The sequence below is a fragment of the Canis lupus genome, unplaced genomic scaffold (assembly GCF_011100685.1).
Source record: "Canis lupus familiaris isolate Mischka breed German Shepherd unplaced genomic scaffold, alternate assembly UU_Cfam_GSD_1.0 chrUn_S1886H2085, whole genome shotgun sequence".
Classification (NCBI taxonomy): Eukaryota; Metazoa; Chordata; class Mammalia; order Carnivora; family Canidae; genus Canis; species Canis lupus.
Window position 1 is genome coordinate 1 of NW_023330749.1, and position 64,236 is coordinate 64,236.

The 64,236-nt window shown below is 39.0% G+C and overlaps 1 long non-coding RNA gene across 1 annotated transcript; it reads right to left on the reverse strand.

Annotated features, from left to right (window-relative positions):
* Positions 1–10,188: 10,188 nt before the first annotated feature.
* Positions 10,189–39,355, reverse strand: LOC119878763. Its single transcript, XR_005387123.1, has 3 exons — positions 39,137–39,355; positions 27,045–27,132; positions 10,189–10,356 (listed from the first exon to the last, which is right to left on the reverse strand). It is a non-coding gene; the product is annotated as an uncharacterized LOC119878763 (long non-coding RNA).
* Positions 39,356–64,236: the final 24,881 nt, after the last annotated feature.

A 64,236-nucleotide genomic window follows, 5' to 3' on the forward strand; every position in this document is an offset into this window, starting at 1 on the left:
AGGTCTCCAGGATCACACCCCAGGCTGCAGGCAGCGCTAAACCACTGCACCGCCGGGCTCCAATAAATTAGGTTTTAACCAAAGACTGTACGAAGAGATATAAAGGGGCGCTATATCATACTTAAAAGGTCTATACAAGAAGATCTAACAATTGTAAATATTTATGCTCCTAATTGGGCAGCCAATTATATTAACCAATTAATAACCAAAGTAAAGAAACACATGTAAGAAACATCAATCTCCTTTTTCTTAAGTACTACAGCAAACACTAGTGATTTGGTTTTTGACACAGACAAGATACGTTTATCTCCACTACAATAAGCAGGAAGATACAAGGCTCATATACTAGCATAGGAACTAGGACCCTGAATATATGACTTCCTACCCATGTCTAGTAAATAAAGCAATAGCTACCTAACATCTTGAGGTTCTGTGGGAAAATGAGAGCTGCAGAGATTATTAATAATCTTGCATTTCTAAGAGGAAATGTAATAAGCTCATTTTTCCTTAAGAGTTCTTCATCTAAACCATCAGAGACTCCTATAAACAAGCCAAATCCTCTGATTTGTCACTGAGGAAAAATAATGGGTTTTTTTTTTTTGGAAAAAGAAATGTTTAAGAATTTTGCTACTCAAGCAATAGGGAAGATTATAAAGAAGAAACAAAAAGCACCTGAAACCTATAATTGTTAATATTTGGTGACTATCCTTGCCCAAATATCCCCATTTATTCATTAATTCAGTAAATGATTTTTGAGTGCCTACTGTGTGCCATGGGACACAAAGCCTATGTCCTCAAGATGTTTATATTCTAGTCATATGCCAGGTGGTAATAGATGCTCTAAAGAAAAGTAAAGAAGGGTATTAGTATCAGAGATGTTATTTTGGGTAGGGTTGTCAGGAAAATCCTTTTTAAAGAGTGACATTTAAGCAGAAGTATGGAGGAGAGGGCAGGAAGATGGAGATGGCAAAGGGGATTGCAAAAGTACGAAAGTTGTGAGGTGACATGGCATTCGGCACATCCAAGGAATAGTGAAGACAAGTGTAGCTGGAGTGTCCTGAGGGAAGGGAGAGAATGACCTGAGATTAGAGAAGCTACAGGGGCCAGATTCTACTCTGAGTGAGATGGAAAGTACTATCATGTACTATCATGTACTCAGAGAGTACTATCCTGACAGTACTCATCAGAGAAGGATCTGATTTAGCTTTTCAAATAATCACTCGGGCTGTGTGCAGAGTGCCGCATGAAGGCAAGCATGGAAGAGGGAAATGAGAAAGAAGATTCTAAAGGGAATCCAGGGGAAGAGCTGATGTTTGGACTTGGGTGGGAGCGGTGGAAGTAGTATACACAGACCTATACATAGACATATATGTCAATTATTATTATTTTTTTATATGTCAATTATTTTACATGAATGGGACCATGTATATGCTGAATGTGTTCTTTAAACTTTTCTTGTGTACTCCTTTTTCTTTTATTTTCCTGTTCCCTAGTCCTCCGTCCCACGCTCCACACTCCTCCCTTCCAGTAACCAATGTAAGAAGCCAGCCATTTATGCAACCTTTCACATTTCTCTCCATTTCAGAAATCATCCATGGAGGACTGTTGTTTAATGTCTTGCTTTATGAAAACTGAACTATATTATCTTATTTTACTGTGTGAATTGCTAATACCTTTGCTTACTTTTCTATTTGGTTAGTTGTCTTTTTCTTACTTGGTAGGCACATTATAAGTATTGATTCTTTTTTGTGTTTTGTTTTCCTTTATCATATGAATTCCATAACCCTGACCTCCAAGCTCCTATGTGATCACCTCCTCCCTAGAATGACCTAGAACCCTAGATGGTAGAAGCTTCCTGGGGCTACTGATCTCTGGTTATTCTAACGCTCCCTTCTTTGTCTTCTCATCATTCCCATCACTGAGTAAACCAATTCCCTACTTTAAATTTCCTATATTTTCTTGGTTGAGCCCCGATACTCTTCAATAGTATTTATCCTGTGCCTCGATCAGAGGAAAAGCTAAAATATTTTTTTAAGCAATGATTATCATGGACGGCCTCCCACACTTCAGCAAATTAGTGGGAACTGTTCATTCTTACTTATTCAACACCCCATGCATCATAATCAACCAAACAGTGTTGACTGAGTATCACTCAATCACCACCTCGAAAAATACAGTGTCAAGTTTCCCCATCACCACAATGCTGGTACCATCTTCTTAGGGGCCAAAAGGCAGACCACCCCAGGATGGATAGCTACTTTGAGTTAAAATGCAATCAAAATGTAGAAGATTCAGGAAAAGTTCATCTCCCCCACAACTGACTAAAAATACTTTAGATAGACACCCTGCTCCAGGAAGAGAGCTATCATCAGAGCTAACTACAGTACACTACAAACTAGATACCATAGACAGGAAAGAACATAGCAGGGCCTGTTTGATCAAAGTCCTTTCTGTCCCACTGTTTCTGAGTGATAAACAACAGTTTACCAAACATCAATCCTCTTATGTCTTCCTGAGAATTGCATTCCTTCCCTTTGAAGTACCAGATCCCTATCTCTTTTTTCTTAGTTCAGAATGACTTATATATACCTCCCTTGGTTTGACTATCTTTGGTATTTCCGACTGTGTGGATTCTCCATATGTAGGAAATTAAATTTTATTTTCTTCTATTAATCTGTCTCATGTCAAGTTGATTTTAACCCACCTAGAATAACCTACTAGGGAACAGAAAATTCTTGCTCCATAACACCTCATTAATAGATTCTGAGGATTCCAGATTTAGTTCAAAATTTCTCTGTCCTCCTTCATTGCCATTCAGAAACATTTTTTCACCTAGGACTCTACTGAACATATTGGTTATTAAGGTTTTTTTTTTCTCCTTTGACCTTCATGGTTTCTACCACCCAAACTCAACTGTCAACATTTATTAAGTGACTGAGCAAGTATCTAGTGAGAGTCCAATATCTGCCAAGTACTATGCAAAACACAAGCCAGGTCCACCAAGAGATAGTACTTCAGGGATCTCAGCAATTTGGCAATTATAATGCAATGTGATAAAGGATATTTTGAGATGACTGATGTCTCAGTCATAAAGCAAAAACGGCAGAATTTTGAGATGACTCCCTAGATCCCCTACCCTTGGTCTACACACACAGTATGATCCCTTCCCGCTTAAGTATGGGCAGAATTTGTGAATATGATGGGAAAGTCACTTCCATGGTGATTTAATGTTACATAAGCTCCTATTTTAGCAGATTCCCTGCTGGCCCTGAAGTGCCACAACACCGTGTTGTAGAGGGCCACATGGTAAGGACTTGAGTTGAGAGTAGGTCCCAACCTACAGCTATGAAAGAAATAGGAACTTCAGTTCGACAGCTGCAAGGAAACAAATTCTTCCAACAAGCTAAGGAAGCCTGGAAGCCTAATTTCCCTGGTCAAGTCTCCAGATGAAGACACAGCTGGCCAACATCCTGATCTTAGCCTTAGTTCCTGAGCAGAGTGTCCAGGATACCTAAGGCACAAAAACTGTGAGAAAAGAAATTTTGTTGTTTTAAGCTGCTACATTTGTGGTGATTTGTTACAAAGCACTACATAAAGAAAACAAACTTCACAGGGGTAAGAGGAGGATATTAGTAGTACACACAGGAAAAGACCTAACCAGTCTATGGTCAGGGATGGCTTTTTCAGAAAGACCTAACACTGAGACCTGAAGACTTTGGGAGTTAGTTTAAGCAAACAGGAGGGGAATGGGGAGGGGATGGATAGAGAGGTATTCCAGATAGAGAATCCAGGAAGTGTGGTGGGGTAGAGGGAGGGGGAGAAAGAGGGAAAGAGGGAGAAAGAGAAACACAGACCATAAACTCTTCTTTGAACCTCTGGTAGTTTGCTAATTACCTTGAATCTAAACCATACTTAAACCACATTCTTTAGGACTCTTCACACTAGGTTTTTACCCTGCCCAACCACTCCCATCCCATTCTATGCTTTAGCCCAAAACCTTCATTGGTGCTAGGAAAGATCTGTGCATTTATTTTGCAACTCCTATCCCAGAAATTGCCATATTAAATATCCTAGGTGCAGAAAACAGCTTCTTTGACTCAACAACAGGTCTGCCTCATGTGTTTCACATAACAAGTGCTTTATCATCTCCAGGATGCTATCATATAGTACTTCCTTAGTCTCTACCCAAGACCCCATGCCTCACTCCCAACAACAGTGCACTTTGTAATACCCGTGTGCACCTCTGTTCACAGTATCCCTGGCTACATAGTCTCTTCTTCGACTTTTCCAAGGTTAGGGCCATGTCCGGTTGATGCTTTGTCTTGTTTTCGCGTGTTATCATATCGTTAACTGCTGCCTGGCTGCTTTACTTTCTTGTGAGAAAGCCTTAATGACATCTGAGCTATTCAAAGAAGAATGAAAGCTCTCACCCAGAGCCCCCAGACCACTCTTCAGATCTTCCTTTTTCATGGGGTATTTTTATGGTTTGGAGATATGGACAATGGGCTAGGAATTCATTTGTTTTGTTATCAGTCAAGTGTAAGTATAGCTAAGTTTTCCTGAGTGTGTATGACATGCCCAGCATTGTGTAAAATATTTTCCATGGATTACCTTGTCCCGTGCTCACAGCAGACCTACAGATATGTGTAGTAATATTTTCCTCACTATAGAGACAGGGTAACTAAAGCCTGGTAGGTAGCAAAGCAGGGATGCCAGCTTCAGCACACTGTTTGTCTAGAGCCCAGGGGTTCAACCACTATTCCATGATGTTTCTTCAGTCTCAACCTGATCATTACCCCCTCCCAGAGGTCAGCCATGATCACAGAGGCAACCAAATAATGTTGGGACTAGGAAGCTGTCCCCTCCCCAGAGGGTTATATATTCTGCAACAGAGCTGGGACCTGAATTGAGACTGCTTGGATTTTTCCACAGTTCTGCCATTGATCAACTTTGTGATCTTAATCCCTTAGCCTCAGTTACTTCATCTGTAAAATGGAGTCCATAATAACCATCTCACAGGGTAGCCATAAGAATTCAATAAGATGATGCACATAAAGTGTTTATTCCCAGAACTGGCAGTTTGTAAGCACTCAGGAAAAATGTGATTACTATTATTCTGGTCCTCAAGGGAAGTAAAGCAGATACAAATACTTCACTTAATGCACTTCCTACTGGTTGAAAAAGCAAAATCCCTCGAATCAGGCATTTCTTTCTTTTTTTAATTTATTTATTCATGAGAGACAGAGAGGAAGACAGAGGCAGAAGCAGGCTCCATGCAGGAAGCCTGACGCAGGACTCAATCCCAGGTCTCCAGGATCACACCCTGGGCTGAAGGTAGATGCTCAACCGCTGAGCCACCCAGGGATCCCCCTAAGCACATATGGTGAAAATTGAAATGTTCCTTTGAAACACTATCTTAACATTATTTAAATTATTAATAATAGCCAGAGGGAAGGCAGACTATAAATGAGTATCATTATGTTTCTGATTTTGAATGGTGAACATTAAATTACATTGTTGTAAACTGAAATATTTCAGTTGATTCCCAAATTCCCAATAACTCTTCAATAGGGTAAAGAGGATGGTGTTTAAGAGAGAGGCTCAAAAAGCAGCTGCAAACCCAATATATCAGAGAGGAACAGTATATTCAGGACAGGAGGTGGGACTGGCTCTTTCACTATTTTCACTGTAGCTAATGAAAGGTAAACCCCAAAATGTTCAGAGCTCTAGGACTTTTCAGATAAACACTGGAAATGGTGAGTATGATTCATGTCCAAGATTGATTTACTGAAAAATACAGATGTGGAGAGAAAATTTCAGCATTTTAATCTTTGCTAAATATGGTCTCCTTGAAATACAGTGGGGAAGGTCTCAACTGCAAGCCAAGAGATGTGGGCTCCAGTGCTGGCTCCTCCTTAACTAGCTGTGTGGTCTTGGCAAGCTGCACCATCTCACTAGGCTTAGCATCCTTATCTTTAAAAAAGAGAAGATGAGGAGCCCTGACTGCAGGACCCGACACACTCCCTCTAGCTTGAATATTCAATGGAATAAAGGACTTAGTATCTTTATTTATTTTTGGTGTTTCTTATTTTTAAAGTGGATGATCACCTTTGAAAGCATAAATCTTAAATAAAATAAAATATGGATTTGAGGCACCTTAGAAAGGCATCTTGATGGCCACTGGCTGGAAAAAAATAGATTGCAACCAGCAGCTGGGGTCAATACAAAATTAAATGACACAGCAAGAGTATTCAAATATTTTCCGAGGCATAGAAGGCATAGAAATAGACCTTTCAGAATTTTCATTTTTAAAATCATAACTATTTCAAAAGGTGCACGGTTAGTAACCATGTAAAAAATAATGTGTAGCATGTTATAAATAAAACATATCTTACATGGAAACCTCAATTATAGAAAGTAAAGGCTACTTATGAATTATTTTCAGACATTCAAGTTAAACTATAATTGATAACAGCCCAAATTTCCAATTAACTTATGTTTCAAAATAGTATACCATTTTTAAAATAGGCTTCAATATCATACTTCTGTAATTCCTCTGGATATTCTTGCTTCAGAGAGCTGTGCAGGGATCCCTGGGTGGCGCAGCGGTTTAGCGCCTGCCTTTGGCCCAGGGCGCGATCCTGGAGACCTGGGATCGAATCCCACGTCGGGCTCCCGGTGCATGGAGCCTGCTTCTCCCTCTGCCTGTGTCTCTGACTCTCTCTCTCTCTCTGTGTGTGACTATCATAAATAAATAAAAAATAAAAAATAAAAATAAAAAATTTTAGACAGAGAGCTGTGCAAATCCAGAGAAACAGACTAACCCTTCATACCCCAGTTTCACACATGAAATGGGAATATTAACAGCAATGCCGTACACAGTCCCTCAAACCTTCAGAGAAGAGTAATATGTTCCACTAAGCTAGACTGGAAGCCGGCATTGGAAGGACTTGTCAATGGTCTAGTGGAAAGCCATTTCAAAACTGATGAAATAGCATTTCCCTTGGTAACTCATGGGAATTTTACTGGTATCCTACAAAATCTCTGACTCCTGGTTTATGAATCAAATTTTTATTTTCTGTTGCTGTTGACAGTGTTATGTCTTTTGTTTTACTTTTGTTTTGGTCTTCCTTCTCCCAGAAACTATGATTTATGAGCAGATGTGTTAGTTTGCAAGCATATCTTGAAGCTATAACTTTCTTACCACTTTCTTTCTGTCAGAAGATGATCTAATCCTTGAGTCAAACTGTATTACAAACACCTAATCTTATTCTGGTCCTGATGAAATCAAACACTTCGGAAATATGTCTCAAGTCCTTAGATCTGTCCTCTCTGCATTCCTCAAGATACATAAACTAAATTGCCAAACTTCTACCAAGAGAGTTGGTAAACAAGAGAAGAAAGGTAGTCAACAAGTGAGAGGGTAAGCAAATCAAAGAGAGTCTACACAAGGAGAACACACAGACACAAGCACATGCATATGTACACATGGATACTTACCTATGTTTTGTTTGTTTTTTTTTACCAAATGCCACATTTAGGAAGTATCAGGAAATTATATATAGGTTATATCCATGGTACATATGGGATTACTATTCTGCAGTTACCCTCAGTAAATGGTAATTGTGTGTCTTCTAGGTGGTCTTGACAAAACTGATCTCTGAATGGAAGGAGCTGTCTTCCAACATGGGTGATCTGCTGCTTTGGAGCTTTTACTTTGATTGCTCTGAGAAGTTTAATAGTCATTTAGTCAACCCTCAAGTACTCACTGAGCAAGCTCTAACTAAATACATTGTGATTTGAGTGCTGAGATTAGTGAGATATTGCTCCAGGGAAATTGAGGTTTTGAGTGTTTCTAGGGCAACAGTTCATCTCTCCCAGCAGCAAGTCTGTTGATAATAAAGGGATGGGAATATTGAAACCCTTTTAAATTAAAGAAACACCATATTTGAAGATTAAAGTCAATGGAGAGATGCAAGCAAACATACACTAATGATAGAAAGAAATACGCTGTTTAAGTAATGACATAGTTACTCAGAACAGAAATTGAGAAAAATTCACTTGATTAAATGTTTGGGTAATTTTGGTTTGGTTTTGCCCATTACTTTCTGAGGTTTTTCAATAGAGTTTCATTATTGATCTGCCTATAGCTACCTAGGCTAGCTCTGTTGCTAGCCCTGATAGCATCAGAGAGGAGTCTGGGGGCAGAGCTGTAAAGTATTTAAGCAAATATATAGAACAAAGGCAACTATTTCTTTGCCTTTCTTTTTTCTGTTTCGTATCATTCCACCATTCTTCTTAGAATTAATTTGCTCTCTATTATTTAATCTCCATTATTGGTAAGCCTAGAAAACAGACATTCTTCTTTAAAAGAATATTCTCAATTATAGTATTTTCTCTTTTGAAGTCTGCAAAGGCTCAGATCAGGAACCAGCAATCTCTTAGAAATGAGTGTCCTTTTTCTACTTTTTACTCATATTCCTGGTGATCAGGGGGTAGAGAAGTGGAAGACACAAGTAGCTTTGATGTCCTTAAAGGGAGGACAAAGGAAGTCTTTCCATCTTCAGGAATCCTGTTGCTTAATGCTAATATGAGTAGAGAAGATCAAATTGTTACAACTTACATAATATTTCATTAATTGATGATACTTCAGAGAGAAGCAGATATTCAAAAGGCTTTACAGAATAAAGAGGGATGCTACAGAAGGAAATCTGGGAAGAAAATTAAAGGCAACAAAATCACATAACCTATCAGCCACCAGATTAGTAATCTCCCTGGATGGGTAGTTTGTTTGTTGGTTTACTGCTTGTTTTGGTGGGAAGGGTTTAGACTATAGAGATTATGGTTTTAAGTGCCCCATATATTCAATTCAAGTAAAAAGGATAAGCTCATTTAACACTTGTCCTTGAGCCTTCAATGATAAGAAAGTTCTCAGGAAGTTTGTATCCAGGAGAAAATATAGATTCAAAGGTTTCACGGTAGGGAGAGTACTTAGTACTTTAGTATATCAGTTTACCCTACCTTCTTTTTAACAAATTTACATTGTAGGTACATCATGATCTCCTTCTAACATCCACCAAGAGGCAAACCTTTTTTTTTTTTTCACCAAAGTAGCTACAGATACAGAAGTGCTTTATTTTAATAGGGTAATTTGAAAAACAGTTCCCTAAAGAATCAGAGTTTAATCTTTATACATAGAAAAAGTGAATGGAAATTTCCAAACAGTACATTGTGTGACTGGTGACCTCTGTAACATGTATATGCTTGTTTTTCTCTTTAGAACAAATGTGTTACTTTAATATCTACTCACTAATGAGACCTGTCAATGTTTCCAACTGACAAACAGCCAATGCAGAAGGATTAGGAAGAGCACGGATTAAGAATTTCCTTGGAGGCAGAAAGAAAAATTATCATGCATGGTGTGGTTAAAAGCAACCCTTCTGGAGCCTTAAGTTTTCGGGAAAGGGAGAGTCCCCAGGGCTTTACAAAATAAATTTTAAAAAATCAAAGCCCTCCACTTGCTTTACCTATCTGAGTACCTAGGCCTCTTAAAGCCAAGGAAACAGAAATATCATTTTCTAAATTTTCTCTGATCCAATCACTCTTTTTAGAACCTCATTTTTTCTTCATTGTTCTAGAGCATTGCCATTATGCTTCTCCTGTATTTGAGCAAACAAGAACATATGAGAGAGGACTAGGCAAGTTAAAAACTATAAGTCTGTCTATCTATCTATCTATCTATCTATCTATCTATCATCTATCTATCTATTTTTACTTAACTTCAATTTGCCAATATATAGTACATCATTAGTTTCATATGTAGTTTTTTTTTATTGGTGTTCAATTTACTAACATACAGAATAACCCCCAGTGCCCGTCACCCATTCACTCCCACCCCCCCCTCCTCCCCTTCTACCACCCCTAGTTCGTTTCCCAGAGTTAGCAGTCTTTACGTTCTATCTCCCTTTCTGATATTGCCCACACATTTCTTCTCCCTTCCCTTATATTCCCTTTCAGTATTATTTATATTCCCCAAATGAATGAGAACATATAATGTTTGTCCTTCTCCGACTGACTGACTTCACTCAGCATAATACCCTCCAGTTCCATCCACGTTGAAGCAAATGGTGGGTATTTGTCATTTCTAATAGCTGAGTAATATTCCATTGTATACATAAACCACATCTTCTTTATCCATTCATCTTTCGTTGGACACCGAGGCTCCTTCCACAGTTTGGCTATCGTGGCCATTGCTGCTATAAACATCGGGGTGCAGGTGTCCCGGCGTTTCATTGCATTCATATGTAGTTTTTAATAATTCACAGTTGCATATAACCCCCAGTGCTCATACAAGCCCTTTAAAAAAAGATGACAACTCAGTAAAGATTACTGGATTATGTTCTTTAGTAAATCTATTTCTTGGCTATTCCTAAAAAGAAAAGGTCACACCCAAGGACCATGTTAGAATAAATTTATTTGAAAGCACTCCTTATCAGCTGCCAATTAAAAATATTCTCAAGCAGCAAAGAATTTAATCAACATAGACCTTCTGAGACCCAGGCCTGAGATGATGAAAGGAATGAATAAAGTTAAGAAGCTTTTACTTGTAACTTTTCATTCTGGCAGATTAAACAACTAAGTCTCTTTTCCCTAAATTATTAATAGTTCCAGGTAAGGTGGGATTAGTCAGAGGATATTTTTCATATAATTCCCAAACTCTGGCACAGGATTAGCAACATCCTTCTAATTCTTTTAATTTAAAGAATGGTGGGAAGGAGGGGGGAATAAAATCATTTAGTTATACACTGTAAACAGTCTAGCAGATAAAGAGTTTTTGTAGGGATATTTGTTTTGGTGAAATAAATTGGCACTGATGCATAGAAACTGATTTGAGGGAAAAGGGATACCAAAGAAGACACTCCAAGAATATAAATTAAAAAGTAATATAAGGAAAAGGTTTAGTGACTGGGGCAGTAAATCATTTATTTATTCATGGCCATTTATTGATATTCTACTTCCAACAACATGCTACAAATAATACTAAAATCTTTATTTTCAGAGACACATTTATTTATCTCAAAGGCTTAAGGAACTATTCATTCCATTTAATACACTTTTCCAATATATTTGGTGTAAGATTCTAAATAGAGCAAATATAGTAGAATTTTCCCATTCTTATCCCTACTATGTTTTCATTTTTTTCTAGAGGCATTTGGAGGATCCTAAGACAGAATATTTGAGGTTCCACGTCCACATTAGACAACTGATTTGACAAACTCTTAAGCTGTGAAGATCATTTTACAGTTTTTATAAATTCATCCTTGGCCAATATGCTGGAGCAGAGTCATTATGCATTGTAAGAACTAATTATTAAACTTTCAAGAGGTTTTCAAGCCAATTGACATCCCAGGGGTAGTCTGAAACTGGCCCCATGTAGGAGTATTTACATCATGTTAATTGTCAAATGCTATGAATCAGGACTTCTCTAACCCCATTTCCAGAGCTAGTTAATAAATATTTACCAGTAAGTATAAGTACACCGTTGGTCCGAGCTATTTGTTGACTTTTTCATAATATGCCAAGGAAAATAAAGCCTATCATATAATACAACTTTGACCAAAAAACCTTCTAAAATATTTTATGTTTATTTTTTGTATTAATAATTTTAAAATTTCAGGAATTGGTACTACTAAACTTAAAAACATGGGCTAGTCAAATCACATTAGATTCGGCTTCTCTGTTTTTATTTTAAAGTTGGAAATGATGTCCTTCAAAGATATATATCATTTTACTCAGACACAGTAAGTTAGTGAATTTCTCCATTCACTCTAGTCTCTTCCTGCTGTCCCACCTGTTCTGAGGAGTTAACTCTGCTGATACAGCAATTTGACATCCGAAGAACACATTATTTTATAAGTAACTATATAAATGAAATATGTATATTTACATAGTCATTTGACATTACTCTGCTGAAGTAAGACAAAAAAATCAGAAGGCAATGGTCAAATCAATAGAAATTAGAATAAACAATTAAAATGCAAAAAAAACCTTAGGACGAGACAGCTTCCCAGGCCCAACATTATTGGATAACTGTGCCGACCAGGGAGGACTTCCAAGACAGAGGAAGGACCAGATTGAGACCTAAAGCAACACCATGCTTTACTAAATAAGACCTGAACTCTTGGCAGTTTCTAATAGGCAACCAACACATATTTATACTGTTTGCACATCAACTTATTACAGTGTTCTCCATCTAAATTGCCATAGGAAAAATAAGGTTGTTTCATTCATTTCGGCTTCAGTTTCACATCTGGGCAAAGCACAATGCTGGTAAAGACAGCTTTTATTTTCCTGGTGAAAAATGGACCCTGGGTCTCTGCATAGGAAGTATTTAGCGCCTTTGTGGCAGTGTTCAGTTTAAGCCAGACTCCAAATGAGAGAGTCATCTGTGTTTAAACATGGAAAGGGTTCACAGTAAGGGAAGAGATCTTAAACTTTTCTCTTTTCCTGGGTGTGGCTCTTGCTTAGTATCCCTGAGGAAATGAGCTGTTAAGGGATGTGCTGCTCTGTGCATCACAGCTCTGAAAGGAGATACCTTCAAACCACCAAAGTAAACCCTCCTTTGTGGATAATTTACTAGGCTGATTAGAGCACATTTCATCACTGACCAACAGAACAGAAACAACTACGAAAGTGAAGGCTCATTCCAGAAACATCTCTGACCAAAGTTTTCTCGAGCTTTAACGTCATGGTTTTATATTAATCATTTCAGCATTTTGCTAGTTAAACAATTCTGATATGAAATGTGAATCCCAGAAAGTGCGGTTTCATTCCACATAGCAGGAAAATTAGTAACTCCTTTTTCTCTGCCACTTGTTATCGATTCGAAAAGATCTTTCCAAATCCCCACTATTTATTCTGTTCATTAAATTGTCTTATTCCATGGTTTTTCCAGAAACTTTACCACAGTTCTAATATCTCTTTGTAAATGTTGTCTCATTTGAAATAACTGCATTAAACAAATATTCTAAACTCACTACCAAATTTAGGGCAGCAGATTCAGACTCGAGCCCTCCAGATCACTTGTCTACAATCCATATGACACATAAGAACAAAGTCTTCCAGGGGCACCTTGGTGGTTCAATGGCTCAGGTCATGATCCAGGGTCCCGGGATCGAGTCCCACATTGGGCTCCCCACAGGAGGAGCTTCTCCCTCTGCCTATGTCTCTGCCTCTCTGTCTCTCATGAATAAATAAATAGAATCTTAAAAAGGAAAAAGAACAGACTTCTAGTTCAGGCAGGGCAAGCCCTCCAGATCGCTGAACTGTTTGTTACCTCTTTGATTCACATCATCACCATTACTTACAGATTTTCTCTAAATTTGTATTAAAGAAATCAAGTATCTTTGTAAAACTGTATAATGTAGACATTATAACAGTACTAATTTTCTTTATTAAAACCCCACCTCAGTGACTTTAACTCTGAAAAGTTAAATGACAAATGTTTTTTCTTAGAACGTACCAGGTATCAGAGGTATTGCTGTTTTCGTGCAACAGTGATATTCATGAACTTGATCAATGTGTCATCATTTAAGAATCCATAAGAATAGCATATAAGCTGGTTGGTGTGGATCTGGCTGTGTCCACCACTTTTTCTTGTCTGGGAGGGCAACTGGGCAAATGCTGAATTCTCTCTACAGTGAACAGCAGGTGACCAGTAGGGACAGAAATGCAAGGGTTCCCTGACCATGTCCCATTGATTCTGAATAATTTGAGGCCACGTATTATAACACTAGAACTTAAGAGTGTCAAAGTATGAGGTGGTCTAGTCCAGACTGAATCCTAATCAAGTAAATCTCTGAATGCGCCAAGCAGAACCACCCCTTTCTGTCCTTTTTCCCAGGGATGGAAGAACTGGTGGTGGTCTTGGAAAGCACTCCAGCTCCAGCTTTAGCTCTAGTCCTAGACTCTAGGTCTATCCCTCTTATCTACGGAACCATTTTTAAACTGCTAGGGATAAACTCTGGTAGACCATATGGTAGACCATATACCTATACTGAACTGCATATTTATATAATCACTCTCTGGATGTGTTTAGATTCTTTACTATGAAAAAGGCATTGCAATCTCATATAGCCATCTGATGCCAGGTTAGTTCCCTGTTAGATTCCAGGAGTTTTATTAAGCAAAGGAAGAAGCCCTTCACAGTTGATCTTACCTTCACATGCGGGCATATAGTTCTAGGTATCGATATATCCCCACAGACATAAACAACAGTTAAGTCTAGCAAAATATTATATGATGCACAGTCTTTCTTCATGTTGGCAGCAATAGTTTGGATACTGAGAATTACAGTTGTGGGGTTTTTTCCTCCTGTTGTGTTACACATTTTGTCAGCAATCTGAAAATCACTATATTAACACATTTGAACTGCTTAATCAATGCTAGTAAGTTGGCACAGTCAGCCTTTTCCCTCACTACTTATACTTAATATTCTTTTTGGGTGTGTTTTTGAACGGAACAAAGAAGGATAATTCTTCCTGTTTTTCTATTTTCCTTTTCCATCTCCCTGTCCTTTGGCTGCTATTTTACAAAACACTCTAATTTATAAAAGAATGGTCTCTTACAATGAAGTACAGGAATTTTAAACCCCTTAATTGCACTGTGTGTTCAAATCTTAAAACTGAATTCTAAGTTAGTGCTCAACATTCTAAATCAACATTCCAGGAAAAATTTTTTAATCTTGCAATGATGCAAAGTATCAAGTTGAAAATCAACCACAAGAAGACATAACATTTCCACACAATCTAGGGTTTGGTTTTTGTGTGTGTGTGTGTGTTCAGGTGCCTACAAGAACACTAGGGAAAGAATGTAGGCCATTTTCAGGTCACTTCAGCTTTCATTGTGCAAGATACAATCAATTAAAAAGAATTATTTTTAAAAAAGAAATTCTAGCCTAGATTTTCATTTAGTGAGATATAGCATGTATATAAATATGTCAGTTTATGTCTAATTTTTCCCCAAATTTATGATATTATACTTTTAATTACGGGCTAAAAGTGGAAAAGATTCACATTGTTTGTATTTGCTTTTGCCTGATTAATGGCAGTTATATCAGAAGGCCCTGGCCAACATTTGGGGAAAGCAGCCAAGTACACACAGACAAGCCAAAAGTCACTAAAGATGAGCAAGTCACAATGCACTGTCTGTGGTGGCACCGGATACCTGCATAAAATAATTCCTCAAAATAAGAGAAAATTCACTTAAGAGAAATGCAGCTTTTTTTAAATAAACTTTCCTCCGGTAATTGATATCTTTTTAGGAAATCCCATAAATATCCTGCTGGACATTCATGATTGTTTGGGCAGCTCATGAGGGCCATAAGTAACAGGGAGACACAGTTTTGGTTACCTCTGTCCCACACAAAGACAAATTGGGACCCTTAAATAATGCCTTGCTTTCAAATTAATGTAAAATGTTATTACATTAACCCAGTAATCAATTAAGCTATTTTTAAGAAATAATAGATTTTTTACAATAACCAGGCTTTAGTTGAATAAGCTGAGCTGAAGTGTGGCTATACTTCCAATAATACTTGGATGAATTTAACCATTTACAACTTAATAAAAATAGATGAGGGGGGATCCCTGGTGGCGCAGCGGTTTGGCGCCTGCCTTTGGCCCAGGGCGCAATCCTGGAAACCCGAGATCGAATCCCACGTCAGGCTCCTGGTGCATGGAGCCTGCTTCTCCCTCTGCCTGTGTCTCTGCCTCTCTCTCTCTCTCTGTGACTATCATAAATAAATAAAATTAAAAAAAATAGATGAGGGACATCTGGGTGGCTCAGTAGTTGAGTATCTGACTTTGGATCAGGTCATGATCCTGGGGTCCTAGGATGGAGTTCCGCATCAGGTTCCCCATAGGGAGCCTGCTTCTCCCTCTGCCTATGTCTCTGCCTCTCTCTGTGGGTCTCTCATGAATAAATAGATAAAATCTTTAAAAAAATACAGATAGATGAGATTACATCAGAGCACATGGCAAAATATTTTCTTTTATGTAGTCTGTTTTAAAATATGTTAACTCAGTCTTTGGAATTTTAAAGACATTTTTATATCTTCTATAATATAATCATTTATATGTGCACTAATACAACCATCACATTGGCACATACTCACTAGACTCTTTCTAAAGTTAGGGTTATGAATTAAAATTATTGCATTTGACCACATTAGTTGAGACAGCTCTACTTTCAGCACTTGAGCCAAAGGATCAGGAATGGCCACACAACAGAGGCAATGACTTAGGTTCAACACCTCACTGACCTTGACTCACAAGTATCTCTGACTTTATCGCCCCTCCGGTTCCATTGTCTCTGTTTAATTCCAACCTTCATTAATTATAAAATGGTCCATGACAGTAACCTCCTCTCTAGCTTCTGGGCCTCCAACCTACCCTACACTGCATAGGAATGTGGCCATTTGACACCTGTCCTTACAGCTTTGGAAATTGTTCAAATGTCAATAAGCCCTTAAAGTTCAAACTCTTAGTAAGTCAACAATTTTCTGTTGAGCAAATCAATTGATAAACCAACCTCTTCACAATTTGTCTCCAACCTATCTCTTTGGCCTTATGTCTAACTATCCATATGCACTCCCAAATACCCTAAACTGTAGTTTTTAGCACAATGGCAAATTATAGACTATGTAATCAGGCTCCCTGGGTTCTAATCTCAATAGTAACACACCTTCAAGATGTGTTAGTGGGAGACCAAATACTTAATTTTTTGAAATTTCAGTTCTCCCATCTGTACCATTGGGATCAAAAGGTTGTTATCGATTAAATGACACACACTAATACTCAATAAAGAGTAGCTAGTAATAAACACAGCAAACAAACACTTAATCCATGCCTTTACCCCAACATTTCTGGCCGATGTGTCCTCCCACCTGGCATCCTTTTCTCAATGAACTCGTATATGTCCACTCAAAGATTAGTTCAAATGGCATCTGCCTTTGAAGCCTTCTTTTACCATTTCACTTGGGAAAGGGTAGCTTTGCCCACTGCAATACACTTACAGCATTTTGGGAATATTGTATTTACAACCTGCATCTTCATAAATCTCTATATATGTGGTTTCTTCCTATACTGTAAGATCTGCATGGAAAACATAATATCTTTACACATATCCCCATACTCTGTTATGGGTAAACTGTACCATCCCTCACCCAAGAAAGATATAGTGAAGTCCTAATACCCAGTACCTCAAAGATGTGGCCCTATTTGAAAACAGAGTTGTTGCAGATGTCTATTAGTTAAGATCATACTGGAGTAGAGTGGAGCCCTAATCCAAAAACACAATGAATTCCTTTTAAGAAACAGCAACGTGAAGAGACAGAGTCACAAGCACCGTATGAGCCAGTAGTCAGAGATTGGAGTGATATATATCTCAAGCCAAAGAGTTGCTAAGAATTGCTGGCCTTCATCAGAAACCTATGAGAGGCAAAGAATTCTGCCCCAGATCCTTCAGAAGGACTGTGGCCCTACCAATACATTGATTTCAGACTTCTAACCTCCAGAATTGCAAGACAATAAAGTCCTGTTGTTGTAAGCCACCAGTTTATGGTACTTCATTATAACGGCCCTAGGAAACCAATACATAGTCCCCAGATTCAGGGGGAAAAACTAACATATTTGTGTTAAAGAAGCAAACGACTTTAAGAATTTTACTTAATCAATTGGGACTCATATAGAAAAATAGGAGTGTACACAGACGGCTAGATTTTTTTTTTGAAAAAAATAATTATTTTATTTAAGTTAAAAATAGGGAGAACTTTGGCTTCAACCCAAGATGGATCAGGGTTTCGATACAGTTTTGCACAGGCCCCAAAGACCCCACAACTGTTATTATGCCATGACAGGAAATTTGTAAAAACGTTTCTGGTAGAAGGTTTCTTGTTGTTGTGTACATAAGAAGTGCTCTGTGTGCACCCTCAGCCCCAGCCAAATACTACTTCATTAAAAGACAAAACAAACATAAACAACTGAGAAGCACAGAAAGGCAGAAAGTGCCTGAGAAGAGAAGGCTCTGGGCTGAGGACACACGGATGAGGCTGTAGCATCTGTCCTGGCTGAGTTACATGTCTGTAAGGGAGGACACAGGTGCAGGAACATGAGCAAGGCTGATGGAAGAGAAAGAAACCCACGGAGGGGCCTGAGCAAAGTTCGAGAGGAAGCCTCTCTTGCTCTGATCTGAAAGCAGGAGCCCCTCCCGGACTCCTAAGATATGACTTTGTCCCCATCACCTTTGAGTTCTGAACCCCACAGAGATCCAGCCACAGCCTCCCCAACCCCCCACCCAGGCCCCTGGCCTCAGGCCAAGGCACTGGGATGCACCCCTCCCCTGCCCTAAATTCTGGCTTTTAGAATCTGTAAGTATGTGATTTCCTATTTAAGTGTCATATTTAACTTCCTTCCCCACCTAAAAATTTAAGGTTATTGATTCTTTTTAAGATTTTTTTTTATTCATGGGATCCCCGGGTGGCTCAGTGGTTGAGCATCTGCCTTTGGCCCAAGGCATGATCCTGGAGGCCCAGGATAGAGTCCCACATCGGGCTCCCTGCATGGAGCCTGCTTCTCCCTCTGCCTTTGTCTCTGCCTCAAAGAGACACACACACACAGAGAAAGAGGTTACTGATTATTGATTCTTAATACTTAGAAAATGTTGACATATTCCTCCTTGCCCTGTACCTACACTGACTGCTCATAAAATGGAACCTATTATTATTCATCAAAGCAATGACATAAAAGTTTTCAACGGGTGATTTATAAAAAAAAATGGCATACTTATTCATATTTATATGAGAGCAATAGTCCAAGGACATTGTGTCTGAGACTCCAGAAAGTTTTCTTCCAAAGCATTTTTATTAACAACATGTTAGCTCTCAGGGATCTATTAATTTATTATAATGTAGTTATACTGATAGGCATCTTACCTAAAAACATTCATTTACATGGAAATAACAGTGTAAAGACAGATAAAAGTAATCTTATATTCTAGGCCAGAATTAAGGTCTACTCTCTACATTAGTAATTGCAGCTAAGAAGGAAGGGGAAAAAATCTAGAATTTGGAAGGAAAAATGTAATTTCAGTCACTGTGGTTAGAAGGGACATTTACTGTATAATTGAAAATTCTAAAGTACACAAGGAAGGCAAAATGCCATAATTATTTGGTGCCTAAAATAACATGTTATTATAAAGTAAAGCAATTTCATTTTTGGAGCATGGAAAATCCAAAACTATGAAAACTATGCTTTCTGAGATCTCTATGAGCCTTAACTTCAAAACATGCAGTGAAGGTACTAAATCTTTCATGAAAAAGAAAGCTCTGGACTGAGTCAAACATCTAGTATCTGACACCTACATTAATGTTGCCTCTAAAGAGATGTCTTATCTTTTACTGTTCAGGTCCTCGAGAACCAGGCCTCACAATGAAGGAAGCCAGTAGAGTCACAGTTTTGTTCTCCAGCTTGTGGAACTCCTATGAGTGCACACATTTGATCCAGTCATCTAATAATCCAACGGTCATTCAATAATCATGAGTTATGCCTTACCCTAGGCCCCCACTGATTTGCTGTTGACAGCTTTAATTTTTTTTTCTTAAGCTCACTATTCTCATCTGTCAGCAAGGATAATGATGGTATCTGCTTCCTAGGATTTGTTGTGGTAATTAAATAAGAGATGGCTCATAGTGCTTCACATAGAGCCTGGCATATGATAATTACCCAATACAAGTTAACTGCTGTCTTTATCATCATTACTGGAATACGTTATAAAACTAGTAAGCAAGTTGAAGGTAGGACTGTGTCTATTACTTAACGGACACCCACACTTAACAGCTGAGGCCAGTGAATGCTAAAGTAAATCTTCGTGCCAATTCCAGCCCAAAGCCTACTTCCGTAAATGTTTATTGGAACACAGCCCCTCCTGCTCTTTTATATGGTGTCTATGTCTACATTACCCAGCAGATGTACATAGTTGTAAAGAAAAGGACTGGATAGGCTACAGATTCTGAACCATTTATTACTTGGCTCTTTAAAAAATAAGTGTGTTAATCCTGCACTAGAGCTTTGCCACTTACTATGTGGTCCTCAGTTCATTAAAACTACAGACACTGGGATCCCTGGGTGGCTCAGCGGTTTAGCACCTGCCTTCCGCCTAGGGGGTGAGCCTGGAGGCCTGGGATCGATTCCCGCATCAGGCTTCCTGCATGGAGCCTGCTTCTTCCTCTGCCTGTGTCTCTGCCTCTCTGTGTCTCTCATGTATAAATAAATAAAATCTTAAAAAAAAGAAATACTGACACTTAGGCTCCCTTGACCTACTGAATCAGAAACTAGACATTTTCACAAAATCTTCAAATGATTTACAAACTATTAGGGGTTGAGAAGCAGTGGTCTAGGTCAGAGGTTAGCAAACTTTCTGTAAAGAGCTAGACAGTAAATATTTAAGCCTTTGTTTCAGGACAATTATATCTGTTCAACTCTGCCTTCCTATCTCAAAAACAGTCACAAAAAAATATGTAAATAAATGGGCATGGTTCCACATCAATAAAACCATGTATGGAACCTCAAGTTTCAATTTTATAAAATTTTCATGTATCACAAAATATTCTTCTAATTTTTTTCAACCATTTAAAAATGTTGAAACCTTCCCTTCACTTGTGTACCATACAAAAACAGGCAGCAGGGCAGACCAGGTGGCTCAGTGGTTTAGTGCCGCCTTCAGCCCGGGGCATGATCCTGGAGACCCGGGATTGAGTCCCACGTCAGGCTCCCTGAATGGAGCCTGCTTCTCCCTCTGCCTGTGTCTCTGCCTCTCTCTCTATGTCTCTCATGAATGAATGAATGAATGAATGAATGAATGAATGAATAAATAAATAAATAACTAAATAAATAATATTATTAAAAAAAATAAACCAGGCAGCAGTTAGGATCTGGCCTGTAGATCAGAGTCAGTAGTCTTAGTCTAGGCTAATGCCACATCACTGTTTAGCCAACATGTTACCCCTCCTCCCATACTCTTCCCAGGACTCTAAACACCTATGTCTATTTTCTGACACATGTGACTTTATAGAAGTTATCTTCTACTTATCTAACTCTTCCTAAAAAAACATTTCTGTTCCTCCTTTATGACTTCTAACTTCTAATATAAAGTTCCTGTCAAATGATGTGATGGTGTAACTGTTTCCTTTTCATCGGCAGAATAGAACATACCAGAGAAGATGAACTAGGAAGCTATAGGTGGATAGACAGACAGGTGGACAGATAAGATACCTGCCTCCAAAGGAATAGGAAACTGATCACAATGAAAAACTCTGCCTCTAAATTCAACCAACTATGCTGAGCATTTCTAAATATATAGTCAGGATTCGTGTCTATTTGATCCACAATATCCTTCTCCTTGACCCTTCAAGAAGGCTGAAGCTCTTGGAAAGTAACATAGGAAGTCTGCACATCTTGCCCTTCCCCTTCCAGAGGCTAGTGGATCACAAACAACTGAGAAGAAACTGCCAGAGACGGTTCTCACTCCAGAAAAAGAAAGAGCTTTGCCCCACTCTCAGGGCTCTGGGACACACTGGTGGGAGAGAGATGGCTAGAGGAGGGGATCCACACCTGCCTTTTATTGAAGCCAGTATTCTTTGTTCCTGCTTATACTGAGATGATAAATCAGTTTCAGAAAAGAAGCTTAGTTCACAGAAACCTTTATGTTCAAAGTTTATTGAAGCTAAGCTCAATAAATGGTAGATAAGATGACTTTGTTAAGTAAACACATTAATAATTTAGGTTTAGCAATTTAAGAAACATGAAAGTACTCGAGATTCATCAGAAGCACAAACTATACGAACTATCTGCACACTCTTAGAGGAAACATAGACATATACACATACACTTAGGATATATATATATGCACTATATATATATGACATTTTTAAATCTAAACGAATGTGTTAGAATACATTCTGACTCCTGGTCTCAGCTACTATCACATCTTTTGTTGTTTAACCTTACTCAGTTTTATCTTTCTACCATCATCCAATTTTCCCTCTCCTTTCTAGGATAGTTTATTCTGTGAAAAAGACTGAGATAAAAACCTGTCTACATAGCCTGATAAACCTTTTTTTTTTCCTGATAAACCTTTTAAATGTAAATCATTCACTAATGAAGTGGTTGCCCTACTGTATTAATTAGGAAGATTTCAGCTACAAGAAACAGAAAATCCTGACCTAACTAGCTGATGTCTTAAGAAATTGATCATTTCGGGATCCCTGGGTGGTGCAGCAGTTAAGTGCCTGCCTTTGGCCCAGGGCGCAATCCTGGAGACCCGGGATCGAATCCCACGTCGGGCTCCCGGTGCATGGAGCCTGCTTCTCTCTCTGCCTCTCTCTCTCTCTCTGTGACTATCATAAATAAATAAAAATTTTAAAAAATTTTAAAAAAAAGAAATTGATCATTTCATGTGAGAAATTCAGCAGTTAGGCAGCTACAGGGTTGCTTAATTCAGTGCCTCGACAACATCATCAAGGATCTTTCCATTTTTCTAGATTGCATTATTCAGGATATAGGCTTATCCTTATGTTAACTACCTTACACCATATGTGACAAAATGATATCCAGTAAAAATGCTGTCTTTTTGTGTCTCTTTAATTATGACAAAGTTTTTCCTTGAGCTCCCAGAATATTCCACTTCATAGCTCATTGACCAGAAATGCATCATACCTGTTTCTAAACTATGAGCAGCCAAGAACAATGAGATTACCATAATTGTGCTGAATGGGGAAAATATGCAGCCAAGAATATTTTATCTGGCAAGGCTGTCATTTAGAATAGGAAGAGAGAAAAAGAGTGTCCCAGACAAACAAAAACTAAAGGAGTTCATAGACCACTAAGCCAGCCCTGCAAGAAATATTAAGAGGAACTGAGTGGAGAAAAAGATCAAAAGTAACAAAGACGGGCAGCCTTGGTGGTCCAGCAGTTTAGCACTGCCTGCAGCCCGGGGTGTGATCCTGGATCTCCAGGATTAAGTCCCACGTCGGCCTCCCTGCATGGAGCCTGCTTCTCCCTCTGCCTGTGTCTCTGCCTCCCTGCCTCTCTGCCTCTCTGCCTCTCTCTCTCTCTGAATAAATAAATAAATAATCTTTTTCAAAAAGCAACAGACTAGAAAGGAACATCACCAGAAACACCAACTTTACAGGTAACACAGTGGCATGAAATTCATATCTTTCAATAAGCAATCTGAATGTATATGGACTAAATTTCCAATCAAAAGACATAGGGTATCAGAATAGATTTTTTAAAAAGGCACATCTATATGCTACCTACAAGAGACTCATTTTAGACCTAAAGACACCCCCATATTGAAACTAAGGTGATGGAGCACCACTTATCATGCTAATGGATGGCAAAACAAAGCCAGAGTTGCCAAACTTATATCAAACTAGATTTTAAAACGAAGACAGTAACAAGTGTTTGAATGATACACTAGACCAGATGGACTTAACAGGTATATATACTCAGGACATTTCATCCCAAAGCAGAATACGCATTCTTTTATATACAATGGAGTATTACTCAGAATGAAATCTTGCCATTTGCAACAATGTGGATGGAGCTCGGGCATATTATGCTAAGTGAAATAAGTCAGTAAGAAAAAGACAAATGCTATATGATTTCACACTCATATGTGGAATTTAAGAAACAAAACAGATGAACATATGGGAAAGGGGGGAAAAGAAAGAGAGAAGGCAACAAACTATAAGAGACCTAATGACAGAGAACAAACTGAGGGCTGCTGGAGGGAGATGAGCAGGGATGGGCTAGATGGGTGGTGAGGACACTTGTCAGGATGAGCACTGGGTGTTGTATGCAAGTGATTGAATTACTGAATTCTACTCCTGAAACCAATATTACAAATGTATGTTAACTAGAACATAAATACAATTAAAAAAGATTACCATAATTGGATTAGGAAAGCATATGGCCATATGAAAGAGATTAAATTATCTGAATGAAAATCAGCATTAGAAAGAAGTGGGGAGGGGTGCAGGAGCTATACTCAGTAGTCACACAATACTCAATACTACAATCAATAAGAGGTATCCTGTTCATCAGCCTTTGAAGGTAGCCAATTAATTTGCAGTAATTAATTTACTAACTGGGAGATTCTGACTGTGACTATACAATTTTATTACTGGAGTAATGAAGATATCTGAAGCAGCCTAAATGTAATTACAGAATAAAGGCACATACCACAATCTAAGAATAGTTATAGAATTTGGCAAACCTGGTCCTAACACCTTTCACTAAACCAATGTTCATCAAGTACTCAAGCAGTTGGAATTTGTAACTGCCACTCAGGCCCCAGCCAACTTTCCCCACGATGTGATCAGTTCCAATTAATATAATACATTTTATATAATAATAATAATAATAATAATAATAATAAATAATATTTTATAAAGTGTATTTAATACACTTTGATTTGTGTATCATTCTGTATTCAAGTATGACGAATACTTGAATACAAAGTTTACTTTATTTTATTTTTTTAAATTTTTTTTATTTATTTATGATAGTCACACAGAGAGGAGAGAGGCTGAGACACAGGCAGAGGGAGAAGCAGGCTCCATGCACCGGGAGCCCGACGTGGGATTCGATCCCGGGTCTCCAGGATCACGCCCTGGGCCAAAGGCAGGCGCCAAACCGCTGCGCCACCCAGGGATCCCCAACGTTTACTTTAAAACAAGCAAAGAACAAAAAAGCAAAGTTGAATTTAAAACAATTAAAACATTCTAATGTGACCCAGAAGCTATAAATTTGTGAATGTTGGCGTGGGGTGGGGGGTGGTGTTCTCTTACAGCTTCACTTCAGGGGGCTGCAAGTGGGCAGAAACAAGGCTTGGTCATTCATAGCCGATAGATGATAGAAAACTGAAATGGAAAGAGAAGTCTGTGTATTCTGTTCCTTCTGTCCCTCCCTGTCCACCCACAGTGTCCACCTAGCGGCACAAGTACAGAAACTTGGTTTCCGTAAGCCAAGAGGAAGAGCAGAACGCTGTTTCTGAGACCCAGTGGATGGAGGAGGGGCCATGGCACACAATTCCTATTTACTTTTTCAACTATTTCTTCAAACTAAGAAAAACCCCTATTCTAAATCTAACCTATTCTAAAATTATCTTAAGTTTTGCAAAAATGAGAAAGCATCTCAAACAAATTCCCTTTCATAATTTGAAACCACAAGTTAGAAACTGATGTCTGTTAATAGATATCAGTACTTCATGTGTTTCAGACACAGCTATCTTACCTTCCAGTTATGTTTTGCTCTTTCTTATACGAATGTACTAATGCAGCCAAGTAATTTAGGATGGGATCAACTCTAGTGGACTTCACAAGCAGGTTTAGTTTTGTTGGACAGCTACTTCTTTTAAGTGTTCTGTTGCTAAAAATGTGACAGAGTTACTGTTTCTCCCATGAGTGTTCTGAAGACATATTTAAACATTTCAACCTGTAAGAATCTGCTTAATTCCTCTGCAGAATATTAAAGGGAAAAGAAGTTACTCTTTGCCCAGGAAAGTTTAAGGCATTTAAATATGATCAGATATTCAGAAATAAAATAGTACATTCCATGAACAAACTAGGAAATCACAACACAGATACATTCATTGTACATGAACAGCTCAGAAACTTAGTATAAAAGAAAAGAAATATTAAGTGATATTATTAAGGTAAGCTAACCAGAATAAGAAAATAACACCAATACCACATTAATTCTATTGGTTTTTCTTGCACAGAACAGAGGAAAAACAACGATAAAAATTGGACATATTAAATTTCTCCATTCTTTCCACTTAAGGGTAAAGTCTAGATTGAAAATGTCCTAATAATTTCCTTTTATATTATTATTATTATTATTTTAATAATATTTATTATTATTTATATGGAGCCCAATGCAGAACCTGAACTCATGACCCTAAGATCATGATTTGAGCTGATACCAAGAGTCAGACACTTGATCAACTGAGCCACCCAGGTGCTCTGAGAATGTTTGAGAATTTAATGGATAATTATTTCTCTTAAATCCAAATTTTTCCTTAATAGATTTTTAGAGAACCATATGTTCCTCAATAGTACTCAGTTTTGGCTTATGAATAAGATGAAAACATTTGAGGGATAATGGCTTTTATGTATGGACCTGGGTGTGCATTTTTTTTTTACAAAACTTTGTTTTTTTAATATATATACACAGTACAAGGCTGAAGCACCTTTGACTTTTCTCTTCAAAATTTACGTTGTATGAAAACACAGCCCACTGCAGTAACAATTTGGTGGGTTGTGAACATATGTATACATAGAGCTCTGTACATTTTCCCCCCACGGAGTAATAAAAGGTACCTTCAGTTTGTTGATGCACTTTAGAGGAGAGCTTTTCCAGGGAAAAGCATTTGGGTGAGGCTTTAGTACTGTTGCTTTGTGTGCTCTTAGCACACATCACACGTGTGTGTGTGTGTGTGTGTGTGTGTGTATATCCATCAACTGTTTATAATGGAAGTGTATCCAGAATAAGGATAAAACTACTGATTGGATTCTAAACGATATAACTACTGCCTCAGAGTCTTAGAAAAACTGTTGCTCAGAAGCTGCCAGGATTCTAAGAAATCAACCAGGAAATCTAGAAGCAAATGTGCAGAACTTTTATTAAAAGTCCACTACCTAATCTAAGGTGATTTGAGTACATCTATAGGTGTTTATGAGATTTTATCACATATCACTATGGTTCATAAAACACATTATTTATACAAACAATAACCACAGAAGTCCAACTCTCTAAACTTTCAAGTTACCCCTCAGTTAAAGCAATCAATTACTTTGATTTAGTACAATGCTCTGGGTTTTTCCTGGATGGCAAAGCCTAGATATTGGGAAAGAAGCTAAAGACACGGCCAAGATTCAGACCTTATCCTTTCTCCCTAAAAGGCATTTAAATAGTACCTACCTGTTGCAGACAGATATGTTGGTTTATGTAGATTTTCTTCTATATCAAGTGTTAGCACCTTGCAGTACAAAAGATCATTTTGGTCTTCCTAAAAAACAAGGGAAAAATTGAGCAAAGGCATTCCCCATATGTGTGCTTTACTCAGTTACTTTTGCCACTTTGGCTTTGGACTTTTTGGAGTGGAAGGTGAAATCTAGATGAAAATCAGACCCTTTTCGTACCCCATGAACTCTTAACTCCTTTTCTTTTAAGTCCAGTACAAAACCTACTTTATTTCTTAAAGTCCCTTCCAGTCCTGTGTAATCCATGATCCCATGAAGGACTTCTACAGACCCTGACCACAGCCAAATTCAAATTATTTGATAAGAAGACACACTTCAGCTAAATGGGACTTTCGTGCTGCTCTTTGGAATAATCTCTGGGACCCGGTCTTGTTATTGTTGTTTCTTTTTTTTTTTTTAATTGATGTTCAATTTACTAACATACAGAATAACACCCAGTGCCCGTCACCCATTCACTCCCACCCCCCCGCCCTCCTCCCCTTCTACCCACGCCTAGTTCGTTTCCCAGAGTTAGCAGTCTTACCTTATGTCTCCCTTTCTGATATTTCCCACACATTTCTTCTCCCCTTCCCTTATTTTCCCTTTCACTATTATTTATATTCCCCAAATGAATGAGAACATATAATGTTTGTCCTTCTCCGACTGACTTACTTCACTCAGCATAATACCCTCCAGTTCCATCCACGTTGAAGCAAATGGTGGGTATTTGTCATTTCTAATGGCTGAGTAATATTCCATTGTATACATAAACCACATCTTCTGTATCCATTCATCTTTCGACGGACACCGAGGCTCCTTCCACAGTTTGGCTATCGTGGCCATTGCTGCTATAAACATCGGGGTGCAGGTGTCCCGGCGTTTCATTGCATTTGTATCTTTGGGGTAAATCGCCAACAGTGCAATTGCTGGGTCGTAGGGCAGGTATATTTTTAACTGTTTGAGGAACCTCCACACAGTTTTCCAGAGTGGCTGCACCAGTTCACATTCCCACCAACAGTGTAAGAGGGTTCCCTTTTCTCCGCATCCTCTCCAACATTTGTTGTTTCCTGCCTTGTTAATTTCCCCCATTCTCACTGGTGTGAGGTGGTATCTCGTAGTTTTGATTTGTATTTCCCTGATGGCAAGTGATGCAGAGCATTTTCTCCTATGCATGTTGGCCATGTCTATGTCTTCCTCTGTGAGATTTCTGTTCATGTCTTTTGCCCCATTTCATGATTGGATTGTTTGTTTCTTTGGTGTTGAGTTTAATAAGTTCCTTTATAAGATCTTGGAACTAGCCCTTTATCTGATATGTTCATTTGCAAATATCTTCTCCCATTCTGTAGGTTGTCTTCTGAGTTCTGTTGACTGTATCCTTTTGCTGTGCAAAGCTTCTTACTTGATGAAGTCCCAATAGTTCATTTTTGCTTTTGTTTCTTTTGCCTTTGTGGATGTATCTTGCAAGAAGTTACTATGGCCGAGTTCAAAAAGGGTGTTTTGGCCTGTGTTCTTCTCTAGGATTTTGATGGAATCTGTGGTCTCACATTTAGATCTTTCATCCATTTTGAGGTTTATCTTGTGTATGGTGAAGAGAGTGGTCTAGTTTCATTCTTCTGCATGTGGATGTCCAATTTTCCCAGCACCATTGTATTGAAGAGACTGTCTTTCTTCCAATGGATAGTCTTTCCTCCTTTATCGAATATTAGTTTGCCCATAAAGTTCAGGGTCCACTTCTGGATTCTCTATTCTGTTCCACTGATCTATGTGTCTGTTTTTGTGCCAGTACCACACTGTCTTGATGACCACAGGCTTTGTAGTACAACCTGAAATCTGGCATTGTGATTGCCCCAGATAATGGTTTTCTTTTTTTAAAATTCCCCTTTGGGCTATTCGGGGTCTTTTCTGATTCCACACACTAATCTTAAAATAATTTGTTCTAACTCTCTGAAGAAAGTCCATGGTATTTTGATAGGGATTGCATTAAACGTGTATATTGCCCTGGGTAACATTGACATTTTCACAATATTAATTCTGCCAATCCATGAGCATGGAATATTTTTCCATCTCTTTGTGTCTTCCTCAATTTCTTTCAGAAGTGTTCTATAGTTTTGAGGGTATAGATCCTTTACATCTTTGGTTAGGTTTATTCCTAGGTATCTTATGCTTTTGGGTGCAATTGTAAATGGGATTGACTCCTTAATTTCTCTTTCTTCAGTCTCATTGTTAGTGTATAGAAATGCCACTGACTTCTGGGCATTGATTTGTATCCTGCCACGCTACCGAATTGCTGTATGAGTTCTAGCAATCTTGGGGGTGGAGACTTTGGGTTTCTATGTAGAGTATCATGTCATCGGCGAAGAGGGAGAGTTTGACTTCTTCTTTGCCCAATTTGAATGCCTTTAATGTCTTTTTGTTGTCTGATTGCTTGAGGCTAAGGGACTGTCCAGTACTATGTGAACAGCAGTGGTGAGAGTGGACATCCCTGTCTTAGTCCTGATCTTAGGGGAAAGGCTCCCCAGTGCTTCCCCATTGAGAATGATATTTGCTGTGGGCTTTTCATATGATGGCTTTTAAGATGTCGAGGAAGTTCCCTTCTATCACCTACACTCTGAAGAGGTTTTAATCAGGAATGGATGCTGTATTTTTGTCAAATGCTTTCTCTGCATCCAATGAGAGGATCATATGGTCTTGGTTTTTTCTCTTGCTGATATGATGAATCACATTGATTTGGTTTTACGGGTGTTGAACCAGCCTTGTGTCCCAGGATAAATCCTACTTGGTCATGGTGAATAAATTTTCTAATGTGTATGTTGGATCCCTATTGGCCAGATCCTTGTTGAGAAGAATTTTTGCATCACATGTTCATCAGGGATATTGGTCTGTAATTCTCCTTTTTGGTCGGGGTCTTTGTCGGCTTTGGAATTAAGTGATGCTGCTTCATAGAACGAATTTGGAACGTACTCCATCTCTTTCTATCTTTCCAAACCAGCTTTAGGAGAATAGGTATGATTTCTTCTTTAAACGTTTGATAAAATTCCCCTGGGAAGCCATCTGGCCCCTGGACTCTTGTGTCTTGGGAGGTTTTTTGTATGACTGCTCAATTTCCTCCCTGGTTATTGGCCTGTTCAGGTTTTTCTATTTCTTCCTGTTCCAGTTTTGGTAGTTTGTGGCTTTCAGGAATGCGTCCATTTCTTCTAGATTGCCCTCATTTATTGGGCGTATAGCTGTTCATAATATGTTTTTAAATCGTTTGTATTTCCTTGGTGTTGGTAGTGATCTATCCTTTCTATTCATGATTTTATTAATTTGAGTCTTCTCTCTCTTCTTTTTAATAAGGCTGGCTAATGGTTATCTATCTTATATCTTTCAAAGAACCAACTCCTGGTTCTGTTGATCTGTTCCAAGTTCTTCTGGTCTCGATTTCGTTGAGTTCTGCCTCGAATCTTTATTAACTCCCTTCTTCTCTTGGGTGTAGGATCTATTTGCTGTTTTTTCTCTAGCTCCTTTATGTGTAAGGTTAGCTTTTGTATTTGAGTTCTTTCCAGTTTTTGAATGGATGCTTGTATTGCGATGTATTTCCCCCTTAGGACTGCTTTGCTGCATCCCAAAGATTTTGAACAGGTTGTATCTTCATTCTCATTAGTTTCCACGAATCTTTTTAATTCTTCCTTCATTTCCTGGTTGACCCTTTTATCTTTTAGCAGGATGGTCCTTAACCTCCATGTGTTTGAGGTCCTTCCAAACTTCTTGTTGTGATTTAGTTCTAATTTCAAGGCATTATGGTACGAGAATATGCAGGGGACAATCCCAATCTTTTGGTATCGGTTCAGACCCGATTTGTGACCCAATATGTGGTCTATTCTGGAGAAAGTTCCATGTGCGCTTGAGAAGAATGTGTATTCAGTTGAGTTTGGATGTAAAGTTCTGTAGATATCTGTGAAATCCATCTGGTCCAGTGTATCATTTAAAGCTCTCGTTTCTTTGGAGATGTTTTGCTTAGAAGACCTATCGAGTATAGCAAGAGCTAGATTGAAGTCACCAAGTATAAGTGTATTATTATCTAAGTATTTCTTCACTTTGGTTAATAATTGATTTATATATTGGCAGCTCCCACATTCGGAGCATATATATTGAGGATTGTAAGTCCTCTTGTTGAATAGATCCTTTAAGTATGATATAGTGTCCCTCTTCATCTCTCACTACAGTCTTTGGGGTAAATTTTAGTTTTATCTGATATAAGGATGGCTACCCCTGCTTTCTTTTGAGGACCATTCGAATGGTAAATGGTTCTCCAACCTTTTATTTTCAGGCTTGTAGGTGTCCTTCTGTCTAACATGAGTCTCTTCAAGAAATCCCTGACTTTTATGGGAGGAGTATTAGGGTAACAGCAGACCTCTCCACAGAGACCTGGCAGGCCAGAAAGGGTCTGGCAGGATATATTCAGGGTCCTAAAGGAGAAGAACATGCAACCAAGAATACTTTATCCAGCAAGGCTTCTCATTCAAAAATGGAAGGAGAGATAAAGAGCTTCCAAGACAAGGCAGCAACTAAAAGAATATGTGACCTCCAAACCAGCTCTGCAAGAAATTTTAAGGGGGCCTCTTAAAATTCCCCTTTAAGAAGAAGTTCAGTGGAACAGTCCACAAAAACAAAGACTGAATAGATATCATGATGACACTAAACTCATATCTCTCAATAGTAACTCTGAATGTGAACGGGCTTAATGACCCCATCAAAAGGCGCAGGGTTTCAGACTGGATAAAAAAGCAGGACCCATCTATTTGCTATCTACAAGAGACTCATTTTAGACAGAAGGACACCTACAGCCTGAAAATAAAAGGTTGGAGAACCATTTACCATTCGAATGGTCCTCAAAAGAAAGCAGGGGTAGCCATCCTTATATCAGATAAACTAAAATTTACCCCAAAGACTGTAGTGAGAGATGAAGAGGGACACTATATCATACTTAAAGGATCTATTCAACAAGAGGGACTTAACAATCCTCAATATATATGCTCCGAATGTGGGAGCTGCCAAATATATAAATCAATTATTAACCAAAAGTGAAGAAATACTTAGATAATAATACACTTATACTTGGTGACTTCAATCTAGCTCTTTCTATACTCGATAGGTTCTTCTAAGCACAACATCTCCAAGAAGAACGAGAGCTTTAAATGATACACTGGACCCAGATGGATTTCACAGATATCTACAGAACTTTACATCCAAACTCAACTGATACACATTCTTCTCAAGCGCACATGGAACTTTCTCCAGAATAGACCACATATTGGGTCACAAATCGGGTCTGAACCGATACCAAAAGATTGGGATTGTCCCCTGCATATTCTCGGACCATAATGCCTTGAAATTAGAACTAAATCACAACAAGAAGTTTGGAAGGACCTCAAACACATGGAGGTTAAGGACCATCCTGCTAAAAGATAAAAGGGGTCAACCAGGAAATTAAGGAAGAATTAAAAAGATTCATGGAAACTAATGAGAATGAGATACAACCGTTCAAAATCTTTGGGATTCAGCAAAAGCAGTCCTAAGGGGGAAATACATCGCAATACAAGCATCCATTTCAAAAACTGGAAAGAAAACTCAAATTACAAAAGCTAACCTTAACACATAAAGGAGCTAGAGAAAAAAAGCAATAGATCCTACACCCAAGAGAAGAAGGAGATAATAAAGATTCGAGCAGAACTCAACGAAATCGAGACCAGAAGAACTGTGGAACAGATCAACAGAACCAGGAGGTTGGTTCTTTGAAAGAATTAATAAGATAGATAAACCATTAGCCAGCCTTATTAAAAAGAAGAGAGAGAAGACTCAAATTAATAAAATCATGAATGAGAAGGAGAGATCACTACCAACACCAAGGAAATACAAACGATTTTAAAACATATTATGACAGCTCTACGCCAATAAATTAGGCATCTAGAAGAAATGGACGCATTCCTGGAAAGCCACAAACTACCAAAACTGGAACAGGAAGAAATAGAAAACCTGAAACAGGCCAATAACCAGGGAGGAAATTGAAGGCAGTCATCAAAAACCTCCCAAGACACAAGAGTCCAGGGGCCAGATGGCTTCCCAGGAGAATTTATCAAACGTTTAAAAGAAGAAATCATACCTATTCTCCTAAAGCTGTTTGGAAAGATAGAAAGAGATGGAGTACTTCCAAATTCGTTCTATGAAGCCAGCATCACCTTAATTCCAAAGCCAGACAAAGACCCCGCCAAAAGGAGAATTACAGACCAATATCCCTGATGAACATGGATGCAAAAATTCTCAACAAGATACTGGCCAATAGGATCCAACAGTACATTAGAAAATTATTCACCATGACCAAGTAGGATTTATCCCTGGGACACAAGGCTGGTTCAACACCCGTAAAACAATCAATGTGATTCATCATATCAGCAAGAGAAAAACCAAGAACCATATGATCCTCTCATTGGATGCAGAGAAAGAGCATTTGACAAAATACAGCATCCATTCCTGATCAAAACTCTTCAGAGTGTAGGGATAGAGGGAACATTCCTCGACATCTTAAAAGCCATCTATGAAAAGCCCACAGCAAAATCATTCTCAATGGGAAGCACTGGGAGCCTTTCCCCTAAGATCAGGAACAAAGACGGGATGTCCACGTCTCACCACTGCTATTCAACATAGTAAAAAGGGAAGTCCTAGCCTCAGCAATCGACAACAAAAAAGACATTACAGGCATTCAAATTGCAAAGAAGAAGTCAAACTCTCTCTCTTCGCCGATGACATGATACTCTACATAGAAAACCCAAAGTCTCCACCCAAGATTGCTAGAAATCATACAGCAATTCGGTAGCGTGGCAGGATACAAAATCAATGCCCAAGAAGTTCAGTGGCATTTCTATACACTAACAATGAGACAGAAGAAAGAGAAATTAAGGAGTCAATCCCATTTACAATTGCACCCAAAAGCATAAGATACCTAGGAATAAACCTCACCAAAGAGGTAAAGGATCTATACCCTCAAAACTATAGAACACTTCTGAAAGAATTGAGGAAGACACAAAGAGATGGAAAATATTCCATGCTCATGGATTGGCAGAAGTAATATTGTGAAAATGTCAATGTTACCCCAGGGCAATATACACAGTTTAAATGCAATCCCTATCAAAATACCATGGACTTTCTTCAGAGAGTTAGAAACAAATTATTTTAAGATTTGTGTGGAATCAGAAAAAGACCCCGAATAGCCAGGGAATTTTAAAAAAGAAAACCTATGCTGGGGGCATCACAATGCCAGATTTCAGGTTGTACTACAAAGCTGTGGTCATCAAGACAGTGTGGTACTGGCACAAAAACAGACACATAGATCAGTGGAACAGAATAGAGAATCCCAGAAGTGGACCCTGAACTTTATGGGCAACTAATATTCGAATAAAGGAGGAAAGACTATCCATTGGAAGAAAGACAGTCTCTTCAATAATGGTGCTGGGAAAATTGGACATCCACATGCAGAAGAATGAAACTAGACCACTCCCTTTCACCATACACAAAGATAAACTCAAAATGGATGAAAGATCTAAATGTGAGACCAGATTCCATCAAAATCCTAGAGAAGAACACAGGCAACACCCTTTTTGAACTCGGCCATAGTAACTTCTTGCAAGATACATCCACAAAGGCAAAAGAAACAAAAGCAAAAATGAACTATTGGGACTTCATCAAGATAAGAAGCTTTGCACAGCAAAGGATACAGTCAACAAACTCAAAGACAACCTACAGAATGGGAGAAGATATTTGCAAATGACATAATCAGATAAGGGCTAGTTTCCAAGATCTATAAAGAACTTATTAAACTCAATACCAAAGAAACAAACAATCCAATCATGAAATGGGCAAAAGACATGAACAGAAATCTCACAGAGGAAGACATAGACATGCCAACATGCACATGAGAAAATGCTCTGCATCACTTGCCATCAGGGAAATACAAATCAAAACTACAATGAGATACCACCTCACACCAGTGAGAATGGGGAAAATTAACAAGGCAGGAAACAACAAATGTTGGAGAGGATGCGGAGAAAAGGGAACCCTCCTACACTGTTGGTGGGAATGTGAACTGGTGCAGCCACTCTGGAAAACTGTGTGGAGGTTCCTCAAACAGGTTAAAAATATACCTGCCCTACGACCCAGCAATTGCACTGTTGGGGATTTACCCCAAAGATACAAATGCAATGAAACGCCGGGACACCTGCACCCCGATGTTTATAGCAGCAATGGCCACGATAGCCAACACTGTGGAAGGAGCCCTCGGTGTCCAACGAAAGATGAATGGATAAAGAAGATGTGGTTTATGTATACAATGGAATATTACTCAGCTATTAGAAATGACAAATACCCACCATTTGCTTCAACATGGATGGAACTGGAGGGTATTATGCTGAGTGAAGTAAGTCAGTCGGAGAAGGACAAACATTATATGTTCTCATTCATTTGGGGAATATAAATAATAGTGAAAGGGAAAACAAGGGAAGGGAGAAGAAATGTGTGGGAAATATCAGAAAGGGAGACAGAACGTAAAGACTGCTAACTCTGGGAAACGAACTAGGGGTGGTAGAAGGGGAGGAGGGCGGGGGTCGGGAGTGAATGGGTGACGGGCACTGGGTGTTATTCTGTATGTTAGTAATTGAACACCAATAAAAAAAATAAAAAAAAAAAAAAAAAAAAAAAAAAAAAAAAAAAAAATAAAATGAGTCTCTTGTAGACAGCAAATAGATGGGTCCTGCTTTTTTATCCAGTCTGAAACCCTGCGCCTTTGATGGGGTCATTAAGCCCGTTCACATTCAGAGTTACTATTGAGAGATATGAGTTTACTGTCATCATGATATCTATTCAGTCTTTGTTTTTGTGGACTGTTCCACTGAACTTCTTCTTAAAGGGGATTTTAAGAGGCCCCCTTAAAATTTCTTGCAGAGCTGGTTTGGAGGTCACATATTCTTTTAGTTGCTGCCTGTCTTGGAAGCTCTTTATCTCTCCTTCCATTTTGAATGAGAGCCTTGCTGGATAAAGTATTCTTGGTTGCATGTTCTTCTCATTTAGGACCCTGAATATATCCTGCCAGCCCTTTCTGGCCTGCCAGGTCTCTGTGGAGAGGTCTGCTGTTACCCTAATACTCCTCCCCATAAAAGTCAGGGATTTCTTGTCTCTTGCTGCTTTAAGGATCTTCTCTTTATCTTTGGAATTTGCAAGCTTCACAATTAAATGTCGAGGTGTTGAATGGTTTTTTATTGATTTTAGGGGGGGATCTCTCTATTTCCTGGATCTGAATGCCTGTTTCCCTTCCCAGATTAGGAAAGTTTTCAGCTAGAATTTGTTCAAATACATATTCTGGCCCTCTGTCCCTTTCGGCGCCCTCGGGAACCCCAATTAAACGTAGGTTTTTCTTCCTCAGGCTGTCGTTTATTTCCCTTAATCTATCTTCATGGTCTTTAATTGTTTGTCTCTTTTTTCCTCAGTTTCCCTCTTTGCTATCAACTTGTCTTCTAGGTCACTCACTCGTTCTTCCACCTCGTTAACCCTCGTCGTTAGGACTTCTAGTTTGGATTGCATCTCATTCAATTGATTTTTAATTTCTGCCTGATTAGCTCTAAATTCTGCAGTCATGAAGTCTCTTGAGTCCTTTATACTTTTTTCTAGAGCCACCAGTAGCTGTATAATAGTGCTTCTGAATTGGCTTTCTGACATTGAATTGTAATCCAGATTTTTGTAACTCTGTGGGAGAGAGGACTGTTTCTGATTCTTTCTTTTGAGGTGAGGTTTTCCTTCTAGTCATTTTGCTCAGTGCAGAGTGGCCAAAAGCAAGTTGTATTGGGAAAAAGAGAAAAAGAGAGGAGAGAAAGAAGGAAAGAAAAGAGAAAGAGAAAAAAAAAAGGGAAGAAAAAGAAAAAAAACGAAAAAAAAAAAAAAAGAAGAAAAAGAGAAAGAAAAAGGAGAAAAAAAGGGGGTGGGGGAAGGAAACAAATCAAAAAGCAAAACAAAACAAAAACAAAAACAAAAACAAACAAACAAAAAAAGAACCACCGGGGAGTATCTTCTGATTCTGTGTTCTTTAAGTCCCTTGGCTTCTCCTGGAAGTTGTCAGTCTAGCTGGTGTTCTGGGGGAGGGGCCTGTTGTGCTGATTTTCAGGTGTTAGCAGTTGGGGGAGCTGCTGTGCCCTGCCTGGTGCAGGGCTCAGTGGGGGTTGTTTACCCCGTGAGGCCGCAGGAGGAACAGCCCCAGTGGCGGGGCAGCTCTGGAAACCTGGATTCAGCTCCGGCAGGAACTCCGTCTGCAGGGCCTGGAGGCTCCGGGGCGGGGCCGCTGCTCTGCTCAGCTGGGGCAGGAGCGTCCTTGCTGTCCTGGGCCCTCCGGCCTCTGCCTGTCCCGGGGGAGGCCGGATCCTGGGCTGTGTCCCGGCGCCCTGTGCTCCGGAGCCTGCGCTGTTGGATTCGCGCTCCCGGGCCGCGCAGCCCCCTCCGCGGAGCTGCCGCCCAAGCCCCTCCGAGCTGCTCCTGGTCCCGCCGGGTCCTGCCGTGCGCGCTGCAGCCCTTAGGGAGCTCGGCGCACTCTCCTGGGCGCGCAGTTGCTGTTACTGTCCCGGGGAGCCCGAGGGCATCCCCGCCCTCCTGGGTCCTGCTCCACCTCCCTGCGAGCCCCTTTCCCCCGGGAAGGTCGGTGCAGCTCCTGCGTCTCCGGGACGGGGCTCTCCTGTCCTGGGGACACTCGCCCCGGCCTCAGTCCGGCTCCTCGCGGGGCCCCTCCCCCTTGGAGGCCTTTGTTTCTTTACTTCTTTTTCCCCGTCTTCCTACCTTGATAGAAGCGCGAACTCTTCTCACTGCAGCATTCCAGCTGGTCTCTCTTTAAATCTCAGGCCGAATTCATAGATTTTCAGGATAATTTGAAGGTTTTCTAGGTAGTTTGGTGGAGACAGGTGATTTGGAGACCCTACTCTTCCGCCATCTTGCTCCTCCTGTCGTTATTGTTGTTTCTTGTCTGTTTTTATTTAGGGTTGTATTTATTTCTTTGAGAGAGACGCAGAGACAGTGACAGAGAGCACAAGCTCAGGAGAGGGAGAAGCAGACTCCCCACTGAGCAAGGAGCCTGATGCGGGGCTCCATTTCAGGACCCTGGGATCATGACCTGAGCCAAAGGCAAAGGCTTAACCCACTGGGTCACCCAGGTGTCTTCTCTTGTGGTTGTTGTTGTTGATCATCCTGTCTTTAGGAATTTTCTCCACATTTGGCCACACCAATCTGACTTCCCCACCTAACCCACCACCCATGCCATCTCGTGAGCGGCTTTAACCGACAAAAAGGAAAATCCTGAAAGACATCAAACTCCTAAAGAAAGGGGAATTGTTAGGGACACTCCCAGAGCTGCAGCCCACCCCTGACTTGTGATGGTATTTGAGGGCACTGAAACCAAGGGTAGAGCAGAACACACAGTTGTGTGGTAAAGCTCAGCAGTAATGACCAACTGGTGTTTGGCCAGAAATTCAGTTTCCCTCCTCTTCTCCTAAACACCATTAACTTTTTTTCTTTTGTTTCTTTTAAGGATTTTATTTATTTATTTATTTATTTATTTATTTATTTATTCATTCATTCATTCATTCATTCATTCATGAGACACAGAGAGACAGAAGCAGGCCCCAGGCAGGGGCCCGAAGCGGGACTCGATCCCGAGGCTCTAGGGTCACGCCCTGGGCTGCAGGCCACGCTAAACCGTGAGCCACCCGGGCTGCCCACATTTTTTCTTTAATGGGATGGATTTGGCAGGTGAATTCACTCCATCTAAATACGAATGCCCTGTCTCGATTCATTCTTATAGCTGAACTTTTAAAAAGTCTCTGCCAAAACCAAACCGCCATCGCTGTACCCTCCTCCACCTCCCGCGGAACATCCTGTCATCCAATTGTATGAAAACCCTCTCCTCGTGGGGCTGCAGAGACGCACCTGATCCCACCTTCCCCCTCGTCGCGCCCACAGGAAGGCAGGGCCGGGAGCCGCACGTACCTCGCGCCGCAGGCCCCGGGCAGGGGGGGCGCGAGCCGGGGAGCCCGCGCGCTGCTCCACAGAGAGCCGTCCTCCGTCCGTCGTGCGGCCAAGGGCCCCGAACAGTGGCCGGGCAGGAGCCGGCGGCAGAGGAGCGGCCCTGGCGGGGTGTTTTCAGGCAGGCTTCCAGCACGCGGCCCCGGGATCTCGGAGGCCGCCCGGAAGCCCTGGTCTCTCTCCCGGGGAGTCCCTGCCGCCGCGCCCCGCACGCGCCGGCAGCTGCAGGCGCCCGACGGCCCCGCCCGCCTCTCGACTTGCGCGTGCGCAGTCGCTCCTCGGAGCCGGCGGGCGCCGGAGCCGCTCGAGGCCTGTGGGAGCGGAGCTGCTTCCGCTCAGGCGGGCGTCCCCGGGCCTGCAGCTGGTCCCGCGGAGCCTGCAGCCGCGCTCGCCTTCGACGTGCGGGAGGAAGCAAGCTCGAAGCCGGCGCTTTCCCGCCTGCGGCCGGAAGCCTCTGCCTGGACGCAGATTTGTGGTCGGTGCGGCCGCGGGCCTAGCCGTGGGGTTCACGTGCTGTTGCACACCCCAGCCGCTCTCGCAGTGGGCGGCCGCGCGGGGAGAGCTCGCCGTCCGGGGGTCTCCCTGCCAGGCTCCCCCTTCACGGACCGTCCGGCCCCCCGGGACCCCCTGGAAGGCGGCTCGGACAGAGGCCCCGGAGAACAGGAGGAAAGGCTGGAGAACTTGCTGCCCCCCCCTGCCGGGCCCCAGGGGAAGGTGCCGTCCAGCCTGGCAGGCGGGGGGCGGAGGCCGGGGGTCACCCCAGCGCCGCGGGGCCGGCTGTGCGGGCGCCCAAGTCCCGGAGGAGCCTGCAGCAGCAGCCTAGGAGAAGCTTTCTCAGCTGACGAAAGAAACGATTTTTGGAGCCAGAAAGGAAACACTACGGGTCCATAGGGGCTGTCGTTTTTAGGTGCTCATCTCCTTCGGGGCAGCCCGGGGCCCAGCGGTTTTGCGCCGCCTGCAGCCGGGGGGTGACCCTGGGGACCCCGATCGAGCCCTGCATGGGCTCCCTGCCTGGAGCCGGCTTCTCCCTCTGCCTGTGCCTCTGCCTCTCTTTCTCGCTCTCTCTCTCTCTTGCCTCTCATGAATGAATAAATAAAATCTTCAAAAAATAAAATGAATTATCATCCCCTTCAAACAGTATTATGCTAATTCGCATAGGTGGATTTTCCATTTCCCTGTCTCATTCTTTGTGCCAAAAATTGCGTTCAATTTACTTCTACATATGTTTTTAAAAACACTGCCAAACATTACTATTTTTTATTTTTTAAATTTTTTGCTATTGTTTCTGTAGACACATGGTTAACTGTATGTTTTTTTTTTTCCCTTAAGATTTTATTTATTTATTTGAGAGGGAACGAGAGAGAGCACCTGCCCACGTGTCAGATGCGGGCCGAATCCCAGGGCCCCAGTATCATGACCTGAGTGGAAGGCAGATGTTTAAGGGACTGAGCCGCCCGGGCGCCCTATGGTTAACTTTTTCAGAAATTGCCAGACTAGGGATCCCTGGATGGCGCAGCGGTTTAGCGCCTGCCTTTGGCCCAGGGCGTGATCCTGGAGACCCGGGATCAAATCCCACGTCGGGCTCCCGGTGCATGGAGCTGCTTCTGCCTCTGCGTGTCTCTCTCTCTCTGTGACTATCATAAATAAATTTAAAAAAGAAATTTCCAGACTATTATACAAAGTGATTTCAGTGTTTTGCATTCCTACCAGAGATATAGGAGACTTCCACTGTTCTCTACATCCTTGTCAATAATTGGATTTCTCAGCCTTTTTATTTTAACCTTTTAAATGGTTCCATACTGGTATTTTATAATTTTGGTTTGCATTTTCTTAATGCTTGATGATGTTGAGTATCTTTCCAGGAGCTTGTTAGCCAGAGTGTCTTCTTTTATGAAGTGTCTTTCTTTTGCTCACTTCTTAATTGAAAAGTTTCTCCTGTTATTGTGTTATACAAGTTCTTTGTATATTTTGTGGCTATGTGTCTGGATCTACCTTTAGTCAGATGTATGTTTTGCAAATATTTTCTCTCATTTTGTGGCTGCCTTTTCATTTTCAGTAGTGTCCTTTGACAAGTAAAATTTTTGGTTTTGGTGGAGTCCAATTAACAAAATTTTCATTTATGGGCTTATTATTATGTCTTGCCTAAGAAATCTCTGCCTAAATCAAGGTTACAAAGATCTTCCCTTATATTTTCTTTTAAAAGATTTAGCTCCTATGTTTATTTTTAATTATTTTTCAGGTATGGTGTAATGAGAAGGCTGAGGTCCATTTGTGTGTGTGTGTGTGTGTGTGTGTGTATCCAATTATTCTAGCATAGTTTACTAAAAAGACAATCTTTCCCCAAGCCTTAAATTTTTGACATCTTTGTTGAAAAATCAATTGGTTATGTAATTGATGTATTTCTGGATTGTCATTTCTGTTCCATTTATCTGAATGTCTATTCTCTGCCATTACTATAGTGCCTTGGTACTTTAACTTTGTAATCTTGAAATCAAATGGAATAAATCCTCCAACTTTATTATTTTTAAAAAATCACTTGCAAATTCTAGATCACTTGAATTTCCCTATGAGTTATATAATAACCTTGTCAATTTCTCTTTACTCTCATTTATGAAAGATATTTTGCTGAATATAGAATTTAGATTTTTTTTCTGTCAACATTTTATTTTTATTTTGTATTTTATTTTTTTTCTGTCAATATTTTATAGAGATAAGCCTCTTTTCTTTGGTTTGAATGATTTCTGACAAAAAGTCTGCTGTTTTGTTTATCTTTGTGTCTCTGCATGCAATGTGTCTGTTTTCTTGATGCTTTTAGGATTCCCTCTTTAACACTCTTTTGTCAGCTTGATTACAATAAGACTTGGAGAGATTTGATTTATGTTTATTTTACTTAGGCTTCATTTTGTCTTTTGGTTCTGAAAGTTTATAACTTATTAAATTTGAAAAAAAGTTGGACTATTATGTCATCAAGTATTTTTTTCTCTTCCTTTCCTTATCTACTGAAATTCCAGTTGCACAAGTGTCAAATCATTTGTTATTGTCTCAGAACGTCACTAAAGACTAATTTTTCTTCAGCCTTTGTCATTTTTCTGGGCTTCGTCCTAGGCATTTCTATCACTATCCAATATACATATTGGATTGTGCTGTTTTAAAGTTCTTGTCTGTTAATTAATTTGATTATATTTTTAATTTTGGGTCTGTTTCATTGATTGACTTTTCTCCAAGTTATGGGTCCCATTTTTCTGCTTCTTCATATATGCAGTGGTTTTAGTGATGTGGGACATCATGGTTTTATGTTCTTGAGTACTGCATTTGTTACATCTTTTTGGGTGAATTTAGAATACCTTTAATGCTCATTTAGCCCCACTTTTAAGATGAGGCTTCTCTGGGCTCTCCACTAAATGTACCATGTATTCATGAAGGTCTCTTTACTTGGGTTTATGGGAACTTGAATGATTCTCAGACCTTTACAATCTCCAGGAATTAATTGTTCAGCTCACTGGTAACTGTTCTGTTCTCTGAAATTATTCAGATCCAGTGATGTGTCTGCAAATTCATTTTCAGCCAAAGACTTGATGCAACTTCCATGAAAATATCCTGAGCACTTCTGCATAGCTCCCTCCTCTTAGGTAGTCTGCCTCACAAATTCTAATTGCCTTGGCTCCCCCAAATGATGATTTCTATCTCCTCAATTCATTCATATACACAAGTTTTGTTAGAATTCCCCTTCCTGAACTTCAGTAGAAATTCTTCTAGGCAGAAGGTCTAGACAAAGGTAGAGTTCACCTCATTCCTTTCTCTTTCCTCCAAGATTATTCTCCTATACTGCCTACCATCAAGTTTCTTAAAGTAGTTACTTCCTAAACTATGTCCAGTTTTCTAGTTGTTTATGGATGGAGGGTAATTGCAAATCCTTGTTGTCTCTTGTGTGTGGCCAAATTCTGACAACACTTAGCAGGAAGGTTGGTTTTAGAAAATCCTGAAATTTAGTGTCTCTGACATAAACATAATAGAACTAAATGTAAATTCAGCTGTTCAGAGAAAAGTTAGCTGCCTTTGTTATTTAATCTCACAAGTCTTCCAGAATCTGAGTCCTTTTACTAGCAGGAAAAAATACAGTAACACTGTATTTTTTTTTGTATAGATGCCAAATAAGATTAATTCAACTTGAATTCAAAATACTTTGGGGAAAAATCTATTAAACGCTAGTCACAACTGTTTCTCCCCTCTACAGAGTCTTCTCTAACTTTCTCTCCCATACAACTGGCTTCTGGGTCCATGCCAGCATGGTGGGTATAAAGAGGTCCACATGCTGTCTTCTGGAATTTTCCTTTCCTTCTCTAATCACTGGATGGCCCATCAGAGTGCCTACTGAGGTATGACTGGTCTGGCTTATTCTGTGGTGTCATGTCTGTTAATGCCTCTGGATCTTGTCATCACCCCACAGTGGCTCTTTTACATTTTTCTGATTGTCTCAAATCTGTGATTCTTGCTGGAGACCCAAAAGCTATCAGCTGATTTTCCTCATGATGCCACAGTATGCAGAATTCTTTGAAAGAGGCAGGCTTCAGATACTTCCTCAGACATTGCTTTTCTGCCCGGGGATTATATAACACCAACAAAAGGCAGAATATAAGGCTTTGCAAAGGAGTGTACAGCATTCCCTCTTCCCTCTCCCCAGGGCATTAGTTCCCAAGTAGGTGGGTAGATCACTAATACCTATACTCAAAAAAATAATAATAATACCTATACTCTTCTTCTCCTCTTTCTCTCCTTTCCAAATCCTATGCTTCTTAGTAAAGGAAACTTTCCTCCCTGTCATAAGGAAACTCTGTTTGCGATATGGTCTCTGTTCTTTATACTATGTTTTCTTATGAATGCAATACTATAGAAATTGAATGAATCAAGGCCACCACTTTTGATTGTTAAGAGAAGCTTTTGAAATTGAAAAACACATGTTCTTTAACAAAGCATGGCTTCCTGACTAAACGTTTGCAATGGACTAAAAGAGGACTCAAAAAGGAATAAAAAGACTCTTTGTTCTGTACCTACTCTCATTCTGAAGCAGTATCATTGATTTAATAGGATCACGGTATTGGATTCTCTGCGGCCCAGGTTACATCCTACATTCTTGAGAGTTCAGAAATCCGCTTTTGCTGCACCTAATGAGTAGATGTGTGTCTCAGGCTTGGGACAAACTTGCAAGGACCAAGATCTGGAGGCATGAAGATCAATCCCAACACTTCAACTTCTTTGAAACATTAAATGCACCAAACTGTTCTTTAGTTCTTTGACAAAGGTAAGGGAAACAAAATGTGATTGTTATAAATCGTGCATTGTCACCCATAATAACCTTTTACCTGAAGGACGATACTGTCAGAATTTACTGACATAACTTGTATAACCACATTTAGTCTTTATATGTTTTGGTCTTGTATTTATACTTCTATATCAGAAGCTGGCAGGAAAAAATCTCTTTACAAGAATACTGGGAGATCATTTTTTATGAGCTCGTTTAAAAGAACTTCACATGATCTGTTAATCTAAGAAATTATTAAGAGACTTTGGAAGAGGTCCCCGCCCATTAAATATTTAATGACTTGCACCAAATAACAGTCGCTGAGACAAGAACTGCCAAAATCACATTCCTCTAATGACATATGATCAAGAATGTAGTACAAAAAGAATTCACAGCACAAAACCATCTAGGAACAATTTTACACTAAATGTTAACAATCCCATGTGTTAAATGCACAGACCATTTTGAGAATTGGTAATCATTTCAAAAACAAGGGCTCAGTATCCAGTATCATGCTTCACTAGTCTTCATTGATACATGTTCATAGATGTAAAACTTCTAGCCACATTGAACAGATTTATTGAGATCTAACTTACATCACTTTGTGGGGAAAGGTGGTGGAAAGAGCAGAAATTGCTGCTAGTGTCAATAACCAGGGTCTCGACTAGGGCCACTGTAATCAAATATATGGCCTCATTTATCATATGTTGCAGATACGGTAGTTTCCATGAAGAGAGATATCACATCATTTTTTCCCCTAAAATATGAGGTGGAAAACAACTTTAGTTATTTCCATTTGGTAAGGGAGGATTGCTTGATAATTTAAGAACAGATTTGAGATGTGTCTCTTTATCCTGAAATCCTGAAATGTTTTATCCCAACATTGCAATTATCCTCATGGCCAGAAATAAACAAACAAATAAACCTTATGGGATTCCCAAACATCAAAAGATCCCAAAATGCCATTTCAGTATTTTTATGCAAATCATTGCTCATAGCACTATAAATGTGATTTTAGTAGATTAATTAACATAAAGTTGTTCTTTTTTTCCCCAAAATAATTGACCAAGCTCCTTCGAACTTCTTTAGTGAGAGATACAAGAAAAGAAGAATGAGCTGTTATTTAAAACTTTTCCAGCTACTTATTTTATGTATTTTAAAGCTGCCTAGATTTATAAATAGTAAGGTTACTTCTTTCTTTTGTTTTGAGCATGTAATTTGCTAGTTCTCAATCCTTCAAGGGGAGAAATGCTTCCTAAACCAAGATGCAGGCTGACACATGCAACTGCTCTGTGCAGGTCACCTGTTAGTAAGGTAAGAATTACTAAGAAGATGGCACTTTTAATTATTTTTAATAGGATAGAGAGTTTGGGGTTGCCAGTTTGTGTGAGTGAGCAGTCAAGAGAGGAGTCTCCCTTTTCCCAGTCACTCTCACTTGTCCCTTTTGTCCTTTGCACTAATGATATGCAGTGTCATCTGTCTTCCATGATGAATGCTGGTGGTCTAGTGAGCTCGTCATTTGATGTGCCCAGGAGGCTTTTTTTTTTTTTTTTTACAAAGGGATCAGAATGAAAAGTGGCTCAATTAAAAACACGTGGGTTAAAGCAGAGAGCTTGTAAAACTCACACATTTGTATATATGCATGCAACATCCATTTCCTTTGCACCTGAATCATATAACTGGACATTCGGTCACCCTTCACAGCTAACTCTTTATGACCTGACACAACCACAACGGTGATGCAGTCTGATACTCTGCACTGAAACAAGACTTAAAGACACCTGAGAAACAATCTGGATGCAAAATATGTCATGATGGTTATAATCATCCTCAAATGTCTATAACAAAAAAATCAATGTCTTTAACTAGTAGCTTTTACTAATCCTTCAAACATTCATAGAAAAGCCATCTTTCTTTCCTCATTTATATTTACCTGTACATTAATTCAACTTAATTTGCTCATACAATTACAATAAGGAGGATAAATTTTGGCCGCAGGCAGTGCGAAGACTAGAGAAGAGCTTCACTGAGATGCTGGAGAACAGCCTCATGACCTGAAAGTTCGTGTGGGGTGGACTTCAGTCACTGGTACAGAGAAGGGACAGAGTTCATCAGTTAACCCAGGGTGTTGGCTAAAGAGTTCATCTTAGGGGGCATCCAAACATCAAAAGATCCTAAAATGCTGTTTCAGTATTTTTATGCAAATCATTACTCATAACACTATAAATGTGGTTTTAGATTAATTAAGTTGTACTTTTTTCCTCCAGATAATTGACCTAGCTCAATTATGTTTGAAAATGTTCGGGATCCCTGGGTGGTGCAGCGGTTTGGCACCTGCCTTTGGCCCGGGGTGTGATCCTGGAGACCCGGGATCAAATCCCACGTCGGGCTCCCAGTGTATGGAGCCTGCTTCTCCCTCTGCCTATGTCTCTGCCTCTCTCTCTCTCTCTCTCTCTCTCTCTGACTATCATAAATAAATAAAAATTTAAAAAAAAGAAAATGTTGAATGCCTGTAAGTTATATGTCAAGAGATGAGGATACGCTACTGAATTAAGCCATACTTGGTATCAGTGCAGAATTTAATCTTGAATCTTTATTTTTTTAAGATTTTTATTTATTTATTCATGAGAGACACAGAGAGAGAGATGCAAAGACATAGAAAGAGGGAGAAGCAGGCTCCCCACAAGAAGCCTGATGTAGGACTCGATCCCAGGACCCTGGGATCACACCCTGTGCCCAAGGCAGACGCTCAACCACTGAGCCACCCAGTTGCCCCTGATCTTGAATCTTTAACATAACCATGATGGTCTGCCTCTCATAGAACTTAAAAAAAATTAATACAGTAGCATTACCTTGAATTTCTTAAGATGTAGTCCTAATACTAATACTTCACATTGATAGTTTATATTTGTATCTGAATTTTAAAGAAAATTGCATTTAATATTATAGATTCAGTAGCCTAAACTATTTTCTTATATTATACATGAAGAATGAATGAATTATAAAGAATAAATAAAAAAGGAGGAGTCAAAAAAAGGAATGAGTCGCTGACCTCTGGCATCATCATGAGACAAACCCCGCTGGACAGTAAGACTACCTGCCTCCAGAAGGAGAGAGAACATCTCCATGAGTTTGTATAATCAATGATACGTGCTGAATATATATTTATGCATAAGTGTCTTCTCATGATAATGAGGCAGCACCATATCTGGTGGTAAATGGAACATGGAGTACAGTGTCAGCTACAGAAGCTTCATTTTCATCCTTTTTCTCTATATGTCAATTAAAAAAAAACATGAAACATTGAAGAAAATATTCGTTTTTCAGTGGCTTGCAACTAACATTCTTCCAAGATCTAGGAATCCCGGCAAATGGCTAAGTGGCTTGTGTTGAATTGAAGTTAGCGGAGGAGAGTCTAGCAAGTGGGGCTGGAGTGCTCCACCCCTCCATGCCAAGAAGATCAGCATTTTTCTCTCTGAAGAATAGCCTCCCACATAAGGTTTCCTTTGAAGAAAGAAAATAAGACATATTTTAAACTCCTGAGATATTACCTGTCCTCTTATGGAAGAAAAAATTAAAAATCAGAAAGATTTAGGATTCATTTAAAGCCCACAACTTAGTAGGTCTCAGAGCCGATTCTCAATTCACATATTGTCACATTTTCTCTCCCTCTTTCCCTCGGTGTTATTTCTTGTTATGGAAATAAAGCTGAAGAAAACAATTAGAAAAGACTTGAGCACTGGGTGTTATACTATATACATATCGAACTCCAATAAAAAACATACAAAAATAAAATAAAATAAAAATAAAATAAATAAAATAAAATAAAATAAAATAAAATAAAATAAAATGCTGTGTGTTACAAGAAATAAAAAGAAAGAAAAGAATTGTGGAGCATATACTCTATCAGAGGCCATTGCTGAATGTCATCCAAAACTCAGATGGAAAAAAAAAAAAAAAAACTCAGATGGTTTCATCCAAAGCTCAGAGTCTCATCCAGTGTGTTCTCTGAAAGTTTTCCAATGGTTTGCAGGGATTCTTGGTTTTGAAATTTTTTCAGGCTATGTCTGAAAATATGAAGAAGATAAATTAGCAGGGACTGCTGTTGTCTTAAAAAGGAGAGCACGCAGTCCCTGGAGCCCTGACCAGGGTGGTGACCAAACATCAGAAATGTACTGGCTTAAAACAATACCCATGTGTTTCCTGGCAGTTCTGTAGGGCAGGGGTCTGGATGTAGTGTGGCGCAGCGAGGGTCCTTGTTGTAAGAGGGTCTCACAAGGAGTAATCAAGGCATCAGCAGGGCCACGTTCCTTTGAGGTCGTTGGTAGGACTCAGGTCCATGCAGAAGTACCCACCTGCTTTCGGGCTGTCCTCTTGGACACTCACTGGGCTCCTTGGCCACTTACACCCCTTATCACACCTGCCACCTCATTTTCAAGACAGCAAAGGTGCACTGGGTCCTCTGCATACATTCAATCTCTGCTCATTCTTCCTCCTTTCTTCCACCTCCAGCACGAGAAAAATCTCTGTTCTGAAGGGCCTATGGAGATTAAATTCGAACCATCCTGATAATCCAGAATAATCTCTCTTTTTAAGATCAGTAATCTCAATAACATCTTCAAAGCCCCCTTTGCCACGTAAGGAATGCAGATTTTCAACTTCCAGAGATTAGGTCAGAGGCATCTTTGGGATGTCACCACATTGGCTCCTCAGAGAGTCCTTTATTCAAAGCAGGTGGTTGTTTGGACAGCAGAGCACCTATTTTCCAATCACGTTTATTTACTAGAAGTTTTTATATATCAGCCAGCAGGAAACATACATTTTTTAACCCATAAATCCCCAAAGTAGAGTATTTCAACTCATATATTTTAAGAACTGTTACATAGAATAATATATCGAAATCTGACTATCTTAGGCATGAGGGATGATGCCCTGATTCATAATCCTCAAAAAAACATTAGCCTGCAAGCAAAAGTACATTTATAACATCCAAGGATCCTTATCTACATTGTATCGATGGAATCAGTTCTGTACTGAGTCTAATAATTTGAAGAAATGAAGGGGATAAATACAGTTAACAGTAGTTGCTTCGGGTATCAGTTTCTGAACGTCCAGCTTCTTCTATATCCCACGTTTAGGTGCAAGAATTTGTTGTCCAGTGTCTTGCAAAGGGCATTCTTCCAAGGCCTGGAGATCCAGGCAAATGACCCAGTGTCCTCTGTTGGTGGATGGAGCTGGTGTTAATGGAGGAGAGTACAAAGCTTAAAGAATCCATTTGACATGCATAGTACAGAGAAAGAGAGAGAGAGAAAGAGAGAGAGCGAGCGAGCGAGCTCTTTTGTTAAGTAGAATGTAATGAGGATTCTAGATATCTGTAACTGCAGTAGGAATCCCTTCTCTTCCTCCCTCTCTCATAGGGACAAGGCAGTTGTTAGACTGTAGTAATAGTGATAGAGTATGCAGAGTGCAGAGATAATCCTCCCCAATTTGGCATTGACCAGATTACACTGAGAATACTGGGTTCAAGCCTAGAAATCACACGGTGATGGTAATAACTATGGTGGGTTTTAGCAGAGAGCATCATGTTAAGAGAGTTTAAATATGACATTTGAGGAATGATTAAAGTAGCTGGAGAGGGGTAAGGGGAAGACAAAGTTTTGTTTGCCATTTTCTAAAACACTTCCCTGAAAGAAGTGGGACTGAGTGTTTTGAGTCACTTTAAAGGAAGATTTCTGACTAATTAGGTAGAAGTAACAGAAAAACAGATCTTTGCTGTAATTAATGTAAGAAATACTTTTACTACTTTAGAAACGGTTCAACACTGTACAAGCTACCCCAGGGAGTGACTTCCTAGGAACTGGAGATGTTCCAGTAGGTCTGAATAATCTTTGGAGGTCACATTATGGAGCAGCAGTGCTTCTCCAACTTGAATGCACATGATTCTGCATTTCTAAGCACCTAATCTTGATTCAGGTGGCTGCAGATCCTCACACCCCACTTAGAGTAGCAGTGCCATGGAAGGGACGCATGCACAGCATAGCAGAATGAACTGGGTCTCACATTCCTTTCATCCCTGATACTTTATTAAATGCTGTTGGCATATGAGGAATACCATGGTTTTGTTGGTTAGGGAACTTCTACCCTCTTTTTCATTTGTGCCAAAAAATAGGTAAACCTTGTCAAGGGAGGATCCATCAGAGAGGGTGAGATTACTTTGCCTAACAAGGAAGATATTTGGGACTTAAAATGCATTTCTTCACATTCTCCACATTATTTATATCTCCTATGTTGAAGTTTTTGACAGCAAACATTGATCAGAAACAATCTTGTTTCCTTTAGTGTTGTCATTTTATTTTGTGTAACTTCTTCCTGGCCTTATGGAGTATATTTGAAGTCAAACTCTTTGTTAGGATATGTATATTTGGACCGTGCTTATGCCACCTGAAGACCAAATGAATATTGGCAAAATACATGTGGCGGGCACGAAACAGAAATATTATTCAACTTCCAAAGCCTTTTGTTGTTATGTTATTCCTTCTGTGGTCTACTTGTGAAGAGTGGGCCATAAATCCACAATCATTGCCTATAAAGCAGAAGCATGGGAACTAAACGATATAAGTCTTCTGAACAGAAATGTCTAAGCACTCTATCTTTGCTAACACATGGATTAAAAATCATATATAATCTGACTATAATTAAATCTTGTCTCTAAAATGCAATGCAGTTTCTACATTATGAATGTTCCCTTCAAAGAAGGTAGTGATGGTTTTACCACTATATGATTGATTCCAGTCACTTCTTTTGGTGTTTTGTGGGAAATATCAAAGGAGGATAAAGGTAAGACTTTCACATAATTTTTAAAACCTGTCACAAAACAGAAAAAAAGCTACTTACTTTTTATACTCTAACTGTGAAATGTTCTAGCTTCAAATTAAAGTAAAAAATTTATCATTAGTATAGCTTCATTTTCTTTTCCTACTGCCAATATCCAGGCTAACATTCACTAAAATTCAAAGAAAGAATTGGCACTCATCGGTTCAAGAAAGCGGAAAGGAAAACATTAAACATACTAAGAAATATTCTAATTCTTGGCTTTGTTTCCAAAATGGAAAGGAGGACATAATTTAATGGGTTTGTTCCAGATTACATAGAAAATCATGACAAATTGGTATAGGGAGATAGGCTTCAAGCTCTGTGCTCTGATTAATGAAACCCATTCTCTTATTTTAGGATGATGAAAGGGACAGTGAGTTGAGGGAAATTTAGGTTGACAGATTTGATTTAACATGTTGGGAGAAAATGAAACCATATTTCCTTTGCATTTAGATGTCAATCATTTAAAAATCAATTCCTATAAATAGTTTCTTGTTATCCCATCTCTTCATGTCTGCTTTAAAAGAAGACTGTCACAAAACCAATTTAGAAGAATAATATTCGTATAGGTCTATGTCTCAGGAGCCAAAATGAACTATCAAGAGTGGATTTTGTAGCTGAAGGAATTTAAGTTTTGAACAGTTGGGAAAATAAAATCCCCAACTTGGTTTCAAGATGGATGGGGAGATCTAATTGATTTGGAATCATTAAGACATACATAAAACTATCTTACCACTACATATATGTGTGTGTATAAATATACACATTATGTATTATGTGTGTGTATATATATATACACACACATATATCTGAGGTAGTCTTTACTATGCAATGCTTATGTGACAGCATTGTGTTTGGGGATGGAGTGTGATAGCAAGGGAAGGTTATTTAGGAAGATGAGTTCCAGGAGAATATGGTGGCAGCCTATAGAGATGGGAGGAAGCTAGAACCAGATATTCATAGTGAAGTGCATGAAACAAAGAAAGAAAAGAAGAAAAAATATGTGAAATTAACATTTTTCTATAGAAATTGTTCATGGTTAACAGGACCTGTATTTTGATCCATTTGTCATATCTTTTGAAATAAAAAACATATTTACATCCACGAAGACAAAAGAAACAAAAGCAAAAATGAACTATTGGGACTTCATCAAGATAAGAAGCTTTTGCACAGCAAAGGATACAGTCAACAAAACTCAAAGACAACCTACAGAATGGGAGAAGATATTTGCAAATGACATATCAGATAAAGGGCTAGTTTCCAAGATCTATAAAGAACTTATTAAACTCAACACCAAAGAAACAAACAATCTAATCATGAAATGGGCAAAAGACATGAACAGAAATCTCACAGAGGAAGACATAGACATGGCCAACATGCATATGAGAAAATGCTCTGCATCACTTGCCATCAGGGAAATACAAATCAAAACTACAATGAGATACCACCTCACACCAGTGAGAATGGGGAAAATTAACAAGGCAGGAAACAACAAATGTTGGAGAGGATGCGGAGAAAAGGGAACCCTCTTACACTGTTGGTGGGAATGTGAACTGGTGCAGCCACTCTGGAAAACTGTGTGGAGGTTCCTCAAACAGTTAAAAATATACCTGCCCTACGACCCAGCAATTGCACTGTTGGCGATTTACCCCAAAGATACAAATGCAATGAAACGCCGGGACACCTGCACCCCGATGTTTCTAGCAGCAATGGCCACGATAGCCAAACTGTGGAAGGAGCCTCGGTGTCCAACGAAAGATGAATGGATAAAGAAGATGTGGTTTATGTATACAATGGAATATTACTCAGCTATTAGAAATGACAAATACCCACTATTTGCTTCAACGTGGATGGAACTGGAGGGTATTATGCTGAGTGAAGTAAGTCAGTCGGAGAAGGACAAACATTATATGTTCTCATTCATTTGGGGAATATAAATAATAGTGAAAGGGAAAATAAGGGAAGGGAGAAGAAATGTGTGGGAAATATCAGAAACGGAGACAGAACGTAAAGACTGCTAACTCTGGGAAACGAACTAGGGGTGGTAGAAGGGGAGGAGGGCGGGGGGTGGGAGTGAATGGGTGACGGGCACTGGGTGTTATTCTGTATGTTAGTAAATTGAACACCAATAAAAAAAAAAGCATATTTATTCATCAGTTTTGTTTTAAAGGGGGTTCTACATCCTTTTAAAAATGTTATATCAAAGACAGAAAAATATTCACCATTAACATGTAATAAGTTTGTTTTGCTCAGAATAGCATTATTTTACCTCTGCTGTCTCCTATGTTATATATACATGTTATATATACTCCTTACTGTTATATATACATGTAACATGGGTATATATGAACACACACATATTTGTGATTCTGCATTTTACTTCATTTTATGTTTTTCTGTTGTATATGAATATCTCAATATTTTAATTACCTTAAGTTTATATTAAAATAGCATTTAGCTTAAGATCATATCTATTAATCTATCCGATCTATCCATCTGTCATCTATCGAGCTACACATACTGTAAATTTTGTGATTATTTCTGAAATACAGATGTGGATTGTTCTTTAATACTTTAAGATCTTAAATACTTTGAGATTTTTAACAGCAGTCTTTAAAACTAATGGTCATTCACAAAGTAAGATTAAAGCCACTAACTTTGTTAATTAGAATACATATGTAAAAGCTAAAGTGTAGCTTTCAGTAAGTAGCAATCACCTTTCTTCCAAATCATTTTCATTAGAATACCTGTATAAATGGAACTTATAATAAGGAGTCTCAACATGAACTCATATTTTTATTACATTCAAAGGAATACTTTGTGTTTCTTATTTGAATGTCTTGTTCAATAAAATTCCCATTGCGAGGATGCCCATCTTATTATAAAACAAGTGTCAAAATACATATCCCCACGCATTAGCATATTCAACTTGCATAAAAGACACTCCTCTATGTAGATTTCTTAACTCCAATCCCTGGATAGCCCCCTACAGCTACTATTAGTATAAAGCCTAAATTAAAATAGATAAAAGAAACTCTCAAGGAAAAGTATTACATGTACAATCAACTATCATTTTGCAAAATGAGTTTTTAAGAGGGAATTGAATTAACTCCTGATAATAATTTTCTTGTTATTTAATTGTATTAAATGACTCCTCAGTTTGAAGAAAAATTGTGATGAACTATAGCCATTAGTTAAATAATTAGAATCAGAATAAAAGTATCACAAAATAAACAGTGAACTAATTTGTTCACAGATGGGCTCCATTGTATAATGTGTATGTCTCTGTGTGTGATATAAAGATGTCCATTTAGCAAGAAAGTATAATACATGTGTGTATTCCATTGGGGAAGAAGACTTTCTGCTCTAAGGTCCTTATAGCTAGACTTAGAATCAAATTGACAGGAGAAAATCAAATTTAATAGTTACACAAATTGGGAATCCACACAGAAACTGAGATGCCAAAGACAATGAGGCCATTTGAAGTTTATATGAGCTAAGGAGAGGAGAGGGTCTGGGGACACAAAAGGGAGAAAGCTCATTAGCAAGAAGATGAAAGGAGATGTTTGGAAAATAAGGTACCTCTATTATGCAGATGTTTTTTAGGTAAATGGGGAGTCTCTGTTCATAACTCTCTTTCTGGGACTGGCTTTCTTTTCCAAAGTAAATTTAGACAGTTATGAGCTTTTCCTGCATCTGTCGAGTTTTTAATACTCTTAACTTGAAATAACTTTCTGCCAAAGCGGCACAATTAGGGATGTCTCATCCTGCACCCTTTCAATTACATACACAATTAATTACTCATATGTGTAGAAAAACATCAGTTTCCTAACTACATCTGTCATCTAAAATATAAATTACATCCAGAAAGTAGTAAAATTGTCTTCTTGATAAAGGGCAGATGTTACAATTCAAAGACAATGGCCAAGAAAGAATTCTTGAGATGTCTTTGGTGCAAAAGGTGATTTTATTAAAGCACGGGGAGATAAAGAAAATTCCCAAAGAAATTTTTATACATTAAAGTAGAGTTACAGGATCCTGGGGGTTGGGCCTTTGTCCTTAGCCAACTATTAACATGGAGGCAGCTGAGTCCATAGAGGAAGGTCACTCTGCGTGTTGCAGGGATTTGTCAGTGGGTTGTAGGGAGTAAGGAAATTTAATAATTTTCTTCTGCCTTTGTTTCCCACATCATTCTGACCAATCAATAGATGTCATGAAAGCCATGCACTAAAAATCATGCCCTTGGAACAATTGAAGAATTCCCCCAACCTGTTACTGAAAACCCATTTACTCCATTTTAGGAATAATTTTAACTCTTACAGCTATTTATTTTTTCAGCCTACAGGAGACTTGACTAGACATGATTATACTTTTTCACAGGATGAAATGAAAACTGACTGAGAGGTGAGACAGAAAAATTCCGAGAAAGAGAGAGAGAGAGAGAGAATCTCCAAGGCCCAGAAGAATTAGGTAATTTTGTCAGGCAGCCATCAGCAACATTGAACTTAACTATTACAAAAAATAAAATACCCCTAGTTAATAGAAGTGCTTTTCTTCCATTTTCAATGTGCTCTGTACCACATAGATATCTTAGCCACTTACTTTTTTAAGGCAAATTGGAAAGATTCTAAGACTTTTATCCTTCTACAAAAGTAAAGACTTAGGGATTCTGGGTGGCTCAGTCAGTTAAGCGTTTGCTTTCAGCCCAAGTCATAATCCAGGGTCCTGGGATAGAGTCCTGCATTGGGCACCTTGCTCAGCGGGGGATGCAGAGGGTTGTCTGCTTCTCCCTCTGCCCCTCTGTCCCTCCTCCCTGCTCATGCATGTGCTCTCTCTTGCTTCTCTCTCTCTTTCTCTCTCTCTCTCAAATAAATGAATAAATCTTTTTTAAAAATTGCAGTTAAATTTTCAGCTCTCATCTTTTTCATAGAACTCAGGTAAATGATTTTTGAGAATTACTTTGATCTATTAAGAAAGATGAATTAGGAAAGTTCCAGGTCTGCTTTCTTACCCAAATGCATCAAATCTTGTATTAACATATGAAACAATGATACACTTTGTGTTTATTTACTTTTGAAAACTTTTTTTGTATAAGACAATAATTTATTTTTTGTATAAGACAATGTACCAATTTATGGGTCATAATAGTATACAATTGAGACAGGATCCTTTCTTGGACATACAGGCAAGTAGTTGATCAAGGAAAAAGGTGTAAGGATATTGCCCAAATTTCTGCCCCAGAAGATCCTGAGGTAGAATTTTTTTTTAATGTGGATATAGTGGTCACACAATGTTATATTAGTTTCATATGTACAAGTTAGTGATTTGACAAGCTTATACACTACACTACGCTCCCCACAAGCGTAGCTACCATCTGTCTCATTACATTGCTATTACATTATCACTGACTGCGTTCCTTATGCTGTGCCTTTTATTCTTGTGAGTCATTCATTACATAACTGGAAGCCTGGATAACCCACTCCCCTTCACCTATATTGCCCATCCTCCCTACTCCCCTTTGGCAACCACCAGTTTGTTCTCTGTATTTATACATCTGTTTCTGCTTTTTATTTTTTTATTCATTTTTTAGATTCCACTTAATGAATGAAATTATATGGTATTTGTCTTTTTAGTCTTATTTCAGTTAACATAATACTTTCTAGGCCCATCCGTGTTGTCTCAAATGATGCAATCTTATCCTTTTTTATGGCTAGTAATATTCCATTGTGTCTGTCCATCTGTCTGCTTTTTGATAGCTAGATGATAGCTAGATAATAGCTAGCTAGCTAGCTAGCTAGATGATAGATCACATTTTCCTTATCCACTCATCAACACCCAGGTTGCTTCCATATCTTGGCTATTGTAAGTAATGCTGCAATAAACATAGCAGTCCATATATTTGGACTCTTTGTTACTCAAATATATATGATGCATTGGAAGAGAGAGGAGATTGAGTGAATATTTCTGAGTGATATTTACCGAACAGTAATTGAATCTCTTATACAGTCTGAAGAGACCATGTTGGATGCATCCCTCAGGTGTACAAGAAGACATATTCTGAGCAATAAGATTGATTGACAATCTTTACTTTTGACACCTATCCTCAGGATACTGCCAGCCAAATATTGAACATGGTGAAGATACAAGATCCAGGCCATTTCTACTAAAATAACACTCCATAAAGAGCCAAATTTTGTTCAGGGACTTCCACAGATCTTGCCAAAACTTTCTCAGAGTCATCTCGCAGTCTGATGCTCTTCCCATTCTCTTCTTCCACCCTTCCCTTCTTTCAATAATTCCTGCTCAGCATTGTGTTCTGAAGATATCCCTTGCCTTCATCTGATTCTTGAACCTAATTCTTCACAGACATCCCTAGCTATACTGTATAGGAAGAGCTCATTAAAAACTTTTCACTTACTGAAACCCATGTGAATGTGAAATTAGAAAAAAATTCTCAAATTTTAAGCATTGAGGAGTAAATTTTGGAGGAGCACTGGAATATTATTCTTGCATTACTAATGCTGACTGAAGTGAGTCTGTTCAAAATTACTGATTGTGAAAAAAATCAGGAGGGGAAACATTCAATGCATAAGGAAGTCATGGATTCCACGAGATTTCCTAGTCTATTGGATATGGACTTAGGGGAAAAGTCAGAGATGGTTTCTGGATTGAGAATCATAGCTTCCATCTGATAATATAAGGGATTTGAAAAGAAAAAAAGGGAAACCATATATGCATCTGTGTGTGTGTGTGTGTGTGTGTGTTGTGTATGCATTTTAACTAACATTGATTTCACTCGTTATTAGAGGCCTTTTTTTTTTTAGAGGCCCTTTAAGTGCATGAATTGACATAATTTGGATGTGCTGCACTAGTCACCAAATGAAATTAAGTGTATTGTTAAAAGTAAAGCACTAAGCTGGAGAAGGTCAAAACAACAAAACAGCTTGGGGATAAGGGAAACAGATGAACAGTATTTATAAGCTGACTTCTTCATCATAAATTAATCTAGATAGTCATAAAGGGTAATTATCTGTCATAAAAAAGGAAGTTGGAAATTAGCACCAAGGACACTGTAAATGTCTATACTTATTTTACAAACTCAAAAGTAATTTCATATTTAGAAATTGCATCAATGCAGCAACTTACTCTATAAATTGAAAAAAAAAAAAACCACACACTACTGATGTAGATTTCGTTTCCTGCCATGAAATGAACTGTTTTACATGTCAGTCATACTTTAGAAAAATTAAATTTATTTCAATTTTACTGAACTGCTTAGACTCTGGTATTATCCCTGCAACTCTTCATTCTTAAAATAGCATATGAAGAGCTCTCTGGAGGGTAATTAGAGAAGAGTAAGAAAGATGCACATTCTGGGAAAATTAATTCAAGTAATTAGCTTCCAGACAGAATAATGTAGGCATGTTTCTGTCCTGACAGCCTTTGCTCATACACATGCACAGTGACCATAGCTTTAAACAAAATATATACATATTTTATTTTCATATTTCAGTTTTATATTACAAATTTCATTTTAAAAATTAATGAATTCATATCATTTCACCTGGCTTCTGTATCATAACCTATTTGCTGTTACAATTATCCCTCAGCAGTTATCCCTGCTGTTACAATTATCCACCTATGTCATCGCCCCTTCTTCTGCCTGAATATGCACTAAGCCCTATTGCTTCATTTTTATTCATGGACTCTTTCCCAACAAGTATCCTCTTCTTTTCCTGATTCCGTAATTTCTTTTTTTCCCCTTAAAAGTCATTTTCTGTGTCATTTGGGTCACCAGAATGTAGGCATTGAGACAAAGTTAGGAATGTGAAAGGGATTCGGTGAGCAATTCCCATGAAGGGTAGAAGTGCAAGAAAGTCAGATTGAACAAAATAAGCCTTCGGGGGATGATAGGGATTGGCAATCTGTGAAAGGACAGGGAAGAGGAATCAGAAATGGGCAGGGGTGAGCCTTCATCATTATGTCCGTCTGACAATGTCTTGGTCACTTCAACGTGGAGCCATTCAACAGAGCAGATTGTCAGAAAAATCGTGCATAGGACAGAATTCAGACTCAGGGATGCCTGGTGTGACCCTGGAATTGGCTGGAACACGGAGGTGAAGTCTCAGTGTGCTTCCAGCTGGAGACAGTCAACCAACTATACTCCTGTAACAGCACAGATTTTTTTTGAAAGGCAATAAAAGTAGCAAATGACCTTGAATATCATAGAACACCCTTTGTGCCACATGAATCAACTTGTTTATAAACATTCAGGGATCCTCTCCTACAAACTTGTCTGGGTCTTTTTTCCTGAAGAGATACTTAGAAGACAGAAATTAGTGGGTTGAACTACAGCCCCTCATTGCAGGTGATTTCTGGGACACAACTCGTACTCATTATTCTCATTATTGTCTTCCTCCACTTTCCAGGCTTAATTACTCTTATCATTTAGACCTCTGCTGGTCTCAATGGATTGCCTGATATTGTGACCGAAATCTTCTTTCTAGAAGGGTCTGAGACCCTGTTAACCATAGTTTACACAGGCCACATTGTTATACCTCCCACTCATAGTCCCATTTGGATAAGGGATTACTAAGAGGTCCCCAAGTGAATGACCTGTGTTCTACATACAATCTTCTCTGACCCAATAACGTGATAGCAGCCTAACTGTTCTTGCTCATCTGGATCAATTGCCTAGGCAAAGTAGGTGGCTCCTCTTTTTTTCATGCTGCTTCAGTGACCAAAGGAATCTAAATTGCTCAGGCAGTAACTGTAAATTTCTAGTTTAAGGAATCTTGACAAAAGTATATTCCCTTTGGGATCAGAACTTCTAATCCTGCAGACTGCAGAGTTATGGGGACAAAAAGTACTTCACTCAGTGACTCATTGGAGTTCATGGTAAATGGAGCTACTCTTGTATCGCTTTCTGGGGATACAGACTCTTGTGTTCTTCCTATTATGGACTTGGTGCCGTATAGAGATTTCATTTTCAGTGTGTATATCACATCCTGTTGTAAGCTTTGTAGTATTTTATATCTGGAAAGAAATAAACCTGCTGTATATTAATATCAACACTTGTCATTTTATTTTATTTTTTTAAAGATTTTATTTATTTATTCATGATAGTCACACAGAGAGAGAGAGAGAGAGAGGCAGAGACACAGACAGAGGAAGAAGCAAGCCCCATGCAGGGAGCCCGACATGGGATTCGATCCCGGGTCTCCAGGATCACGCCCTGGGCCAAAGGCAGGCACTAAACCACTGCGCCACCCAGGGATCCCAACACTTGTCATTTTAAATGAAAAAACTCCTCATTCTCAAACTCTTATTTAACAAATGAATTATTTTTTAAATTGTTTTTTGGTTCATTCATTTTGATTTATGAAATAACTATCAACTGAGCTATGTTCTAGGTAACTGTATGGAGCAAAAGGTATGATCCTTATCTCTGTGGAGTTTACTATAGATGTAAGCTCTTACATTCTCTGAGATTTATAAATGTTTACATTCAAATCAAATAAATATTGCTTCAATCTTTTCAATAACTGGTTCATCTCCTAGTCTAATATGCCTGAAATGTTGTTTCTTTAGAAACTTGTGGAAAAATAAAATACATTAAATATTACAGGAACGTGTACCCTAAACAAGTATGTTAAACAAAATCAGATATGTTTATTTTAATTTGTATGCTCCAGTTCTTTAATATGTTACCATGTATGAGGAATCTCTTAGAATTATAGTAGTGTTTCCAAAACATTTCTCTATGGAGGATTTATTTTTTAAAGCAATAGTTAGCAGTAGTATTCAATAACATCCCAAATTTTTAAAATTCTTCTCTAGAGTCTCCCTCTCTCTCTCTCTCTCTCTCTCTCTCTCTATCATCTTTCTTTTTTTAAGATTTGATTTATTTATTCATGAGAGACACAGAGAGAGAGCAAGAGAGGCAGACACAGGCAGAGGGAGAAGCAGGCTCCATGAAGGGAGCCCAATGTGGGACTCGATCCTGGGACTCCAGGATCATGCCCTGGACCGAAGGTGGTGCTAAAACACTGAGCCACCCAGGCTGCCCTATATATCATCTTCCTGTCTATGATCTATCCATGTAGAATCTAGCATCTATCTATTATTTATCTTTATATATTTATTTTCTAATCTACCTAAATCCTCCTTTCACCTATAACATATAGTTCTAAAATGACTTTCCTCAATTCAATCCAGTTATACAATATATTCATCAAATATCTTTTTTGTTATTAATTTTACATATAAATTTGCATACTTTGTATATTTCTCTTCTGATCCATATACTTCTCTCTTTTGGACTTTTCTCTTTTGGTACCATTTTGCAAATACTTTTGTTGTTTCTCCTTATATTAACTGAAAATTATACTGTGGCAATCTTTCCACTGTAAACAGTTTATTTTTGCTTGTTTTCATAACTGACTTCTTGTCACTATAGTTCCTAATTGATGTTATAATTTTTTAAGATTTTATTCATTTTGAGAGAGAGAGATGAGAACAAGAGAGCACACACATTATCAGGGGGAGGAGCAGAGGCAGAGGGAGAAAGAGAATCTCAAGCAGACTCCATGCTGAGTGTGGAGCCCGAGGTGGGACTCACCCCAATCATGAAATCATGACCTGAGCCAAGATCAAGAGTCAAATGCTCAACTGACTGAGCCACCTAGGTGCCCCTCAAAGTTGTAGAATTTTTGTTAGTCAATTTAAAATATCTTATTGAGGGGGCACCTGGGTGGCACAGTCAGTTAAGCCTGGGGCTCTTGGTTTCAGCTCAGGTGGTGACCTAAGGTTTCTGTGATGGAGCCCACTGTCAAGCTCCAAGCTCAGCAAGGAGTCTGCTTGAAGTTCTCTCCCCTCCTTCTGCCCCTCATGCTGTGCTCTCTCCCTTTCTCTCTAAAATAATAAAAATATTTTTTTAAAATCTTGGATTTATTAATTCATATTGGTTGAAATTTATTAAGAAACCTGAAGAAATTTATGAACATGAGTAATGAGCCATCTCCTCCAGGAACATAAATTTTTTTCCCTTCTTTAAACCCTTAAAATACTTGTATTTTAATTTATGCTGCCAATGACCAATGTACTATTTGATAACATTTATTTGAGATTTCTCTATAAATATACATAGGGGAGATTTTACAAGTTTTAAAAAGTTATCTTAATTAGATTCGGGAAAGTCTTTTATGATGTATTTATTTATTTTAGAGAGAAAGAGAGAGAGCATGAGTGGGAGTGGCAGAGGGAGTGGGAGAGAAAATCTTAGAGGATTCCATGTTGAGTATAGACCTCAACTCAGGGCTCAATCCCGTGACCCTGAGCTCATGACCTGAGCTAAACCAAGTCACAGCCTTAACCGACCACACCACCCAGGTGCCCCAGATTTGGGGACCACCTTAATCATAACAGTTTAAAGTGTCTTTTTACAAAAAAGAAATTATTTGCATTTTTAACTCAATAACTGACATATTTTATCTTAGATGACAAAATTGCATATATATGTAAGAGACAAAGGTTATTTGGCAACAAGATTATGTTTAAGATTGATGGGTACATGGGCGGCCTGGGGGGCTCAGTGGTTTAGTACCGCCTTCAGCCCAGGGTGTGATCCTGGAGACCCAGGATGGAGTCCCACGTTGGGCTCCCTGCATGGAGATTGCTTTTCCCTTTGCCTGTCTCTGCCTCTCTCTCTCTCTCTCTCTCTGTCTCATGAATAAATAAATAAAATCTTAAAAAAAGATTGATGGGTACAAATACAAAATATTTATGTATTTGACTTAAATATAAAAATGATGTAAATACTTTTTATCTAGCCAATATTTTTGAAATGTCTTTCAAACATTTTAAAGATACAAAAATATTTTTAAAAATTAAAGGAACTCTCTTTTTTTTTTGTCACTACGTTATGTATTACTAGAATTAAGCATAAGCCTATTTTTATTTTTTTTTGTGAGGGGAGGGCTTTAGATAAATTTTAAGTACTTTAAAAATATTTTTCCAAGCAAAGAATGAATGATTTTTTTTATATTAGGAGTTTAAAAATCTGTACCACAGACAACGTAGGATAATAAAAAGATAAATGCCTTGGATGTTAATGAGGTCATCCAGGTTTTGTTGTTACAACCCCTTTGTGATCTGACACCACTGATTTAATCACCCTATATAAAATTAAAGCATCTATGATTCACATCAATTACTGGACATTCGTCATTGTTTGGGAAATTTACTCCATTTTCAGTTAATTTGGCTCTGAGGAGACAAGAGCTTAACTTTTTTTTATAAATTTATTTTTTATTAGTGTTCAATTTGCCAATATACAGAATAACACCCAGTGCTCATCCTATCAAGGGCCCAACACAGTGCCCGACACCCAGTCACTCCCACCCCCACCCACCTCCCTTTCCACCACCCCTAGCTCTTTCCCAGAATTAGGAGTCTTTCATGTTCTGTCTCCCTTTCTGATATTTCCCACTCATTTTTCTCCTTTCCCCTTTATTCCCTTTCACTATATTTTATATTCCCCAAATGAATGAGACCATATAATGTTTGTCCTTCTCTGATTGAATTATTTCACTCAGCATAATACCCTGCAGTTCCATCCACGTCGAAGCAAATGGTGGGTATTTGTCATTTCTGATGGCTGAGGAATATTCCATTGTATACATAAACCACATCTTCTTTATCCATTCATCTTTCAATGGACACGAGGCTCCTTCCACAGTTTGGCTATTGTGGACATTGCTGCTAGAAACATCAGGGTGCAGGTGTCCTGGTGTTTCATTCCATCTGTATTTTGGGGTAAATCCCCAAAAGTGAAATTTCTGAGTCATAGGGCAGGTCTATTTTTAACTCATTGAGGAACCTCCACACAGTT